A 72,089-nucleotide genomic window follows, 5' to 3' on the forward strand; every position below is an offset into this window, starting at 1 on the left:
CTGAAACACTTTGTTAAAATCAGGTAAAGCAAGTACCAGTTATTGAGCTACCTTTTTCTTGAGAGTTTCAAATACCTCATCTGCCTCCTTTGTCCAAGAAACTCGCACTTTTGACCACCTTTAATGGTTTCCAACATTGGAGCACACATCTGACTGAAACCTCTTATGAAATTTCTATAAAATATGGCTAATCCATGGAAACTTCTAACTTCACCAATAGTCTTAGGAGTAGGACAAGAAAGAATTGCATTTACCTTATCCTGATCCATCTTCAAGTGACCTTTGGAGATCACAAATCCTAGGTAGATGAGCTCTTCCTGCATGAACAAACACTTCTCCATATTGATCATCAATTTCTCTTCACTCAACTTTTTCAAAACCATGTCTAGATGCCTCAAGTGTTCTTCCTTTGTCCTACTAAATACTAGGATGTCATCCAAATACACTATTACAAACTTCCCTATGAATTCTTTCAAAATTTCATTCATGGGTCTCATGAATGTCCTTGGGGCCTTAGACAAGCCAAATGGCATAACCTTCCATTCATACAACCCTTCATTTTTTTTTAAGGTTGTTTTCCACTCATCACCAGGCCTGATTCTAATTTGGTGGTATCCAGTCTTTAAATCAATTTTAGAAAAATATTTTGCACCCCCCAAACAATCAAGCAAATGCTCTATCCTAGGCATTGGAAATCTATACCTTATGGTGATCTTATTGAGAGCTCTTGAGTTAGTACAAAACCTCCATGTTCCATCCTTTTTGAGTGCCAAAACTACAGGTACTACACATGGGCTAAGGCTCTTTCCAATCAGGTCAGAATCTAGTAACTCCTGAATCTGCCTTGCCATCTCCTCATTTTGTTGTGGTGTGAGTTTGTATGTAGCCTTGTTAGGTAATGTAGCCCCTGAGATTAGGTTAATGTAGTGACTGATCTCTCTCATTGGTGGCAAAATCCTTGGTACTCCATCTGCAACTATTCCTTGGTATCTACCAATGATCTTCTTCACTTCCGGACTGAGATCCTTGTCCTTTCCTTCTTCTTTGTCATCTGCAACAAGCTTCTCCTTTGAGGTTGGTATTGGAAGCAATGCAAAGCATATTCCTTCTTCCTTCTTTATCTCCTTGAGGAATGGTTTTCCCTCAATCATCATCACTTTGGACTCAGTTTCTTTTTGCTATTCATTGTTTCCAGTCAAGGGAATTAGCTCTATGACCTTGCCATTCTTTGTGATGGAATAGGTATTCCTAAAACCATCATGGTGTGATTTGAGGTCATACTGCCACGGTCTTCCAAACAAGAGGTGACAAGAATCCATGTTAACATCATCAAACAAAATCTTATCTTTATATGCTCCTATCTGGAATTCTACCCATGACTACTCTTCTACAAGAGTTTGTTGCCCTTTTGTGAGCCAAGACACCTTATAGGGGTATGGATGGGGTATCCTCCTCAATTTCAACTTCTCTACCTTTTCTATTGACACAAAATTCTCAGTAGACCCTGAGTTAACTAGAACTTTACATACCTTTCCTCCTGATTGGCAAGTGGTGCGGAAGATAGACTTCCTCTGAGGTGGCTCCATGGGTGTTCGTACCTTCAAGAGGTTTCTTCTCAACATTAGTGCCTCTTCGGTCTCTGGATAACCATATGAATCAGGTTTACTACTGCCTTGGTAATCTGAATCTTGGGTTAGATTGGCTCTCCTTTCTCCTTGGGAACTAGACCCCATCTTCTCCGGGCATCTGTTGGCAATGTGCCCCTCTTGGTTGTAGTTAAAACATTTTATTGGTCCTACCTCTCTTCTTGATGATCTTCCTCTAAAATTTGGCCTTCTACCTCTGAAGTTGTTGGCATTTTTTATGATTATGTTGTGATTGCCATTGATAGACACACAATTTCTATGAGATCACTTTTTGTATGTATGAGTTAAAGCTCAACCGGTATTTGTTCCAACCGATATGATGTATTATAGTCTTTAGACTATTGGTGTTTTGCAGAAAGTGTTTAACGATCTAAAGTGGTATGAAGACCCCAAGCGGTTCGAGGATCTCAAGTGGTACAAAGGAATGAAGTGGCACAACTCATATTTCCCAATCTTCATTTTGTCAAATCGGCAACCGGTATTTTGCTTAAACTGGTATTTTGTTTGAACCGGTAATACTCTATGATGAGTTACCAACTGATATTTTGCGATGAGTTACCATCCACCGATTGTTTTGCGGTGCCAACACTTTGGCGGTGCTTTTTGTGTCATATTACCAAATATGTCTAGATGCATTGAACCTAAGAAATTGTATTGTAATCCTATTGGACCGACATGAAATCAGATTCCTTTATAGGGACGTCATGTCTAGTGTTTTAGGTTGTTTCTAGGGTTTAAGGTGGTTGATGAATATTTGTAAGTGTGATTATAGAAGAGAAGTTCAGGTCTGTGAGAAAAAGAAGAGTGTGAATGTGTTGAAGACTGAAGTAATGTTGGAATGCATTAGGAACGAGCTATCAAGGATCTAACCAAGCAATCTGTGCTATTTGCTAGATCACTCACTTGTTGATTACTCATATCTTCAACAAGTCTAAAGCCCTTAACTGGGTAGGCCCAAAAAGCCTTTTGTAAATCCTCTAACAAGGTGGTTCACATCTGTGGATCTAAAATCCTCTAGCAAGGTAGTCTTTAATTGGACTTATCTCCTAATAGAGATTGAAATTTCCTAACAGGATCTTTTAACCGGTCTGGTTCCTATTCTGCAGATAGTTACTTGTGGGTTTTATCTCACCATGGTTTTTCCCATTTGGGTTTCCATGTCAAAATATCTTGTGTTATGGTGTTTGTGCTTCTGTGGGTGAATGCATTATTTATTATTTGGTTTGCATGTGTGCTAACCAGTTTGTTTGCTAAACTGCTTTACCGGTTTACTGTTAGAATAGTAAAGTGTTTAAGTACATAAATTTTTGGCATACTAATTCACGCCCCCCCTCTTAGCATTCATCAGAAGTTGCCTTCATTGTTTCTATCATTCCTTAAGGAGTCTTGACTACTCTCTCCTTGAAACTCAAAATTTGATCCTCTTCCTCTGAAGTTGCTCCTTCCTCTTGGCTGCTTACCCCTTCCTCTACTGCTATTCTCTAGTCTTATTTTGAGCTTCTCCTCTACCATTAATGCTAATTGATAGCATCTATGAATAGTGTTAGGGAACAATAGGTTCAACTCTTCTTGTATGTTCCACCTTAGGCCACTTAGATACCTTGCCACTCTTTCACTTTCATCTTCAACCTTTTTAGACTTTATACTCAATTTCTGAAATTCTTCAATATAGGCACACACATCCATCTATTTTTGTCTGAGATTCTACCTTCTCTTGTGCAATTGGACTTCATAGTCCTTAGGTACATATACTCTCTTGATTTTTGTAATCATCTTCTTCCAAGAGGTGATCATTCCTCTTCCCTCTTTCACTCTTTCTCCTTGCACAAAATTCCACCATGTCAGGGTTGCTCCTTGCATTTTTGGCTTGGCAATTTTCATCTTTTGGTTGTCAACAATGTCTTCACATTCAAAAAAATTGTTCAAGGACTCTATCCAGTCCATCACTCCATCGACATCCATCTTCCCACTAAAAATAGGAAGGTTTTATTTTTGGTCCATGGTTCTCCTCTCCACAGACTTCAAGGCATTGACCAAGTACCTATGATCTACATGAACTTCCTCTTCTTCCTGCCCTTGTGGGTTCTCCTCTTCTTCTCCCACTTCCTCTGAGCCACCTAGTCCTCTCTCCAGCCTACCTTCCAAGTTCTTAATCAACCTTCTAAGTAGATCATTTTCCTCTTTGTTCTCTTGCACCATCCTAGCAAGTTCCACATTTGTCACCTTTGGAGGCATTCTTCTAGCCTCACCCTTTGATTCTTCTGCTGACATGTACTATTCTTCTTCCCAAAGGATTCCTCCTATGCTTTGATACCAATTTGATGCAGAGTCCTAGTATAGGTATAGGATAGGTTCCCCTAATCCAAGAACACACCAAGGACCCTAGAAATCACACAACACTCCCAGGGGTTAAGGAATATCAGTTTGACAAGTCCCACATCCCTTTCTTCCAAACAATAGACTACCGATACAAGGTCTCTTTCATTTACTGGTATAAGGTCTCTATGGTCAACAATGGTTTGGTCCCTTCTCCAATGCAACAATGGCTATTTAAGGTTTGATTTGAATTCCCCTAGGTCAGGGAGACCTTCTTCGATCATTGAATTCAGGTTCCCTCTACCGGTTTGGGTAACTGATGCAACAAGGCCTACAAAACCTAGTAGCCCTGCCATACCAATTTTCCACACTTAACTCTTTATTTTTCTAAAAGACTAGACAACAAACCCTAGATTTGGATATACCCTTTTGGAAGTTACAAAACATATCCTAAGAGTTCTTACCAGTAGGGAACACAAGAATCCAAACTCTACTTTGGTTAGGGGACCGGTATAGCCCAATTAGGCCTATTTTACAAAGGAGTGTGTAGATATAGAACTTAACTCACTAAAACAACTCAAAGAATAATCTTAAGTCATTGCAAATACCAATTCCTAAGTCTTGGCTCATGATCAGACCTTTAAACCCTGATGTGAGACCTATTTGCTTATACTTGCACGGTGGCCACATGGAGTTGCCCACCTTAATGCATCAAACCCTCACCTGCAACTGGTCCTAACTTGAAAAAGGCCTTTAAAATCCTAAAATAAATTGGCCATAATTGCATCCCCTCAAAATCCATGAACCACCAATGAAGGATCAGCAAGGTAAGGCCATTTCTTAGCAAAACCCTAGACAAAATTGTCAAATCTAGAACACTTCAAGAAATTTGCCGATTTCTTCCTTGTCTTGGTGAATTAGGACCTCAGACTTGATGCATCTGAAAGTTGATTGGCCACTCTAACACATCCCACTAGTTTCCTAATTCCTAAATGATCGTCCAGTACGGTACACCATGTAGAATAACGGAATTGTAGGAAAATCTCAGAATTATATTACTTCAATGATGCCAAAAGTTTACAAAGTCATTCTCCCCCCCCCCCAAATGATGATTGGGGATGAAATTTTATACCTTCCTCAATGGTTATCAACCACCTTTTTAACTGAGGTGACCATTGGGAGGAAGTTACTATTTGCAACCAAAAGTTTTTTTTAAAGTTGTCAACAAAGTTGTCAAGTTTGAGCAACTTTTGACATATGTTAAATCCGCCTACCTAGAGGTGCTTCAACATATCCTAAACCTTCCTAAGAAATCATAAACACCTAGAAAAATACTCAACCAAATACCCCTAGGTCCATATGCCCACAGTGGCTTATCAATTTGCCAAATCCATGTCATTGGGTAACAAGGTGGGGTTTATTACAAACAAATCAAACATCAAACAAACAAGACTACCCTATTACATAGATTAAAAGGTCACATTCTCATGTGTGTCCTTTAGCCTTTATTACTTTTATTATCTTAGTCATGAGGTGCTCCTGCACCAGGTTCAAGTTGTTGGGGCCAAAAGTAATCAAGTGTTAAATTTCCATGTGTTGTTGTGTGTTGGTAAAGAATTTGATTGGTCGTGATAATTTTCTTGTTAGGAGGAAATTTCAAACACTTATGGACAGTAGAAGGGATAGCTTGCATGAAAGAGAAGTAATGATGTTCAAACTTCACAAAAAAATGATCAAAGGTAGGGCTAACATCAAAGGTGATATCTAAGCACTTAGTACTCACCTAAATAAAAAGAGTGATATAACCTAGAGTACGACAAGTGAAACCATCATTTACCTTGATCATAAAATTATATTTGTCATATGTTTCTTGATGAAATTGTTGAGTAAAACATTGTTCTTCAGTAATAAAATTCACCATACATACTAGATCAACGAGCACTCAGTGTGAGAGATCCCTTTAATCTTCATAATAATATATAATGGTCCATTACGTGCCTTAATAATCTCCATAGATTCAAAGCTTATGCAAGGTTTAGGTTTAGATTTTAAAATAAGATTCACAACATTGTTAGATTCCAAGCTTAAATCATTATATGTAGAGCTAAATTTATTAGACTCAACCACATTAGTAGAATGAGAAAGCAAAGGATCGGTAAATATTTTTATATTTTTATTAGGAGGTGCTACTGACTTGTTTCCTTTATCACTCACACCTACCAAGGATATGATATTGGAATAAATAAGATCTTGAATCTTATTTCTCAATTTGTAACATTTTTTTGTAGCATGACCCACTTGACGATGGCATTGGCAAAAGGCTTTATGGTCAAAAGAAGGTGGTAGAGGCTTGGAGGTGTCTATATATTTGATGGGAGGAAGTTGAAACACATTAGCATTCATCAAGCTAAGCATTATACTATGTAAATATTTAGAAAGAGGAGTTAATTATTTTCTAAAGTATTTGGATAAATGGGCCACACCTAGAGTTGTGGATGCCAGTTGTTTGTTTATATGAATAGAAGAGTTATCATTGATCTTGATGAAGCCTTTGTTTTATTTTTGAAACTTGTTGAGTGCTCTCATTCTTATCAATTGAATCCATTAAAGATGAGGATTCAAGATGGATCACTTGAAGTTGATAGTTATAAGGCACTGGACATAATTGTGTGAAATATATAAATTCAGAAAATACAAGCTTATATCTAATATCCTTTTACAAATTAGAGATAAAAATTCTTTGAAAATCACCATCAAACATAGCTAGCCAATTTGTATATGCAAATTTTTAAATCTACCAATGAAATGAGTCAAATTTTTTTAACTTCTTGCTTACAATGAATCAAATCAGTCAAAGTAATTTGAGGACAAATGTTATATATTTTTTGGATTAATAACAATGATTTATATTAATTATAAAGTTAAAAAGATATACATTATATACATTCATAATCAAGGATTAACCCTTGTTCAGTCCCTAGATAATAAAGAAGATCTACCAGCTAACATAAATCTACTGCCACCAACATATAATATCACCATCCCCGAATATTCATACTACTGGCTTCACAATAACCCTTCAAAAAACAAAATGTAGTCTCAGACCATTATTGCAAGGCACCCATAAACAAAGCATGATAAAAAACCACTATCGAAAACTCCAAAAAAAGACTAAATACACATTAATTTTTTTTCTTTTTCTTGCCTGATCTATTCACCTAGAAATCCTCATGGTCAAACTCCTATTTCTGCTCTTGAATCTATTTTGTGTTCCCTTTTTTGGCCTCCTTGGAAATTTGTAGGTCCACTTCACACTCCTGGCTAAAGTCTTTGAGTGCCTCCCACCCCAAGCGAGCTTCCTCTATAGACACCTCTTTGTCTACCTGATGCAAGTGCTAGGGTAGGTGAGTGCAATTCTAGACAAAACTGTCACAATAGGCCACCAAGGAAACCCAAAACACCCTACCAACCAGAATTAAACCTTAAAAACACTCTTCAATTAATCATAAACAACATTCTGGACCCTAAGAATAACATTGACGAGATCTTAGAATCAAAAGTTGAAAATTGCTCAAGCCTACTCAAACCAGCTAGACACCAAACTTGGCTTCACGTTGGAAATATGACAAAATGGTGAGCAAGGATAAAACCAAATGGTCAAGGTGGGTGAAAATTCCCATACAAACATGCTCAAGGTGTGGTGACACAACAAACTGATCAATTCAACAAGGTTCTTTGTAAAACCCCAAAATCCTTGTAGCCCTACTCAAGAGGACTTATCAAAACAACTTTGCAAAATTGTAATTGACCAACAAAAAAAGTGGATATCCAAATACCCTTTATTGAGAAAGGTATAAATCCAAAATGAGAAGGTCTGGAAAGCAAAGGAGACCTATTGCCTTTCACATATGCAAGTAGGCCTAATTAGGCTTAAGTAGGTGGGTTTGTGAAGGAAGTGTATGAAATTTGATTGATAAAAAAGTGTCACCAATTGGAAAAGTTATTTCCACAACCCAATTGACTAAATCCAGGAGGTTGTGCATTGGTTCAACCCCTATTTTGTTTTATCACCAATTTTGCATTTTGAAAACTAGGTTGTCACATGAGGATGCCAACCTTAGAATCAAATCAAAAGCCAAAGACACCTGCCAACCTGCAAATTTATTATATAATAATTGAATACATATACAAACCTCTCATTCCACCAAGTTTTAGAATTTTTGTACAGTGGCCATGAGAGGAAATGCAAAAATAGGTCAAAACCCTAGGTTTAGGAGGGTTTCAAAACTCTTTTTAGTAAAAATGCAATAAATTTCAAACCAGAGCACTTAGAGACCTCAAATAAAAAGAAAAATAAATATAAGAGGCCCCTAAATCTGAATCCATAAGTTATAACCTCCCAATAGTCTGAAAACAATCCGTACAAGAGCAAAAACGTTATTGTTTACAAGAAAACAAGGTTTCTTTATTGATTGTCAAATGAAAATTTACATCAACTCCTTCATCACCCACATAAAAGGGCTTATGAAGGCCTCCCCCATTGGTTAAAACTAATTTTTGAACTAATTAGCCAATGGGGAAGGATATTTTCTTACAAGCAAAAGTTGTCAAGTGTTGTGATGACAACATTGTCACTTTTTGACAATTTTTGCTCAAAAGCACTTAAAAGTGCAAACTAACTTTCTAAATCCTACCAATGGTCATGAAGGACCAATTTTTTGCCAAAAAAAAGAAAATAACTTAAAACTCAAGTTTTATGACCCCTTTACCATAGTTGACCAAGTGGCTCATAAATTGCCAAAATCTGGGACTAGGCCTCACAAAAGGATCAAAAACAAGACTAATGACTCCTAGCATGAAATAAACATTCCAAGGCCCCTTAGGAGTCATAACAAGGTAGGATAATCAACTGCACCATACTCCCCATGAGTTTTTGAACTCAAGTTCCCACTTGAGTCAAGTTTATCAAGTGAAGATCCATGATTTTGGATCTGTTCTTTAGTCATCCATGTGGCATCAATGTTTGTTTCAGAATCTTAGAATCCAAGATCTTTTCCAACTCAACCGGCTTTCTTTGAGGAAGGTTGGTGACATAGTCTTCTTGGTCATGAAATATTTGATCATTAGAAGTACCTGCACCTTCAGAAGGACCTGCAAAAATGTCAATACCTGCATCACCTTTATAAGAGGTCAGATCACAAATATTGAAAATAGGAGAAATTTGCAAAGTAGGAGGAAGAGAAATCTCATAGGCGTTGTCACCCATTTTGTTCAAAATGGTGCATGGCCCCACTTTCTTCATATGCAACTTGGAATATCTGCCCTTAGGCAATCTTTCCTTCCTGAGATATGCCAAAACTTTGTCTCCAATTTTGAAATGTACTTCCTTTCTCTTTTTATCATCTTGGGCTTTGTACTTTTGAGTAGTATTTTGGAGGGTTTGTTTCACCTTTTCCTGCACTTTTGCTATCAAATCTGCAAGTTCCTCTCCTTGTGCACTAATTTTGAAATTAGATGGTAGGTCTACCAAGTCTAGGGGACCCCGAGGATGCATGCCAAACACTGTTTGAAAAGGAGTCTTCCCTATTGACCGGTTTAGAGAGTCATTGAATGCAAACTCTGCTTGAGGGAGTACCATCTCCCAATTCTGATTGTATTGCTTTGTTAGGCATCTAAGTAGATTACCTAATGACCTATTCACCACTTGTGATTGGCCATCAGTTTGTGGGTGATATGCAGAACTATAGGTCAGATTTGTGCCCAATTTCTTGAACAAAGTTCTCCAAAAATGGCCTTGAAACTTCACATCTCTATCTAAGACAATTGTTTTTGGTAACCCATGAATTCTGACTACTTCTTTGAAGAAGAGATGGGCAATATGTGAGGCATCATTTGTGCTTTTACAAGGTACAAAATGTACCATCTTGTTGAACCTGTCCACAATGACAAAAACACTATCATACCCTTGCTTACTCCTAGGCAATCCCATTACAAAATCCATTGAGATTGATTCCCAAGGCCGAGAAGGTATTGGTAAGGGATGATACAATCCTTGATTGGTTGACACACCTTTTTCTTGCTGATATATTGTACAAGTTTGAACAAAAATTTTGACATCATTTGCCATTTTAGGCCAAAAATAACTCCTTTTGACCAAAATCTGAATCACCTGCATAGAGAGTCTTCAAGGCATTAATACCAATGCTTTAAAGTTGGATTTATTGAACCAAACCCACTCTTTTGCTTAATGCATCAGCCACTTTGTTGGCTTGACCCTTTTTGTGCTTGATAGTGAAAGTATAGGCTTGAAGTTGCTCCATCCATTTGATGTGTTTAACACTTAGTGTCTCTTGTGAGTCCGGGTAGCTAAGAGCATGATTGTCTATGAAAATAACAAACTCCTTTGGTAGAAGGTAGTGTCTCCATTTTTTCAATGCTTGAACCATTGCATAAAGTTCAAGGTAATAAGTAGAATACTTCTTCTTGGCCTCATTGAGATTTTCTGAAAAGAAAGCAATAGGTCTATTTTCTTGTCTTAGGATAGCCCCTATAGCCAAGTTACTAGCATCTGTTTCAACTGTAAACACTTTGCCAAAATTAGGCAAGGTTAGATAAGGATATTTTGCCACCATGTTCTTCAAATATTTAAAAGCCTCATTGGCTGCATTAGTCCATATAAACTTAGTTTTTCTACCACCTTTAATTGTATCCAATAATGGAGCACATATATAACTGAAATTTTTAATAAACTTCCTATAAAAAGTGGCTAATCCATGAAAACTTCTCATATCACCTGGATTCTTTCATTGAGGCCAACTTATAATGGCTTCTACCTTGCTTGGATCTATCTTTAGTATGCCTTGAGAGATGACAAAGCCCAAAAATGTGAGCTCCTTCTGCATGAAGATACACTTCTCTAGATTGATGATTAGTTTGTGCTCATCCAAATGGTTAATATGCTCTTCTAAAGTGCTTCTAAAAATCAGAATATCATCAAGATATATAACCACAAACTTACCATTGAAATATTTGAAGATTTCATTCATCAACCTCATGAATGTGTTTGGAGAAATGCTCAAACCAAAAGGCATGACAAACCATTCATACAAACCATCTGTTGTCTTGAATGCAGTCTTCCATTCATCTCCCGGTTTGATCCTTATTTGGTGATAACTAGATTTGAGATCAATTTTAGAGAAGTAGCAAGCATTTCCAAGTTGATCCATTAGGTCCTCCATCCTTGGAATTGGGAACCTATATCTTATATTGATCTTGTTTATAGCCCTTCTATCAGTGCATAACCTCCATTTCCCATCTTTCTTGCATGCTAATATTGTTGGTATGGCACAAGGGCTAAGACTCTTTTGAATGAGTCCCTTGTTCAACGTCTCATGAACTTGTCTTGAGATCTCAACATTCTGATTAGGTGTCATCTTGTATGGTGCCTTGTTGGGAAATGATGCACCAGGAATCAAATCAATTTGATGGGAAACATCTCTCAAGGGTGGGAGGGTAGGGGGCAACTCACTTGTGTTGACTTCCTTATACTTGTCAAGCAAACCTTTCACAACATCAGGAATAGGTGCTATAGGATCAAATTCATCTTTGTCCTTGGGTTTCACAACCAAAACAAAACTCTCTTCTTGAGACTCTTTCAATGTTCTTACCATCTCTTTCTCACCAATTAATATGATTGTGGGCTCTTTCTTTGCCTTAGTGTCAGGCAATGGTTTCATGGTATAGGTGACTCCATCTTTTACAATGGTGTAGGTGTTCTTCCTACAACTATAGGTGGCATCCATGTCACATTTCCATGGCCTCCCTAGTAGAAGATTACAAGCATCAATCTCTACAATATCACATAAATCTTTGTCCTTAAAATCACCTAAAGAGAACTCAACCATGGTTTGATCAGTCACAAGGGTTTGCTTCCCCTTAGTAAGCCAAGAAACATGATACGGAAAAGGATGAGTAGATTTAGTTAGTCCAAGTTTATCTACCATTTCTCTAGAAACCAAATTTTCAGTTGAACCAGAATCTATGAGTAGGTTACACACTTTACCTTGGCACCTTATCATTGTCCTGGAGAGATTCTTCCTTTGGGGGGGTTCTTGGGTGTGGGGAACTTGTAGGAAGGCCTGCCTCATCATTAGGACCATACATTCTTCAACATCAAGTTCATTTCTCTCCTCTTGGATCACTTGAGTTCTTCTTTCACCTTGGTTGTTGTTGTTATTGTTGTTTCCTCTTTCAGGGCACCTTTTAGCATGGTGTCCTAACTGATTACAATTGAAGCATTTGAGGGGTTCATTTGATCTCCCTCTTCCTCTACCAAAAGATCTTCTCCCTCTAGAGTTTCATCTACCACCATAGTCACCTTGTTCTTTGTTTCCTTAGGGCTTCTCCCAAGATTTGTTGTCATTACTTGACTGCCCTTTACTCCAAAAATTTCTCTTACCTTTGGAGTTCTTGTTGAAATTGCTACCTTTACCCTTGTTGCCTTGGTCTTGCCTCCTCTTCAACTTATCTTCCACTTTAAGTGCCAATTGGTAGCATTGGTGTACTGTGGTGGGGGTACACAAATTTAACTCATCTTGGATATTTATTTTTAAGCCATTCAAGTACCTGGCCAACCTTTCACTTTCCCTTTCCACCGTCTTGGACTTCAAACACAACTTTTGGAACTCCTCGGTGTATGTGTTGATGTCCATGTCCTTTTGCCTGAGATTTTGCCTCCTATGAAGTTGAACTTCATAATCTATAGGGATATAGGCCTCATGTATTTTGGCCTTCATGGTTTTCCAAGAGGTGATCAAATGCTTGTCCTCTTTCACCCTTTCTCCTTGAAGAAAGTTCCACCATGTCAAAGCTCCACCTTTCATCTTGGACTTCGCTATCTTGACCCTCTGACTTTCAGGGATCTCTTCACAATCAAAGAAAAAATATAGGGCATCAACCCATTCAATGACCACATTAGGGTCCATCTTGCCATTGAAGGTAGGCTGTTGGAGAAAAAAAAATACAACACCACAGGAGCCCAAATGATCTCTGTAAGCTGAAAAACCTGTTACAAGGAGAACCAAGGAAGCAAATCATAGAAGAAAGAAATATACAGAAAATATGTTCAAAAAGAGAGCTCAATATTCACCAAAAGTGTAATGAGATAATCCTTCTTCTTACAATGAAAAGAAAGAACTCAACCTTTAATAGGTCAAGAAACCCTAAAACAAAAAACCTAGGTTTGCACATAATAATTAATAAAAGAATTAATTATTATGCACCTAAAGTTAGCTTAAGTGTAAAAGAGATAAAGGGAACTTAAATAATTAAACAAATATTGTTTAATTAATCAAGTAAATACCCGAATACTCTAACATCCCCCCTTAAGTTAGACTTAGGGAGAAGCTAAAACCTAGAACAGCTACAGAAAGCAGGAAAGATGGTTTTTGGCAACAAGGCCTGATCAGGTACCCAAATACAATGAAATCTCTATGAATTGGAGAAATAGAGAAAACCACGTGGGAAAAAACTCTACTCCAAAAAGAGATGGAAAAGAACACCAGTGAAGCATGAAGAACCTGTAAACACTGTCGAAGAATAACTGCTGATCTGAAGAACCTCCACTAAAATAGAACATGACCAAGTAGAGAAGACTGTAATCTGTATGAGTGCCCTCAAATGACACTACTCGAATCAGAAGGTAAACAAGGCAAACAACTAAAATCGAAGATACAGATGGCATGAAAATAGCAAAGCCTGAAGAGTTGATCAATCGAACCACGGAAGCATTAGAACCAATAGGACAAACCTCCCCATAATGCTGAAGAGGGAGAGGGACAGGTACACTAAAAAGAACGGCCAACAAGAACTGCATGACGAAGAACCAGGAACATTGAAAGCATAGAGACAGTACACAGTGTCATGGAATGAACACTCATTGGACAAAGGCAAATGGCAAACAAAAGGCAAACATCAACCCCCTCATGGCACTTTATAAGTAGTGCATGTACAATAAGGCACAAGATGTTCAAGATCCCAAGTAAACAATGCATGATGGTACTTTATCTCAGTGTGTTTACATAAATACAATGCTACAATGATAATAAGACTGTAAGTAGAAAGGAGAACCAAAATAAAGACATCATACTTAGAGAAGAGATCCCAGGACCTGAAACAACCAAGATATCCACCAGAGTGTTGAAAAGAAAAAACCTGAATAAAATATGCATGGATCAGAATCTGGAAATAAAACTCATATGGCTAAAAAATACACAGCACATGCTTTCCAAAAATATAATTTTTTTGAAAAATGGAGTTCGGATGCTCATTCTATGGCTCCCGGAGTGCAAAAATGAGACCCTACTTTGACTAGAAACAAACATAGTCAAACAGAAAAATTGGAAAAAATACCAACATCACGAGGTCCGGCTTGGAACCAGCTTTTCGATGCCTATTCGTTTTCGAAAAAATGACTTCGCATGCCCAAGATATGGCCAAAAAACCAAACCCCCCTTCAAAACAAGAGGAAGGGGTAGTATGGTGGCTGGGGCAAGTGGAGGAGGCCAGTGGGCGGCACTCCGGTGGTAGCCGGGTGGAGCCCCGGTGGCCGGGTGGTGGGTTTCGGTGACCAAGCAGTGGAGCCAGGGTGGCCGACAGGTAGGGTGGCTGTGGCAGCAAGGGCCGGGCGGTGGCTGCAAGAGTCGGCAGGTGGCCAGAGCGCCGGCGGCAGGGGCCAGGGAGCTGTGGTGGCGGCAGGGGCCAGAAAGCTACGGCGGCTGGGGTTGCAGCGGTGGTGGGGGGGGCCACAGGCAGGAAGGCCAACGGTGAGGGCCGGCAGGGCCGCAGGGAGGTGGAGGCCGGGAAGCAAGGTCGTCGGAAGGCGGGGCCGTCAGAAAGCAAGGGCCGGAGGACGCCCAATGGGCCCGCTCTGTCATTGGTGGTGGGGGCCTGCATGATGGCAGGGGGTCCCACGGTACCTTGCGTACCGTGGGGAACCTCCCCCCCAAAATAAAAAAACTTTTGCCAAAACAAATTTTTTTGCTAGAAACCCTTGCTTATTTTTTCGCCCTTTTTTTGCTTTTTTCTTTTTTTTTTGAAGATTTTTTTTTTCTAAATAAAAAATTCAGTCTGCATGTCGTAAAAAGGCAAAAAAAAAAAAAAATTGAAATTTTTTTCTCAAACTGCATGCCAGGGTCGTACGACCTGGATCTGGAGAAAAAAATAGTCCCAGAGGCTCAGGTACAAAAAAAGGTCAAGTTTTATATGACCATAGGGGTTTTCGGGCCTTCTGAGCACGATGGTGAGGTCCTTTTAGGCCCAAAGTACTTATAAAAAATCCCTATCCCTAGGTGCATAAAAAACTTTCTGAAACCCTAGATCTACTTCCAATGCAAAAATTCTCAAAACAAGAACAGATAGCTGCAGATCTGAAGCTCTGATACCATATTGGAGTTGAGAAAATACAACACCACAGGAGCCCAAATGATCTCTGCAAGTTGAAAAACCTATTACAAGGAGAAGTAAGGAAGAAAATCACAGAAGAAAGAAATACACAGAAAATATACTAAAAAAGAGAGCTCAATATTCACCAAAAGTGTAATGAGATAATCCTTCTTCTTACAATGAAAAGAAAGAACTCAACCTTTAATAGGTCAAGAAACCCTAAAAAGGAAAATCTAGGTTTGCACATAATAATTAATAAAAGAATTAATTATTATGCACCTAAAGTTAGCTTAAGTGTAAAAGAGATAAAGGGAACTTAAATAATTAAACAAATATTGTTTAATTAATCAAGTAAATACCCAAATACTCTAACATAGGAAAGTCGAGTTTACTATCAGTGGTTCTCCTTGCCACTGTCTTGAGGGAATTAATAAGTTACCTTTGGTCTGCAGGTACATCATCAACATCATCCTGCCACAAGGGTTCTTCCTCTTCTTCACCCCTCTCTCCAAGGTCTTCTCCTTGTCTCCTCTCATTAAGCTTTTAGTTAAAATTGTTTACTTCATTCATTAGGGATTGCACCCTCTTTACCAATTCCACATTTTTCATGTGGGGTGGGACCCTTTCATTGATGTTATCTCCATCTGCATTATTCTCTAACATCTTTCACTCCTAGATTCAAAACCTAAGCTCTGATACCACTTGATGCAAGTGCTAGGCTAGGTGAGTGCAATTCAAGACAAAACTGTCACAATAGGCCACCAAGGAAACCCAAAACACCCTACCAACCAGAATTACACCTTAAAAACACTCTTCAATTAATCATAAACAACATTTTGGACCCTAAGAATAACATTGACAAGATCTTAGGATCAAAAGTTGAAAATTGCTCAAGCTTACTCAAACCGGTTAGACACCAAACTTGGCTTCAAGTTGGAAATTTGACAAAATGGTGAGAGGGGATAAAAAAAAATGGTCAAGGTGGGTGAAAATTCCCATAAAAACATGCTCATGGTGTGGTGATACAACAAATTGATCAATTCAACAAGGTTCCTTTGTAAAACCCCAAAATCCTTGTACCCCTACTCAAGAGGACTTATCAAAACAACTTTGCAAAATTGTAAATGACCAACAAAAAAAGTGGATATCCAAATACCCTTTATTGAGAAAGGTCTAAATCCAAAAGGAGGAGGTCTAGAAAGAAAAGGAGACATGTTGTCTTTCACAGATGCAAGTAGGCCTAATTAGGCTTAAGTAGGTGGGTTTGTGAAGGAAGTGTATGAAATGTGATTTATAAGAAAGTTTCACCAATTGGAAAAAAAATTTCCACACCCCAATTTGTCAAATCCAGGAGGTTGTACATTGGTTCAACCCCTATTTTGTTTTATCACCAATTTTGCATTTTGAAAACTAGGTTGTCACATGAGGATGCCAACCTAAGAATAAAAGCAAAAGCCAAAGACAACTGCCAACCTGAAAATTTCTTGCGAAATAATTGAATATATATACAAACCTCTCATTCCACCAAGTTTTAGAATTTTTGTACAGTGGCCACAAAAATAGGTCAAAACCCTAGGTTTAAGAGGGTTTCAAAACTGTTTTTAGTAAAAATGCAATAACTTTCAAACCAGAGCACTTAGAGACCTCAAATCAAAAGAAAAATAAAGGTAAGAGGCCCCTATATCTTAATTAATAAGTTATAACCTCCCAGTATTCCGAAAGCAATCCTTACAAGAGCAAAAACATGACTGTTTGCAAGAAAACAAGGTTTCTTTATTGATTGCCAAATGAAAATTTACATCAACTCCCTCATCACCCACCTGAAAGGGCTTATGAAGGCCTCCCCCATTGGTTACAACCAATTTTTTAACTAATTAGCCAATGGGGAAGGATATTTTCTTACAAACAAAAGTTGTCAAGTGTTGTGATGACAACATTGACTCTTTTTGACAATTTTTGCTCAAAAGCACTTAAAAGTGCAAACTAACTTTCTAAATCCTACCAATGGTCATGAAGGACCAATGTATTGCAAAAACCAAGAAAATAACTCAAAACTCAATTTTTATGACCCCTTGACCATAGTTCGACCAAGTGGCTCATAAATTGCCAAACCTGGGACTAGACCTCACAAAAGGATCAAAAACAAGACCAATGACTCCTAGCATGAAATAAACATTCCAAGACCCCTTAGGAGTCATAACAAGATAGGATAATCAAGTTTTTAAATTTGGTGCTCCTACACCACTACCCCATCATTTCATAAAATAAATTGCCAAAAGTCAACATCTTATTCCCCTCCTTTTGGCATAATACCTTCTCCAAATGGCTGACATAGACCTTTCCTCACCACTACCCTCACCATGAGAGATGTTAACCTACACAAGGAATGGTCAGGAACACAGGCCTTTTCCACTCACATCACCTCCTCTCTTTACTTAAAAACCAAAATTCATGCCACCAACAAAGAAATAATGCTCGTGTTTGTTTTGTAGTGGAATTCCAATTTCAGCCCTAAGCAGGAGCTCCATTATCTGCAGAAAACAGGGGTCATCAAATTTGAAAATTCCCATGAGCCATTTCTCTAAAATCTTTCCAAAGAAGGCAAGATGTTGTTTGAGAGAATGGAGAAATAAATTATCTTCCATCTCCCTTAGTTGTAAGACTCTTAGGTGCCCTCCTGTCTCAATCCTTCAAGATTCTACAACATCCCAACACCTAGAGAATGCCAAAACCCACCGTCCACCATTGCATTTACACAACTTCCAACTCACCCCTTTGCAATAAAATCATTAAATGACATTAAAGGTCTCACGAAATGCAATGTACTCATCAGTCCTCTACCAGCTCAACACCACAAAAATATTCCCACATTCCAACCCCACCAACTTCAATTAATGATGTGGCCTTCTTTGATAGTACATCAGCCACATCATTACCCTCCCTCAAAACATGGATATTTTAAAAGATTCAAAAAAATCTAAATCCTTTCTAATGATGTGGATAAATTTATTAATCTTGCATGCATTTACCTCCCCTTTCGAAAGGGCATTCACCACAATCTAAGAGTCGCCTTCTAAATGCAAAGGAGATACTGACAGACATTAAGCCATCCTCACTCCCCAAAAATCCGACTACACCTCAACCTCATTATTCATCCCATCAACCAATCGCCTAGCTCCAATAACCAAAATGTTGCCATTCTAATCTTGGGCAACAAATCCTTCCCCCGATAACCACAAATTTCCCTTCAATGCACCATCAAAATTCACTTTTATCTACCCAACTTCTGGCTTTTGTCAAACCATAGTAGACCTAGATTCTCCACTGCCCCTCACAAAAAATAGATCCACCTGGGAAGGCCCATTAACAAGTTGAGGATAAATGTTATTTTGAAATTATTGAATGAATGCATTAGCCAATTATGAAATTGAAGTGATAAAATAAGGAGATAAAGAGAAATACCATTGCAAATCTTTATCTCTAAAAGTGTGAGCAAATATTTTTGTCATGACTCTATGATCATCATAGAAATCAATACATGAGGTTTGGAATATTTTTACATGAGTCAAGGGGTCATCTTTTCAATTATATAACTCCAATTGGGAAATTTCCACATTCTCAGGACCAACCACACAAACCACATCATCATATAGTGGGATAGCTACATCATTTGTGGGAACATTGAACTTAAATTGGGTTAAAAAAGGCAATTGTTATTGTAAGGATGAGACACTTTGAGCTAGGTTATTGATAGTGGATTTAGTGAATGAGTTGGAATCAAACATGTTGGATTGTGATGGAGGTGTAATGTTGTGATGGGTAGGTGGAAGTTGAAGATAAGGAGGTGAAATATTCTGGTATGTTGGTAAAGTAGATGGTTGGGAAACAAATGGAAGGCTAACAAAAGGAGCTATGTAAGAGTATTGATTAATAGGATTCTCCCAATGGCTAACATGTGGAAGATTAAGATTTTGTGTCGAGGTAGTCATGATAGAATATGTATATGTAGACACATTAGGCAAGGATGTAGGCATAGGAATGGAATGATCAACTTGATTTGTAGGATTAGAGTAGCCAAGAGCTTTAGCACAACTTTTTAAAGGAAAAATATTGGTATCAACAATATGAGCAATGTTGCATAACACTTCCACACATATCTTATCACTTTGAACCATTATCTTCAACCCTTCAATCAAGGGGATTGCCTCACTATTCAAGTGTTCTTAACCCATCCATTATTAAATCTCATCCAACTTATTGTCAAGCTTCCCCAATCATTCACTAGTAACCCTAGTTAGAGAGTCATCCTCATCATGAGAAGTCTGAGGGAAATTTCTCTCCATAATGTTAGGTACGTCTTGCGTAGGGATTTAGGTTTCACCCAAATTCCCATGGAATAGGATATTCCAAATAGACTCACATCCCTTAATATTTAAACCTTTGGAAGCCATAAGTCCTTAACTTCTTCTCACCAAGATATTGTATGTAGGTGAAAGGGTCACAAAACTCATGCACAAAGAAGGAGATGTTGAATGCAAATATTTGAAATCACAATATTTTTAATAATGCAAGCTATATGTATGGTTACACAATGCAATTTCTTTGTAAAATAATTGACTAACCAATTAGATACTCTATTGAAATAAGAGATTCGATAACTAAATGCTTCTAAATATGAAAATAGCATGCTATAAAAATCAGATCTAAGCATATAAATGAGAAATTATGCAACCCACAAGTCAATTTTGTCAAAATAAATCAGGGTTTTATGAATTGAACGTCTAAATTTATGTAAATTAAGTGTATAAATAATATGTGAGTACAAATTTAGTTTTGTTAAATGCATACAAATCAAATCCAAGAAGAAAAAATAGAATTAATAGAAGTACAATGGTCAGGTTCACAAAAATGTAATATATGGAAAATTATGATTTCACAAGTTAAGCTTTGTAAACTAGGAAATGACCAAACTTTCCATACAAAACATTAAAGGAATTGAGAACTCAATTGATCTCATGCATGAAGATTGAATGCAAATCAAGTTATTTTTCCTTTGTTTAGTTGAAATTGATTTGAATGTATTTGAATGCTAGATATAGGGAGAATGATGAATAATTGACATGAAACAATAAAAATAACAAGTTATAGATAGAGAATGTGAACATAGGGCTAAGTTTGAGAAAAAGAAACTAAAGAGAACCCATGATAACAAGTTTGGCCTAAAAGTATGAGACAATGTGGCAATTTGTGTCCCTATCCCTAATGTCAAATGTGAACAAACTGGAATCTTTTAGAATCAAAATTTTGCACAAAATTTGTTCCCAGAAGCTTGTCATAAATCCTCGGGACCATGGTGGTTTTTGTCTTGGTCCTCTAATTTTCACCTCTACAAAATTCAAGTATGATTGTCATCATCTCCTTTGCCAAAAAGTAAAAAAAGTGTCTGTTGGATCTATCACTTGCACATAGAAATAAGGAAAATGTTGTTGTTAATGGGAACCCTTGAATTGAATTGAAATGTAGTGGAAATGCTATAGTTAAAGCTTATATTTTGAAGATAAGGCTATATTTTAATTTGAATTACTTGAATTGGAACTTGATACCTTGATGAATATTACATTGAAGTCTTCATGCCAAGGTTGATAATGTTATGTAGGATGTCTTCATAAAGTCTTAATCATGTATGACATCATGAATGCTTGAAATTTAGATTTTGACCCCTCATTCACTACCTTGATGATGCTTGATTGCTTGCTCACTTGAATTTTCTAGAGTGCAATTGAAATCTTATTGAGTTATCCCAAAATGAGGGGGTTAGACTTGATTTTATACCTAATCACACAAAATATGTTTTAAATTTTGGGGTAGGGTGACACTAGGAATGTTTTTTCGCCTCCAAGATGTGACCATTGTGAAGTCCAAATTTGGGTCCCTTTTGGAAGGACCATGGTACCTAGAGCATCCTAGGTCTACCAATCAAGACTTGGATTTGATAAAAGTCCCACTCAAGTGCTAAACATGTTGAACTTGGGTGGATGTGAGAATAATCAAAATAGTATTAGGGCATACGAGGTTGGAATGTGAAAGTGAGGCCTAGGTGCAGACAAAACTGAGCAAGGCTACAATTTACAATGCTACATCACCCTCATATTTTTCCTTAATGGGATTAAAAGCCTCCATTTTCTTAGACTTGGCCTTTAGAAAACTCTTTCTAGGATGATAATTTCTCTTGCAAAGAAAACAAGAGTTTAAAGAGCCAAGCACTTCAATTTCATAAACAATCATTTTATTGTCATGTTGTAAAGATATTAAGTTTGAAATTTTTGCATCTCACACCAAATAAATTAAAGCTCTATCATTGATATGAGGAAACAAAACCCTCAATTCCTTAATTTCCATAACATTACCAATGTATTTCAGAATATTAAGAATAAATCTTGATTATCTCTAACCAATTGGGAGTAGAACTAGTCACAACTTCAAAATTATCCTTTGGAGACCATGAAAGGTCTCTAAACATAGAGTGCCCAATATTCTAGAATTATTTCTTAACTGTGTTTTTTTCCATTCCATGTTTACTGAAGAAAACTACAAATAAACCCTTCTAAATCATCCTATAAAAGGATACATTGATACCCATTTTCTCTCCCCAAAAAGAGGCAATCCAATTATCAAAAAATTCCGAGAAAGAAAAAAAATTAGAATCTAAACAAACAAATAACACAAATATTTCTTAGTCTTGATTCCTCTCCTCTCATAGCTTTTTTACCATGTCTTTGTTATAATAAATGGAGAGGTTTTCGAGTGTGGAAGACATTTTGCCATTTTTTCCTTGTATGCAGTCTCTTCCTCTGATAAAGCCTCCATCTCCCACTCTATCTACCCTAGTCCCCAAAAATCTATCTCCTCCCACTTCAAGATTCTTGTCCATCTGAGTTCCTCCATGAAAGGTAGCAAAAGGCAAAAAAACTTCATCAACGATGTTTGAGTTAAGTGCATCCCTACATGTTTGTCTCAATGAATTACCATTCCACTTGCAAAAATTACCTCATTAATGACATCTTGTGGGAGGTCATTAATTTTATCTTTCTCAAGCATCTCCTCATTCATATTGGATCCATCTCCCATGAGCTAGTTGGCTTGGGAGAATAAATTTGGTTGTAGGTAGTACAACCTCAATAAATGCAAGAATAAACCAACTTAGGCCAAGAACAAGGAATTAGTGGGAAATAAACCATAGTGAATAAAAATAAAAAAAATCAAACAAGTTCCATGCAACACAACAAGCATGAATAAAGCATAGAATAGATCAAACAAAATCCAAGCAATCCTAGTAGAAATAGATTAAAAATGAAAGAAGAGGAGCAGAGGATCCAATAAAGACAAAGAATAAAAATATGAGCTTGTTGATAGGTCTCTAATCTATCCATGTTTTAATAGTTACATTGCAGACTTTAGTTAAGTTATATGGTATAAGTGTTATGAACCTCAATCCTAGTAATGACCTATCATGGTATGAAGACTTCTTTTGAGCACTTTTAATAATTTAGTCAATGACTCTAATTTAATACATATATGCTTATGAATGTGCATGTTATGGATGGAAATGGTCAATTACTATGGTTTGCAATGTTGTATATACTAACTTGTTTGCAACACTTTCTCTTGGGATAGAAGTGATTGTTCTTGTAGTCAAATAATGTGTCATCTCTTGTAGCCACAAATAAAACCAACGATTGTTTCGTCTATAGAAGTTTCAAGTGGATCAAGTGATCTACTCAGGACACATGGACGTCCTTCATTATGATCTAAACTACATGTGAACATGTTATTAAATAGTTTGTCAAGTTGATTCAAGTTGATAATTATGTTTTAAATGGTTGTTAGGAATTGTAATCCTAATGGGACTATTCTTCAATTAAGGGTCCCTTTATTCAGTTAATAAATCTCTCCCTAGATCTAGGGATCGAGTTGCAATTGGTTAGAAAATTAGTCATAGGATTAATGTTATAAATAAGCTTGTGTTTAACTTGAAAAGGTTAACCATTTTGTAACTATGCCAACAGTTATATTTTGAAGCAAGTATGTAAATCTTTATGAATAGAATGCAATGCATTTGTAAACCAATCATGTAATCTTGTGAATTCATAACGAGTACTTACCCAAGGGGTTCCACTTGAGGTAAAGCCACTCTTAGTGTTACCTTACTTTAGTTATTTTTGTTTTAGATATTTAGCATAAAAGTTTTTTTCTTGAATTCCAATAGAATAATAATTCCATTATTCACTGTTCTTGCAACAACCATAATTGAGATAAAATAGATAGTGTGTAAGTAATGGTTAATGAATGTTTTCTTAATACTAGTTGATTTGATTATTGTCTTGTTAACTTAGATTAATATTTTGTAACATAATGTTTCATTTACATTGTACATGTTCATTATTAGATATTTCCATTTTAGTAATAGTTATTTTCAATTGTTGTTGTCAAACTCTTAATCTATGCAATTAACATAGGACAATAACCCTAGATAAGTTTTTTAATGCACATACAATGTTACATCATTTCAAGTTATACGACCCCTCGTTGACAAGTAAATGCAGTCTTTTAAGCCATGAAGGATTGCTCAACATGGATAAATATCCATAAGTTGTGAAATTATGTTCCAATATCAATTGGATTATAAGGTTTGACATTTTTGGGGTTGTTGTAGGAGATGGTGTCAAGCTATGATATAATCTGGGTTGTCTGGTAGTTTTTCATATTTTCTTAGAAATAGGCATTGTGATTTTTAGTTTATAGGACTATTAGATTTTAAACAAGCCCCGACAATTTTTACCAACCACTTAAATGTACGCTAGAATAAAGGTTCTTCTTCTCACATGCATAGAAGGATGGAATCTCATGGAAGATTCATTCCCGGTATTGAAATCCAATTCATCTCAGTAGTTGTGGTATAAATCCAACAATACCATTCACCTCCATCTTCACCAACCTCTCAAGACTCTTCTAATTCATCCATCAATCCACTCCACATAATTATCCACTTAGATTTAGAATGGGAGATGTAAACTTCTGTGCTAACCAAGATGAAGAGACTCCAACTTTCCATTTTCTTGGTGTCAAATAAGAGAAGAATATTGGCCTTAAGAACATACCACCTTCAACCCTTTCCAACTTTCATGGGATTATTACTAAGGACCCAGACTCCTTCCTTTTTGAGTTCTACATCTTATGTCATAATTATGACTACAATATAGATGTCCATAGGCTGAAATTGTTCCTTGTAACTTTCTAGGACTCTCCCTTGACATGGTTCATGCGATTGGGAGAGATATAGTGGCTAACTAGGATAGTATTGAAACAACATTCTTGAAGAAATATAAATATTATTGCAGAGGAGGAGGCTTGTGTGGAGATGATATATTTTAGATGACTCAAAAGGAGGATGAACCATTAGAAGACTATTTTGAACATTTCCTGCTTAGTCTACAAAAATCTAGGCACAACAATCTACGCAAAGACCCTCTCAAGCATGTTTTCCTTCATGTAATTGATGAAGACTATTTTTATGCCTTAAAATCAATGGTAGGAGGAGATGTGACTCAATCCAGTTGGGATGATATGTACAAGCTTGCAAGAAATTATTCTAGGTCAGCTATGAAAAAAACTAGAAGCATACAAGGATTAACATCTAAGTCTATTATAGAAGTCTCACAAATGGAAACTAGTAACCTGCTTCCAGACATGAAGTAGGATATTATCAAACACATGGCTACTTAGATGAATGCATTACAAGAAATAAACAAACAAGAGGAAGTAGATATTGTTCTGGCTAAACACTGCCCACATGGCTACTAAAAGGAGAAAGATTGCAGATATAAGTAAGTTGGAAACATAGAGGATAGGCCTGATTTCAAGACCCTAGAAGATGGAGATAGCTAGGTGTTCTACCTTTACCAACAAAAACCATGGAACCAAAGTTCAAGTATGCATCAAGATCCCTTGTCCTACAATACCTCTTACAATAATTTGAATCAGTGATAAAACCAACCTACTCCTAGTTGGATGAATCCTAGGCTAGTATCATGGAATATTTCTCCTCATAGAGTTTGAAAACCCTTTCAATATTAGAATCAATATCCAAATTAGCTAATGCCTCAATAAAATTGGAAACAACAACCCTAGAGAGGTAAATAACCCTAGAATAATCCTAATGTTGGATATCTATTACAGTTGTCAGCCCCACCTACACAACCTACCATTATGCCTAACCATGCTAATCCTACTTCACAACCTACACCTAACCTAGATAATTGTCAAATATAAAAGGCATACACTAATGATGCCCAACAATTCCCTACCTATGTCCTAAGTATTAATAATGTGCATCTTTTTCTCTAGAAAGACCCTTGTTGCACCTACTTAGCCTATAATTATAAAGGTACCATTAGATGATTCTTTAATTGATGTTCACCCTTAATTGAGAAACCAATCTTCACTTCTAAAGCTAGAATTGAACAAAAATGCTTCACCACCATTTTCAAAAATACTTAATGTCCAAAAACCTAAGTTTGAGCTAGTATTTGACTTCCTATACCAATTAAAGAATGTAGTGCCAAGATACCATTTTTCAAAGCAACTAAGGATGTTCGCCAAAGGGGGAGTAGTAGAGGATGAGAAAAAGGAGTAAGGATATGACAGAAGAGATCATCTTCTCAGGGGGAGCACACAATTTTGGTAAGACTTTTGGACAACACTTTTTGGATACAATCTTGGCTTTTTCTCATGAGTGTTGCCATCAATGCCAAAGGGGGAGATTGTTGGAAAATGCACATTCCAATGAGAAATTGTAAGTGATTGAAGATATTGTCATTAATGGAAACCTTACAATCCTATGGAATCGGTACAGGCACAGACACCAGCATAGTCAAAAGCATCGGCACCGGCACCGTCAAGATGTTTACTGGCACCCCAACCGACAGGATTTTGTTTACTATATTTTGTATTTAATTGTAAAATCTTTTTGTAAAGCCGACAAGGTGAATTGTAATAGGACTCATATAAGTATGAGATCTTGTAAATCATTTGTATAAGCATAGAAGGATTGTAATAGGAAGATGCGAATATTAAGGAAGATTTTGGAATAAGGTTTAGGGAAGTTGTATGAGCTTAAACCGGTACTAAACCTGGCATAGAAGATGTTGAACCGAAGTAGTACATGATATTGGATTTACATAATCCATTTTTGTAAGTCAGTGAGACTTCCTTTTTTGTGTTTGAGCAGCGAGCCTTCCTGCATGTGCAGGCACCACATTTGTAAGTAATATTCACTTATTGGCCAGTGAGCGAATATTGTGGGTCACAAATCCCACTGAGGTTTTTCCCACACCGGGTTTCCTCATTAAAAATATTGTGTTATGGTGTGGTTTCTATGTTGTGTTTACTCATCTTATTTACTGCATTATTTCTGGTTTACCGGTACACTGTTTTGGCATGCAAATCATTTAATAAGTTTAGAAAATCCATTAATCGATTAGATACTGATTCACCTCCCCTCTCAGTATCTTTGGGAATCCTAACTATCCCTATCTATAATAAGACCATTGAGGAGCTATGCATTGAAAAGTAATATAGAAAAACAAAGGACCCAACAACTATTCATGTGGCGGGCCAACTAGTGGACATCATGTTGGGAAACATCATTGTTACCAAATATACTAATCTTGGGAACCCTGGAATGCTCATTCCAAATAATTTGATTGAGTTAGTAGTCACCATCAATGTGATTTATTGAGAGTAAATGCGAGGTTTGTAACTACCTAATCTAAGGCCTACACCTACTATCCTACAACTTGTTGATAACTCCATAGTCTAGATAGAAGGGATGGTCAAAGACTTGGTAATAACACTTGACTCCTAGGAATATCCTATAGATTGCATTATCCTACAACCAAAAGCTAATCTTGAGGTTTATTCACTCATTTTAGGGAGACCATGTCTTTCAACAACAAATGCTTTCATAGGATGTAGATCAGGGAAAACGATAATTTCAAATGGGAATGTCATAAAAAATTGGTTTTATATCCCCCAACCCAATCTCACCAAGATAGTGATCAAGTTGCTTGGCCATACCTCAGATACAAGAAACTAAATAGTCTACTAACACTTATGATGATAGAAAGGGACCCTATGTTGCAAGGACAAAATGATGATACAAACATAGATCATATAATTTTGAATAATTACAATAGACATGAAGAATAATTGTCATGTTTGACAACACTTCTTGTCCTTTGTATTCATTGCTACCTACAGCCTCATGTGAAAGCTACCTATCAACTACACAACTACTTCATCAATTGTTGCCACACATTGAGGATTCTAGGACATGTTTAAATATAGCCTCAATGAGCCTCCTTACCATTCAAGTGCAAATTACTCCTAGAAAGCACCTTAATATCAATAGTAAACTCAATCAAGAACTAAACTCAATCAAGAACAACAAATGTAATAATAACACATTTGGACACATTTTTTGATGAAATATCATCTAAATTCCAACGTTTTTGTGTCATAGGTTTGATGAAATGACAGTGATTTTTTCGTTGCTAAAATTTCATCGGCGGGTTCGATGCAAGATATTTTGTCGAACAACCAACAAACATTCTGTCAGAAACCAATTTCATCTCGCATGAAACCATGTAGCAATTTTCGTTGGAACTCCGACGAAAACCATGGTAGTTTTTTGTCGCTCGCACAACACCCTCGTCAAAACCATACTATACGTGCGGCAAATTTGGACGACATCGATTGTCAAAATTCCGACAGACTGCCACTATGCTCCAAAGAGAATATTGTTCCTCTAATGAAAAAATTTCATCAAAATCTCAACAGTCTTGTCGGGCCATTTTGGGGGAATTTGTCAAAATTTTGATGAAAAAATATTTTAAAAAAAATGTTAGTCTCTCTCTCTCTCTCTCTCTCTCTCTCTCTCTCTCTCTCTCTCTCTCTCTCTCTCTCTCTCTCCCCTCTCTTTGCCTCTTTCTCTCAGGTGTCTCTATCCCATTATATCCATTCTCTCTCTCTCTCTCTCTCTCTCTCTCTCTCTCTCTCTCTCTCTCTCTCTCTCTCTCTCTCTCTCTCTCTCTCTCTCTCTCTCTCTCTCTCTCTCTCTCTATCTCTCCCTCTCTTTGCCTCTTTCTTTCTCTTAGGTGTCTCTATCCCATTCTATCCATTCTCTCCCTCCCACTCTTTGTCTCTCTGTCCCCTTCTCCTTGTTGACCTCTATCTCTATCTCTCCCTTTCTTTAGAAGATTTAGAGTTAGGTTTGGGGATTGATGATTCACTACAAACTCTCTATATCCATATTATTTATAGTACACATCAGTACAAACTTAAACTTAACTTTGGAAAATTTTACTTGGATAATAGATGGTTAAGTTACTCTAATTTGGTTAAAGGTTATAGAAGGTTGTCAAAACTTAAACTTAACTTTGGAAAATGTCAGTGCTATCGAAACATCAGTGCTATGAGGTTTTTACTATCAAATATAGATAAGGGTTTTTGAGTATCGAGAGGTGATAGAAGATAGGGTGAAATAAATTCAAAGAATACAGTCAAAAAACCCTTGAGTTCAATCACTCACCAAGAAGTGATAGAAATGAGAGGTTTTAGATTAGAGAGACACTGTCAAAGGAAGAGTCGGAGCAACCGAGTTATTGTTATGTAATTTTGGGTAATGTTTTAATTGCAAAATTATTAGTTCAATGATTGCAAGTTTTGTGTAGAAGATGCTCTACAATCTTGAAATGTTAAAAACACTAATGATTGCATTGACAAGATGCTACTATTCTAAAGAAAAAAGCAATCCATTTGCAAAGCTTCAAGAAAATTAAAGAGAGGAAAGAAAACTTGAAAAATATATATATTTATACCTTCCCACGTAGGTTGTATTGATCCATCTTAAATAAAATATGAACATCAATGGATTCAACCCCTGGTAACAAAATGAAATAGCAATGGTGAGTTATTTCCATATAAACCATAGTCAAAATAAACCATCAATGAGTCTTTTAAGGGTAAGCATACCTGAACTGTTCCTCACCTAATCTATAACCAACATTTATCAATAATTACGTACGTGTTAGAGTATGTGGTATAAAGTGAAAAATTTAACCAAACAATACAAGAATATAAACTTAATTTAGTCAATAATTTAGATAATTTAGTCAAATTACTTGGCTTGAAATATAGGCACACCACTCACAGATACCTTGTTCTCACAATTATGTTGAAGACAAAATAATGAAGGTCTCAACTGATTTGATGATGTCAAGTATTGCTCTTAGTTTGAAAGATCGGGACTTGAAGCATCAAATGCCCCAAAGATAGGAAGAAATAAAATATGGATAGACTAACAAGTCTATACTATGAAGCATTCGATGCCCCAAATACACGAACACATCCAATGCTTCATAGTATAGAATCTTTAGTGTACTCATCTTTTCTCTCATCTTTTCCTTCGAGGTTTGATGTTCATGGGAATATGTAACTCTGCATTTAAGAAGTCGATCCAAGCAAATTGTGGTGCTATTGTTTGTGTTGGCTCTATTGGAACCTACAATTAAGATTCAATACTCATTACTAAATAAGATTAACAATGAAGCATAATGAAATATTCAAAAGTGCGTTAACTTATTGAGCCCAACAAAAGATCTGGGTTGGAAAAGTTATTTTGTGGTTTGTGTTATGTTTGGTTGCAGGTGTGGATCCACCTAACTGCAGAGAAGGTGTTGGAACAGGTTAGGAGAGAACCTCGTTGTGGTTTCCAAGAGACTAGGGTGAGAGGAGAAAGCAACTCCTAGGTGAGGCAAGGAAGTTGTGAGTTTGTGGCAATAGGAGAGGTGATTGCCTGGATGAACCCCTGAGTTGCAGCCATTGGATACTCCATTGATGGGAGTAGTTGAGAGGATGTCTCAAACCTGTCAAAGTGCAGGCTATATCAGTTAGTGAGCACCTTAAAGGAGAGTTTTGATAGTTTATCTCTTGATTCCCATGGTTTGAGGAAGATTTGTTACATGTTATGAGTTATTACAATAGAAGGAATGAGATCCTAGTTGGACAGTCCTAGTTGAGTAGCCAAGATGGTGTTGATGATTGTCTTAGAGTTGAGGAGCATGGTTAAGAGTTCAAGAAGGTTGGTTATGAGTGGAATAATTTATGTGAGTGGTTGGACAAGGGCTTGAGAAGGCTTGAGTGAGTTTGGGCTATTGAAGCCTAGCGAGTAGGTTGAGGAGTCAAAGAAGAAGTTTCACCTATTGAGTTGGTGAGAAAAGAAACTAGCTAGGGATAGCAACAAATCTCAAAAGGACTTCAACCAATGAAAAGGTCACAAATAATCTCTACATAGTTATGAAGCAAGTTGAAAGATAGTGAACAAGGAGATCATATCAGTATGTAACAATATATGCACAATCCAAGATGCATTAGCTCAGACATAGGATATTAAGAAAAGGCCTCAAAGCCTCCATGGTCTCAGCCGAACCCAAAAGGATCAGCCCAAGAGTTGATGCATTAATAGAGACAATGATGAGAGCATGAATCCTTTTCTCTTTTAGCAAGGAGCTCAGAAGATCCATTCATTTAGCAAGGAGAATCTTAGAAAGGAGAGACGTGTTACTATTATTACTATAACTCCTTCTTTAATCCATCAAAGGACAAGGTCCTCTAAGGCCAAAGAAGAACTAAGGAAGCACCTGAAGACATTCCAATGGCCCATAAGAGATTAATAAAATCTTCCAAACAAATGATTATTGAACCTTCTAAAGAAGACAAGAAGACCAACCACTCCAAAGGATACCACTAAGCTAAAAATCCTAGACCATTGATATAACAAATAATGAGGAATGAGTTCTTGAAAAGACTAATGTTTCAAAAGTTAATGTTAAGGAAGAGATAACCAAAGAAATGGAACCTAGGGTAGAAGAATATCTCACACAAGATGATGTACAAGAAGAAGAGATAAGGGTGTTGATACTTGATGGAAGGATGAATGGTAATGTGGAGGTTTTAAAAACTGAGCAAGTTTGTTTTCCTGGTAATTTTGGAGTTTCAAAAATAGAGAAACATATTCTTCCTCGTCACTTAAATAATATAGGAGGGTCGAGAAAGTGGAATGAGCTATACCATGTGGATGTCAAGGTGGTTTAGGTGAGAAAAAAAAAATCAAAGTTTTGACAAAATATAGTTGCTAAAACCTAGCTTATTATTAAACCACTCCAAAATGGGTGTAAAGATAAAGAAAGCAAATAATAAATGGTTTCTATAGGGTGTATTGACTTATACGTGCTGATCCATGAGAGGAATAATCACCTTGATTTTATGTAGACTGTGCAGGATCCTCATCAAAGGGGTTCAGATTCTTGCATATGTAATTCATTTATCTTATTTTAGCTTACATCTTATATGAAGGTCAATCATAATCATATTTACATAAGTCACATGATACGTATGCTAAAAATTACATAGTAGACAACATGAATAGATTTATTTCTTATTACAATATGCAGTCAACATATTTTATACAAATATTGGAATGAATAGTAAAGAGTATTCTTCAAGACTGTAAAAAATCAATCATTTCATCACACTAAACAATACACAATTAGGGGTAGGTAAAAGTAACTTATTTACTGATTAGAATTAGGTACATACAACTACATACATATTTGTCTTAAGCATTTTATCAAACGGTTCACTACCTTGCATAGACAAGGTAGTGAACTATTTGAAAAAATGTCTCAAAGAAATGTGTTCTCATGGTGATGGATTGCCATGACAATCCATAGTGATTTGACTGTCATGACATTCCATCACCATCATTGCACTCCATCACCATGAGACCACATTTCTTTAACTCATTTTTTCTAACAGTTCATTGCCTTGACTATGTTACCACATTTTTCATACATTGCTTATATTGGTCAAATAGTGCAAAACATATATTCAACATATCTTGGCAATGTTCATTCGGATCACAAATTATCTAATTACATATAGTAATGTTTAATATCCCATAGGTCAATTTTGATTTTTACATATAATTACATATAGAAATGTATAATATCCCATATAATATCCCATACCTTGGCAATGTTTACTTATAATTTCATATGAAAATGTTTAATATCCCATAGGTCAATTTTAATTTTGTCGCAAGTACAACATTCTCGTTGGGGCCTATGTTAGGCATTATATGGGATATTATAATTAAATCCCATATAATATCCCATTTAAGTCCTCTTCATTAGCTCAGGGTACCAACAATTCAGCTAAAGTACATGCCCTCTTATCTGGATTATCATTGGCTAAGAAACTGGGCTTCCCAAAAGTACATGTTGAAGGCGACTCCCCATTGATCATAAATGCTTGCAAATCCAGAGATTCTTATAATTGGACTTTAAGTTACTTACTCTCTCAGTCATGGATTCTCCTAGATTCTTTTGAAACATTCATCTGGTCGCACACATTCGGGGAAGGCAATAACCTAGCGGACATACTAGCTAATATGGGAGTGACAAAGTGGAAGTTGATTCTACTGAGGGGCTTGTGAACATTGATCTTTTCCCTCATCTGAAGAAAATTGTGATTGAGGAAAAGCTGATGTCTACATTGGAAAAGTGAAGTCCCAATTTCTACAGTGTCAAAGCCACTAGGTTGTAGAATTATTTGCCATCTAGAATTGTGATAATTGGTAAGCATCTCGACCTGTATAGATAAGTCAATCTCAATGAAAAATCAAAATATGTAATTTGACACAACAATAGTTTTAGAGGCAGTGTATATAAGGGGAAACATGTCGCACATAGAAGTTGCAGAGTACGACCCTATTTTGTCATAATGGCGATTTAAAAATGAATATTTGGATTTATTTTGTCTATCACTGTAGCTCATGTGAAAGAATGTTGAAGCATTTTTCCAATCCGAATTTGGATATTCACACACGACAATGCACGGTTATTGTGTCATATTTATTTCATTGCATTAATTTATAGATTGTGTGCTACAAAAACCAATGCTTGCGCCATCAAAACCAATTTTTTTGGTAGGATGCAATCATTTAAATAGTAGGTGGCTTTTCCAACTTGTGTGACATGATTTTTTTCTATTTATGTCCAAACGCCTCTTCTGTTTTTAACATTATTTCATATTAGCTTTGTTTTTAGCAATGATTTTTGTAGAGATTGTTTTGTTCTTTTCTTAGCAGGATGAATTACAGACCCCAAAACTACAAGGTTAGCATTGTGACTACAGGATGATAGAGACCACTTTTAGGCCAAATTTTAGATGAAATTATTGAGCAGATTTTCATTGTCGGGAACCCCCAGGTGAGGAAAAATGTTAAGAGATTAATTGGTGAAGAAATTTTTTTTCCTCAATGGAATAGAATCATCTTTACTTCACAATTGGTCTCCATCTTCCTTTCGAATTATTTAGATTTACTACAGTCGCTAGATTTGTTGGAGGCAATTACTCATAGAGTAGTTCAATAAATTTATCTCTGAGGCAACAAGCTACTAAGGCCAGTTCAAAATTATGATTTGTGGAATGGACATGCAGAGGTGGGAGGTTTATTTCCTAGAAAACTCTTTCTCAATGGGCAAGCACATGTCTCCATGTATGATAATATCCAACATACATTGGAACAACAAAATCTTAGATTCCTCCAATTTTCAATTGATAGGTTTTATAGAGTTTTTGGGTAGGAATTGCTTGATAAAACCAAGAAGAAAGTGAATGCCTTGTTATTCATTATCAATGAACTTGAGGCCCCTCAAGTTGTGCTCCCTCAAATCCTAGTCACCTCTCTTCTTCCTCGTTTGGTTATTGATCTCAACATTTCCCCATTCGACTCCTCACTTGTTGCAGAGAGAGACAATGAGTTGCATCATCCTTCTGTTGGAGGTGTGACTATTGATATTCTAGAGGAAGGTGAAATTGTAGCTTCCCCATGCCCAATGGAGGAATAATCACTAATTGAGAAGTTTTTGATCTGCAACATGATGGACAGAGTTTCAAAGGATTTTTGGCTTGAGTTTCAAAGAAGGGTTCTTTTTGTTCGCAGCTATGGTTTTGGAGGATCTCTCGACATGATAAACATGAAGGCTAGTTTTTGCAAACTTATCCAATTCAATTTTTGAGATCAACTTCTCCATCGGTTTGATTTCTAAAGGGATTTTGGAGTTTTTGCATTAGTCTCTTGCTCCCTTGCTTTCTTTTGAGCATGAAAATCATTGATCATTGGCATTGTATTTTGTTAACTTTGGCCTTATATAGGTTGACATCTTGTATTTCGGGCTTTTAACCGGAGGTCTTGGTATGATATTTCTCATGAATGTATGGAAACATTATGTGGTCTTGACCAATCAAACTATTTTGGTCTTGTTTTTTTTTAAATTGATCATGTAATTAGGTTAGTTATAGGAGTTCTTAGTTTAATTATCAACTCGAGCTATAACCAGGGGTTTTCTTGTTTGGTTCTTTCCTCCTGGTATGCTCTTTGAACCAGATTTTGTAATTTATTATTATATTAATATACTAGTGGCCTGACACTTTTGCCAAAAAAAAATCAAAAAAAAATCCCATAGGTCAATTTCAATTTTAAATTACTCTTCAAATAAAAATACTTCGAAAAACTTCATTCTCGCAAGGCAAAGCAGAAGACCATTGGCACGCACAGGAGAGGAGATTTGATATAATATCCCATACCTTGACAATGTTTACTTATAATTTCTTATAGAAATGTTTAATATCCCATGGGTAAATTTTAATTTTTACATATAATTATAATATCCCATTTACTTATAATTACTATGCAAAGCAAAAGACATATGTCTATGAAATTGAAATATCCCATGGTGCAGGAGCACCTAGGCTAGCATCAAGCCTCTATGAGGTAAAGTATGAATATTTTGTGTTTTAAGGGATGAGATTTGTAAATAAGGTCATCAAGACCATATTTGATGTAATAAGGTCACTAAGACCATTGGTTTGTGTATGGAGTCTTAGTGGGAGTCATTTTGCCAAAATTTGTCCAAGTTGTCATTATGGGATAAATGTGTAGTCATGGGTCCAAAATGGTATTTTATGATGTATAAAGGTCATATGGACATATTTGTATCAATTTGTACCACTTTTGAGTCATACTTGTCCTAGGTTGAGTCTAGTATTAGTTTTGGATAAAGTTACTCATTTTTATCACTATTGTTACAAGCAACTTTTGCATTTTTGGCTAGATGGAAGATAGTTTGTTGAACCGAGTTTTCAAAGAAGTTATACCCATCGAGGAGGATTGGAAACTATTTAAATAATCCCATCCTTGATCCATAGAGAAGTTGAATGTAAGTGGGTGTAAAAGCAAGCAACAAAATCAATAAAGTTTCATTGTGTTTCCTGTAAATTCTGAGTTTTCAGACGTGACAGTCTAATCAAGAGTTTTTTTTAATATTAAATCCTATTCATGAATATAATTTAATTTCCTTCTTGTGGCATTTTATTTCATTGTATATTGAGAGAGATATAGGGATTTTTTTTAAATCAGTCCAAACCCTAGATCAAGGTAACTCGAGACTACAAAATAATGCTTTTGTTTTGTTTTCACATCAAATAGACCACTCAAATGGTTGTAAATTATTTTTATATGTGTAATTTAGTTGCCATATTCTTTTTAGGGATCCATTAAGCACTTGCCATGTGTTGTTGAAGGATAAAAAGTCTGATTTTGTGTCTCAAACTGTGAACAACAGTGTATTGTTGGTGTTTTGGAGGCGTTGAAGTGAAAGGAGGGATTAGAAAGATTGGTGGATACTTTGAAGAGAGTTTGAAGGTGTCACAAACATTTTCCAAGTGGTTGGTGGCCCAAAGATCTAGCCAAACTATGAAAGTTTATGATTGTCCTCCTTGGTGTATTGACTGTCACAGTTTGGCAATGCATTGATTCATTTCCCTTTGAAAGTTAGTAATTTGGTTTATGGATGGGTTTAGAGTTAGGGAAGGGAATAGGAGTGTTCATCATCCTTGTGTTAGACATTTGAAGTGTTGATAAGGAAGAATGGCCCATTCAATCACGACTTCCCCTACACCTAGTGTGACTGTCTCAAAAATAGTAAGACTGTAATAAGTGTCATTGAGGTCTCTTAGGTGGTTGGGAGGGTAGAGAACCTCGAGGGAATGAGTTGAGAATCCCTCATAAGAGTTTAAAGGGGTTAAATATGCTTGTGAGTAACAAATACATGTTGTTAGTAGAGATTGAAGTCCTAGTGAGAGGTTGGTGTTGAGTGAGTGACTACAAAGGGTGTTGGTAATGATTAAGTGTTAGTGAGTTGGATTGGGGGTCTAGTCATGTTGTTTTACCCTAAGTGATGGTATGCAAATTGATGGAGGAGTATTGAGAAGCACAGTTGTGTCTTCAGAATATTGGAGCCTTGTGAGTAACTAGCGAGCCTGTGGGGTTTTGAAGAGTTATCGCCTAATTGGATAGGTGAGTTGGGAGAAAGATCTCCCTTAAGTGGTTGAGTGTTGGATGCTCTACATCATCCCATTTACATATAATTAGAATATATTTGAAGTATTTTACTCTGAAATTTAAATTGACCTATGGGATATTATACATTTCTATATATTCCTAACAATGAATGGATCTCATTATGATAAATTTTGATGTTAGCTAATCTTTGATCTCAGAGTTAGACACCTATTTGGTGTATTTGGTGATTGGCCTTTTAAAAAGTTAATTGAATATTTTCCTATGTAATCAACAAAATGAATATAAACAACAAAAATCTATTTCCTACAATTCATGGGTTAAACTCCTTGACTCAATCATAATGAAAGTCAATGATAACTTCAAAATGGCTTCCACTTTTAGTAAATTCCTAACAATAGTGATTGCTTACCTGTAAACTGATTAGATAAGTGATTGATCCTGAGGTGGCTCAACACAACACTCCAGCGGCTTCAAGCCTTTCCTATGTATGTATATGTACACACACACACACACACACACACACACACACACACACACACACACACACACACACACACACACACATACTTATGTATATGTACACATACAATATACACACATATGTGTGTGTATGTATGTATGTATGTATGTATGTATGTATGTACACACACACACACACACACATACATATACTTATGTATATGTACACATACAATATACACACATATATGTATACATGTGTGTGTATGTATGTATGTATGTATGTACACACACACACACACACACACACACACACACACACACACACACACACACACACACATATTTGTACACATGTGTGTGTTTTAATAAATGATTTAGTTGATGCACACTTTTGTATATGTGTGTGTGTGTATGTATATATATGTATACATATGTGTGTATATACATACATATATATATTTTTAGTTCTAACAAATGATTTATTTGGCACACACTTTTTTATCTAATACATTGGAAGTGAAATAAAACTATACATTTCACACTAGCTACATATTATGGTTAGCACTTATAATAGTATGGTGTTTCATTTATTTAGACTTTTTAATATTTTGTCTTTACAAAGTTTCAAACACTCTTCTTATTTTACAATATTGTTGGTTATGGCATCTTATTTTCAACCCTTGATAGATATTGCATCTACTTGCTCCAACTTGAGCAAAAAAATGACTTTGGTTCATATCTATGCTATTTACCATCAAGTCCTATATTAGGTATACAACTAGATATAGTTTGTATCTAGAAGCTAATAAGAAAATATTTTGATAGTCATACCTCAACAAAAGTAGATTCCCAAACAATTATCTTATTTGTTGAGTCAAGATTGATGAAAGGACTCTAAATCAAGCTATTTTAGTGTTTTAGATTTTTCTTGAGAAAGTGCTTGCGTAATGACCTTTGATGGTAAGACCTTTTATTTTCCTAGTAGTATATAAGATGTAGACTAGGGGCATGTAATCATCATTTTTAACTCATTTCTATTTCTCATAGATTCCTTGGCCTTTGGTTTTGATCATTCACATCTCTTAGTTAGGAGGGTTCAAGGATAGGTTGCACATGATGCCCTTAATCACCCAATTCTACACTTAAATGATTAGCATTTCCATTGTTCTAGTTGTACATGACTAGGCTTAGGGAATCACAAAAAAAAGATAAAGAAAAATGAAAAAAATAAAGTATGATTGCCTAGCATGGGACTCTTTACTATTAATAATCGTATTAGACAAATACTTTTTTTTGGCTTCCTGATTTTCCTTGTTTTAACATGTTGAGAATCTTTTGGTTTCTACATTTCAGCCCATGAATGAAGATATTTGATTCCCCTTCTTTCATGATATTGTGAATCATAGTCATTCTTTATCCCATTAGAGATATGGCACTACCCCATATGGGTGGATATTGTTTGACTATTCACACTACTATGGTTTAACCTACTAAATGTGTTGTTGGACCTACAATTGTAACAATGACTAGGGCTTGACCCAAGTTTATAGAAAACAAGGTAGATGTTTAAATTTAGGGTTTTAGGGTTTTAGGTTTTAGGTTTAGATTTGATCAGATAGGGTAATTTTTAGCAAAAGGAAAACAAATAAATCTGATTATGTTTGAAATGCACATAAGATGAAGCTAAGTGATTGCTTACCTATAAACTAATTTCCTCATCCTATGCGCTCGAATTAACTCTTCACTCACCATCGTTTGCGAATCTCCTCTCCTACGCGCGTCAATGGTCTTTTGCTTTGCCTTGCGAGAATGAAGTTTTTCGAAGTCTTTTTCTTTGTAGAGTAATTTGAAATAGAAATTGACCTATGGGATATTATAATTATATGTAAAATTAAAATTGACCTATGGGATATTAAACATTTTTATATGAAATTATAAGTAAACATTTCCAAGGTATGGGATATTAAAATTAAAATTAAAATTATATGGGATATTATAATTATATGTAAAAATTAAAATTGAGCTATGGGATATTAAACATTTTTATATGAAATTATGAGTAAACATTGCTAAGGTATGGGATATTATACATTTCTATATGTAATTATATGTAAAAATAAAAATTGGGGGTCACTAATGGAGTAGAAGAACTAGGAAAGTATATGTACTAAACTATGAAATTCACTATTTAATAGGAGGGTGAAATGTATGTAAAGTGTTTTAGTGTGTATGCCACGAAACACGTGAAAAGGGTAAACATGGGTAGTGTTGGTGTTCCCAACTAATTGTTTGATTATCTGTATAAAGTAGTTATCTTTAATTATTAAGACTCTCAGATTAGTTGTCAATGAAAATGAGACAGTGGCTTCTTCTCCTTTGCACTTTAGGCATTGCTAGACGTAGGGGGTATCCCTTACTTTGATATCTAAAATATCAATCTCTACACACCAAGATATTGATTAGAGCATAATGTTCCCCCATTTGTACTAAGGATTGAAATGATCCTACCTAATATTAGTTAAATCCTTAATATTTATCTTATTCAACACCTTGAGAACATGGAAAAATTTGAACACAAAAACAAAAAGTAAAATGTTTGTTTTATGATTTTAGGGTTTTAGAATCTACGTTTTGAATAAGAAGGTATCCTCTTAATGGTGTCTATCTAAGACAATATAATCAAACCCTACATGCAAGTGTCATTTTATGACAACAAAACATCATACTTAGAGAATTGATAACAATAATAAATATATATTACATCAATATGTCCAATAAAGGGTATTATCTACAACACTTCTTAATGATCCTTTAATGCAACACACATTCCCTAAGGTATTATCTAGAATAGCTCATGCAAATATCATAGACTTGTTAAAATATCAAGATTGGAAAACATCATCTCCTCGAATTAGATTAAGAGCATAGATACAAAATAGTAGTAGGTGCATTATACATCATAATATGAATCGTTGTGTTATTGAATAACAAACCATTAAAAGGATTCATCAATTAAATTTTCCATAAATATCTCAGCAAGGAAAACAACATGATGCAAATATTTGTAATGTAAAAGTATAAATGACTTGACATGTAAAGATACATGTAAAGATAATCACAAAGTACAAGTCCTCCCACATAATCACAACATTTAGATTTCATCAAAACATATCAAAAAATCAATATCAAATAGATAATATTCTAATCGCATACCTCATACATTTAGATTCCACTATTTTTTTTGTGGTCATAATTCCAACGAACAACTGTCATATTACCGACGATAAGTAATTTCATCAGAATTCCAATGAACGTCCAAGATTTTTTTATTTTTTTAAAAAATTGACACAAATTGCCTCATAAGATCTGACAAAACAAAAAAAATCCCATAGTTCATTAGAAATTTTCATCAAAAAATGTACCCAAATGAGTTAGTGTAATTAGTCTCCCTATTACGAGAATATAAAAATGATTTTTCTTGGGACTATAGTGATTTGAGGGGACTGGACACAAACCTCTATACACACTAGAATTATATAAAATATTATTTCAATCAAATTAGAAAATCATAGAGGAAGACGAATCCAAGAGTTAAGGAGATAGTCAAAGCTAAATTACAGAAGTTGTTGAATGCAGAATTCATATATCCTATATTTGGAAGCAAGTGGGTCTCACCACTTGTTATAGTTCCAAAGAAAGGGGGAAAACTAAGAGTTTGTGTAGGCTATAGGGAACTCATTTTTGCAACAAGGAAGGATCACTTTCTTCTTCCATTTATCAATCAAATTATAGACTCTTTAGCTAGAAATAAATATGTTTCATTCTTGGATAGTTAACCAGATCTAGATAGAACTAAAAGATTAGGATAAAACTAAATTAACTTGTCCTTGAGGGACCTATACATATGTAGTCCTACCTTTTGGGCTCTGCAATGCACCTGCAACATTCCAAGGAGTGGTTATTAGGATTTTCTCAGATTTCACACATGATTGTATGGAGGTGTATATGGATGACTTCACCACTGATGGTGATGGTTATGAAGAAGCTTTGTCTGATTTGACTAAGGTGCTTCATAGATGCAAGGATCACAACCTCTTATTAAGTAATGAAAAATGCTACATGATGATGCAACGAGTTGTCCTCGGTTACCATGTTTCCTCGAAGGGTATACAAGCTAACCGGATGAAAATGGAGGTGATTAAAAATTTGTCATTTCCCTCCAAGCAAAAAGTTGTTAGAAGCTTTCTCAGCTAGATAAAATTCATTAAAGAAGGTTTATTAAAGATTTTAGAAAAATTGCATCCCCACTATATGTTATGTTCACTAAAGGTACTGAATTTCAATGGACTAATTGTTAAATTTGGCTGTGAAGCCACCCAAGATCAATGTGACTAAAGGAAAGGAAGACAAGAATCCAAGAGCTGAGCAAAACTCATCACTCTCCCAACACTGAACTAGACTCGCAATTTGAGACAGTGTTATGATTCTCAGTACTTAGCATAGGGAGAGGTGAGGGCTTGTTTATATAGAAAAATATGGGCATATAAAACCAAGAGGAATAATAACTCCTTGTAGCCCAAAATAGGAGGGAGTTTTACCTACTTGGTAAATGCCAAGTACATGGTTATGCCAACTCAGGTAAAGACAAGAAATGGTTATGGAGAGGTGGCTAATAAATTCAAAAGAGGGTGTGAATGTTATTGTAGGATTTTGCCACATGTCCTCATGCTAACCATTCTATTATAACCTAAGCAAGCTTAGTAATGTGTAGGAAAAATATTTATTCCCTAACACAAGATAAAATAAAAAAACCTACACTAACACCCCCTTAAGCATATCTTAGGTGGGTGAAAACACACAAAGATGGGTCCTGAATACAAGGCCATGTTAGGTACCCATGTACAAAACAATCTCTCACAAACGGAGAAAAGGAGAAAACCAAATGGGACAAAACTCCTCCCCAAAAGAGAAAACAAAACAAGTTACCCAACACAAGAATGAATCCCATGGAAGGAAGAAATCCCCTCAAAGATAGAAAGAATAAGAAAGACTATGTAGCCTTTCCAAAAGTGATCAATTGTACCAATGGTTGATGCTTGAAACTAGATGTAGAGGATGAACCACGATCATTGAACAACATTCCTCCCCTTAGGAAGAAATAAAACCAAAGGTGAATGTAGACTATCTTCCCATTCCTAAAATAAATATGAAGGGAGAAAGTGCAAAATGTGTGAAGTCTCTGAATACTGCTCAGGTGTCTCCATGTCGATGTTGAAAGTTGTCACATTCAAATCAGGTGTTCTAGGCCACATCAATGAAGATGAAAATCCAAAACCTAGTAGAGCTGTATGCTGAACAAGATCCAAATACTTGTGAATATCCTCTAAAGATAAAGATGCCTCCTCCAAATGTTGCTCAAAAGTATCCACACTCAAGTCAAATTGTGATGAATGATCATGTGGAGAATGAACAAGAGGATCCAAAAGTTCCTAAGCGATAACTGAAGAAGAATCAGCTTCATCAATGAGAAGATGAATATCCTAAATAGTGTCTCCCAAGTCTGAAATATGAGACTCCAAAAATAAATCTGCAATGTCTGTCAAGTAGTCATCCCAAGAAATAGGATCCGGAAGATGATGTATATCCTGTTGCACTAAATCACAAGTAGCCATGGATGTAGCAACACAAGTATCCTTTGAAGCAACAGTAGATAGAGGAGAAGGAATGCAAGGTTTAAGAACTAGATCTGATGTCAAAATACCTAGATTCAAGTAACCAAATTTCTCCTCAAAATCAATGTTCACACGAGGAGTGTGATCAACAACCAAAGGGTCAAAACCATCATCAGGTGCAAAGTCTGAAAAAGTATATAACCAAGATGCATGATCAACCATCCCAATAGAAATCATCTCTTTGCTTTCCAAGTCTTGAATGATGACTAAATCAGGTGTGAATTCCACAGTCTTCCCTATTCCACCATGGGTGATCTGATAGATGAAAAGGATTATTTGACAGATGAGGTACGCAGAAAATATCATTAAAAGTATCATCCCCATATCAATAGAAGCTTTCCCAATCACACTCATATAAGTGTTGTTTCCCATCAGAATAGGTGTTATAGCACAAGGTTCAAAAGAAGAGAACATAAACTGTGTAGAAGCCATATGATGAGAAGCTCCAAAATCTAGGAGCCATCTCCTTGATTCACAACTTGTAGTAGCACAAAGAGCTTTACCTTTACCTTTAGCTGCTTCAAAAAAAATTCATGCATGACCTTTTACCTTAGTATATCCTGTTTGTTTTGAATTGGAAGAAGAAGTTGACTCGAACATTCTAGAAGGTAGATCAATGTTCTTCTTCTTAAGAAGATGTTTGAGCTCAACAACGTCCTTCTTATAATAAGAATGTTTTTTATGTCTATTCCTTTTGCAATATGAGAAAGTAGACGTCTCCTTCTTAGATGACTCTCCTTTTGAAGATGATTTATTTTGTGCTTAATATGTATGTGGTTTGTTCTTTAAGTTCTTTTGTTTCTTGTCAGATTACCCTAACTCTTTTTGTCCCTTAGGTTGATTATCCAACAAGGCCTCATTCTTTGATGGCTTAATGAGACAAATAGAAATAATCTTTTGTTGTTCATGTATCAACATCTCAAAAAAAGATACAAATGAAGGCTTAACATAAGTGGATCCCATAGTTAGCTTGTGAGTATGAAAGCTAGAAACAAAAGATGCATATTCAAGACCCAGTTTGTTCAATACATTGTAGACCAGCTGGATGTCCTTTTTATCAATACCACATTCTTTTTTTTGTTTTTAGGCAAAAGTGGCAAGCCACTGATATATATATATATATATTAATAAGAAAAGTGGTTCAAGAGCCCAATAGGGAAAGAACCAGGAAGAAAAAGCTATATCCTTGCTCAGATACAATGAACAAAGAGAAATCAGAGCAATAAGAAGGAACCCCAAAAAAATAATAACAAAAAGAAGAGTTTTGCCCATAGTACAAACCTCATAGAGGCCAAAATTGAGACTAGTGGATCTAGATAAATCCAAGGGAACTCTTAAAAACAACCCCCACAACCGGTTATCATTAAACATGAGAAACAAAATTCTGGATGCTAGAGCACTGTAGAGCTGCCACAACCAGTTACCGGTGAGCATATGTGTATACCGGTCAACTGCAGAAAAAGGATCGTTACCGGTTGAGTTATACTAAAACTTTAATCCCAGTATGTTGTCCTATTAACCGGTTCATAAGAGAGCCTCCATTACCAGTACTACACTACTGATTTACTAAATGTCTCCACTACCAATTCTATTATATCAGTTGGATTAACCGAAGAGACTAACACCTGTTACCGGTGAGCAGATGTGAAAACCGACACATTGAAATTACTAGTGAGAAGATGTGTATATCGGTCCATAGAAGAAAATGCCAATCATAACCGATTGTGTTATACCAGAACTTAAATACCAATATGCTAACATATTTACTGGTTCACAAGAGAACCTCCAATACCGGTACCACAATACTAAATTACAAAATGTCTCCCTTACCGATTTTTCTATGCCAGATAGATTAGAATCAAGGAGACTAAAGCCTGATAGGCTAAACTGGTTGGCCCCAAACCTATATGAATCATCAAAATTACACCTCCGTAAGCTGCAAAATCAACAAGAATCCATCACCAACATTGATTGGTTGGCCCCAAAACCAGTATGAGAAACAAGAATTACTCCTCCAAAGGTTGCAAATCCGAAAAAATCAATACCATGTTATTTACATTAATCTCTCAAATCATTATTTTGTTATGAAATCCTGGATGTTGTCAAAGTTTTTTGGATCAAGGCTCATCAAATCATTATTAATTTGATAACCTCTTACTTCATCAGTAGTACCATACAAAGTTTTTTAGTTTTTCCCAAGCTTCGTGTGAAGTTTTACATGCTTCAATCTGAAACATTAGATCAAGGGAAACAAAGCTACAAAGACATCCAAGATCTTTAGTTTGTTCAAGCATCCATTTTATCTTTTCCTTATCTTCTATAGGTTTAGCCACCTTTTGTTCAACATAAGGAGTATATCTAAGTTGCATTAATGCATTCCAATCATTTTGATGCCAAGTTGCATAATTATAAGGTGTATGCAATGGAACCTTAGAATGATCCATAGGTGCAGGAAAAGAAGAGCAGAAGTAAGCAGATCAAAAATCACACACAAAAGAGAGACCCCCCCTTTTTAACTCAATCAATAATCCCCACCAACAAAAAATTATTTTGGCACTTTATAAATCAGTGCAATTACAATACTGGAGTTGTTTTCCAAAGTTTTACAATGTCCAATAGTGGACTCAAATACTCAAAGTACAAAATAATCTCAATACAAGAACCTCAAACTAGCACCAACATGTAGTGCTTATAAAAATATCAACTTTCAAAACTAGAATCACCTCGATCCAAGGTCGTATGTGAGAGTTACATATGTTTGATGTTGAGAAAATTAGGATTGTCCTTCAGATCTTCTGAGAAAACTAAATTTATGGGAAAACAGGATCACTTGAGCAAAAAATAATAGCTCCACTATGAATAGCACAAAATTATACCAATCAAAAAAAGTTGCACTTGAAAATGCCTCTGTATGACTGAGAATGAGCCTTCAAAAGTTTCGGTGCAAAATAAAAAACCTCAATGATAAGAGGGTCCGAAAATTTGCAAAAACTCAGCTCCTGCCAAATTTGGCCAAACTGCCTCTTAAATGTAGAGATAGGTACCAAAAATAGTTGAACCACCACTGTATTTAGAGGAACAACCAAGTTGTTTTGAAAATCTCCAAGTTTAAAAGCTTCTCCAAATTAAGCACCCACAGAGAAATTAAGAACCCTGCCAAATAAATTTTGACTTTTGCCAAAATATGAAGCCCGCCAAATTAAGTCACCACTTTGTCTTGTTTCAAAATTGGAGAAAGTCATTGAAACTACCACTAAATGTGCCCGTAGCACTGGATTTGGGGCGACTAATTTAGAACAAGTATAGGTGTTTGAATTTGTTGGCATTTTGCATAGAGATTGCATTAATGATATGTTGTCATTGATGTCAATTGAACTGGTAATGGTATTCATGTTATTGTTGATATTGTTGATTTTTATATTGGCTAGTAACTAGTAAGAAGAGCTTTGTGGAAGATTTTGTAAACCGGTATGTAAAGTTTGTGAGTTGAACCGGTGAACCAGTGTAAAGGGTTAAACCTTTCTATGTAATGTAACCAGTAAACCCTATTAGTTGTTAAACCCTAACCGATCAAGTTTGATGGTTTATTATCTGATAAGTGGTAATGACAGAGACACATGTGATCATTGTATGAGGATATGTTCAAATTGTTTTGGTGTGTTTGTTTGTTGTCTAGGGAAGGAGAAAAGTGGATTGCATCTAATACACAATGCGTGATGACTTACAGAGTCCGATGAAGCGGTGATCATGGAGCGGCTGGAATTTCTTAAAGAATGTGAAGAGATTGTCATTATTTCTAACAGTCAAGATAGTACCAACTTGTTTGTAATCTCAATGATGAGAATTAGGTTTTTGTTGTGTTACCGACCTAATTGATTTGTATTTAAGGTTGATGAAGTTATTTGTAAAGGTTGTTGGCAAGATTGATAGAAACCTCTAGAGTGTGTAGTTACCTAACCAGTGAATGGATCTGCACTTTGAGTGAAGGCAGATTGAAGCTTAGAAGGATCTGATCAAGCAAATCTAGTGCTACTTAGATAGATCAACAAAACCTGTTGTTTTCTAACAATTATAGCAAAAGTGAAACCCCTTAACCGGGTAAGCTCTAACAAGCTTGGTTACTCATTAAATCCTCTAACAAGGTGGTCCATTAGCTTAGATTCTTAAATCCTCCAACGAGGTTACTCCTAACAGGGTATTGTGCTTTTCATCAAGGCATATTTGTAGATCCCTTAACTGGGTGATTCCTAACCCGAATTAGTTCTTAACAGGACTTATTGTAAAGCTTTAATAGGCTTGGCTCCTAATAGGGTGAACTTCAAAAGAGTTTAGATAGCTATCCTTGTGAGTCTCATCTCACCGTGGTTTTTACCTATTTGGGTTTTCCACGTATAAACATTTGTGTCAAGTGGTGAATGCTTTTGTGGTTGTGATCTTATTTGTTGATTTGGTTAACTTCTGATAAGGCATGTTAAGTAGAAGCATTGAGAGTTAAATATGTTGAGTTATGGTTAAGCATTGTTGATGTTTACAAGATTGAAGTTGTTTACGATTAAAGTTGTCATAATAGTTAAACCGTTTGATGTCAAGTATTCCTATGAATATTGATCTTAACTGAGATATGTTTCCTTTATTTGACTGAGTTTGAGTTCGGGAAATTTGTATCAGTTTTTCAATATACTGATTCACCCCCACTCTTAGTATTCTACCGGATACTTATTCTTTCATCATACCATGAATTGGTATCAGAGCATCTCAGGTCCTCTTAATCTAAAAGCTTAATAGCTTGAGGAAAAGATCTTGTAGATCATGATGAAGAAAGAAGGTCTGAAGTTCAACAAAGATAACTATAGAATATGGAGTGACAGAATGAAGATTTACATTAAGAGTCTTGGTAGTCAGTATTGGGATCATATAGAAAATAAGTATACTACACCTACTAGACCCCTGACTGATAATCAAAAGAAAGAACAACAAGAAAATCACCAGGCATTAGAAGCTATTGTCAGTTCCCTATCTAATACTGAAAAATGTAGATGTTCATGGTCTTGAAACTGCATATGAAGTATGGAAGAAATTAGAAGAGATTTATAGCGGTGATGAACATGTTAAGATTGCCAAAGAGGAGAGTTTAAGAGGAAAGTTTGATGACATGAGAATGTCTGAAAGTGAGAATATCCAGCAGTACGGTCAAAGGATTAAAGAGATGGTTGGTGAGATAAAGAGTGTAGGAGGGAAAGTGGAAGATGCCACAGTAATCAGTAAGGTACTGAGAACTCTACTACCGGTCTATGCTATCCGAGTTTTAGCTATTCAGGAGCTGAAATCCATTGACAAGACAAAGGTAACTCTTGACTCTATTATTGGCAAACTTACTGCTTTTGAACTAAATGGCTATGATGGTAGTGTATAGAAATCAGAATATGCATTTAGAGCTTCTGTCTCTAACCCATATGTGAGAAGAAGTAGAGATATCGGCCACAACTATGAATCTAGATCCAGCAGAGATGCTGAAGATGAAGACAACTTAGTGGAACTTGAAGCATTGTTGGCAAAACAACTGCCTAGAGGCACTAGTAAATATAGAGGTAAGCTAACTTAAAAATGTTTTGCATGCAACAAGATTGGTCATATAGCAGCAAATTTCCCTAATGGTGAAAATGAATACAAGAGAGACAAATTTAAGAAGTACAAGGGTAAAGGCAAGAGAGATTGTCTTGTAGCTATTGACAGTGTTATTACTGATGAAGAATCTGATGATGATGCTAGTGAAGATATTGTGTTTGTAGCTATTAAAGAAGAAATATCAGATCAGAAGGCACTAGTATCCAGAATGGATAACTCTGATGATTGGATCATTGATAGTGGTTGTTCACATCACATGACCGGTGATCTGAGCAAATTTCTTTCCTTGAAGGAATTTGATGGTGGTGTTGTCAGATTTGGCAATGACTCACCCTGTATGGTTAAAGGTAAGGGACTTATTTCTCTTAATGGGAAGAACAGTGTTGATGATGTCTATTGGGTTGAAGGCCTAAAGCACAATCTTTTAAGTGTGGCACAACTTAATGACAGAGGATACCCACTGGAGTTTAGAAATGGAATGTGCAAGATCTTTGACAACAAAGGTGAATTGATTGCAATCGGGAAACAGACTAGAGGTAATCTATTTCATCTTAATCCTAAAGTTAGCAATTGTTTGATTGCAAAAATAGATGATAGGTGGCTTTGGCATATAAATTTTGACAATATTGTTAAAATAAGCAAGTCCAAGACAGTAAGAGGTCTGCCTCAGCTAGACTAACCGGTTAATGCTCTTTGTAAAGAATGTCAACTAGGAAAAATGACTTCTTCAACTTTTAAGAGCAAGTCCTTCTTAGCAGAGCACTCGTTAGATTTGGTTCATATAGATCTATGTGGACCAATAAGAACAAGAAGCATTCAAGGTGACAGATACTTCATGATCTTCACTGATGATTGTTCAAGGATTATGTGGGTCACATTCTTGAAGGATAAGAATGAAGCTTTTGGTAAATTCAAGGCATTCAGAGCCTTAGCTGAGAAAGAGAGTGGAAAAAAGATAAAATGTCTAAGAACATATCAAGGTGGAGAATTCACTTATGTGGAGTTCACTAAGTATTGTGATGATAATAGTATAAAGCAGCAACTTTCTGCACCAAGGACACCTTAGCAGAATGGTATAGCAGAGAGAAACAATTGGTCAATGGTTGAAGCTGCTAGGATTATATTGATACAAGGAGGTGTAACAAAAACATTTTAGAAAGAAGTTGTAAGTACAGCTGTCTACACAATGAACCGAGTTCTGGTGAAAAGAGGTACGGACAAGACCCCATATGAGTACTGGTATGGGAGATCACCTGATGTTAGCTATTTTAAGATATTTGGAAGCAAATGTTTTATTAAAAGAGGTGATTACATAAGCAATTTTGAAGCTAAGAGTGATGAAGGCATATTTCTTGGCTATTCCACCAAGAGTAAGGCCTATAAATGCTTCAACAACCAGACACAGAAAATTGTTGAGAGTGTTGATGTTCATGTAGATGAATGTCCTAAAGTTTTTGAAGGAACCAGTTCTGAGAAGAAGGATGAAGATCCTTGCATTTTTCTTTTGGAACCTGAAACTGTTAAATCAGAAACCGGTAAAGAAAATCCTGATGTACTTGTTCAACCGAAACAAATAAATTCAGAGGAAGATGATAATGAAGAAGTTGAACCTGAAGAGAATTATCATGTTATTCCTAGGTATGTGAGACTGAATCACAGTCTTGAACAGATAATTGGGGATAAGGATGTCGGTGTACTAACTAGAAGGAGAATAAGAGAGAACTCTTGCATGATCTCTACCTTTGAACCTAGAAGTGCTAAGGAGACATTTGATGATGATCATTGGGTGAAAGCTACGGAGGAGGAGTTGGATCGAATTGAAAAGAACAACACTTGGACCCTGGTACCTCAACTGGTAAACAAGAATGTTATAGGTACTAAATGGGTGTTTAGAAACAAATTAAATGAATATGGTGTTGTAGTTCACAATAAGGAAATATTAGTATGCAAAGGTTATGCACAAGAAGAAGGAGAGGATTATGGAGAAACTTTTGCACCAGTAGAAAGACTAGAAGGTGTCAGAACATTGCTTGCATTTGCAGGTCATAAGAAGTTCAAGGTATACTAGATAGATGTTAAGTCTGCATTCTTGAATGGGATACTGAAAGAAGAGGTTTATATAGAGAAGCTTGATGGTTATGCATTAATAGATAAGGAAGACATGGTATGCAAATTGCATAAAGCCTTGTATGGATTAAAGCAGACACCCAAAGCATGGTATGAATGGCTTCATACTCATATGATGAAGATAGGCTTTGCTAGAATCCGTGATGACAACAATATTTATCTCAAGTCTGAAGGAGATGAAATACTGGTCAGTGAAGTATTTGTAGATGACATTATATTTGGAGGTAATGATGACATGAGTAATTGTTTTGCAGATGAAATGAAGAATGAATTTGAGATGTCATTAGTAGGGAAAATAAAAAAATTCATAGGCTTACAGATATAGCAAATGAAGAATGGTATTTTCATTACTCAATCCAAGTATGTGAAGAGGTTTTGAAGACTTTCGATATGAGTGACTATAAACCAGTTGGAACCCCAATGGTTACAGGTTGTAAATTGTCCAAGGAAGATGCATCTAAGTCTGTAGATGAAAAGGAATATAGGTCAATGATTGGCAAATTACACTATGTTGTTCACAATCGATCGGATATTGCCCATGCAGTTGGTATTGTTGCTAGATTTCAAAAGAATCCAAAGGAGGCACATCTGATGGCAACCAAGAGAATTTTTAGATATCTGAAAGGTATTGTTGACTATGGGCTATGGTATCCATATGGTGGAAATTTTGATTTGAAAGCATACACAAATATTGATTGGGCAGGAAATATTGATGACCGGAAGAGTACTACTGATGGAGCATTCTTTCTAGGAGGAAGGCTAGTTTCATGGAGTAGTAAAAAGCAGAGTTGCACTTCACAATCTATTGTTGAAGTTGAGTATGTAGCAACTTACATGAATTGCACACAAGCTATGTGGATGAGGCACATTTTGGAAGGTTTGAAGATGGAAATCTCAGAACCAATAAAGATTTTGTGTGATAATACAAGTGCAATAAACATTTCTAAAAATATTGTTTTGCATGCAAGGACTAAGCACATTGAATTGAAATATCACTTCTTGAGGGAAAAAGTTCAAAGTAAAGATGTTATCTTGGAGCATGATTCTACCAAGGAGCAGTTTGCAAATATCTTTACCAAACCTTTGCCTAAGACCACTTTCGAGTATCTCAGAAGTCAATTGGGGGTTGTCCCTCTTCATGAAGCTAGTTGAGCATGATGTTGATTGCATCAGTCCCTGAACCACTTGCAGAATTTTACATGGATTGATGAAGAAGTGGATGTATTCCACAGGGGGAGCATCAAGTTGCAGAATGATGTTGATGCATAGTGAGAGCAAAATTACTTGTTTTACTTTCACTTTGGCATTGATGTCAAAGGGGGAGAATAATTATGTGATTGAGGAGAAGAATTATGTGTCTAATTAGGTGAACCAGCGGCAAGTTGAAGACAAACAGAGCAAGGTGAATAATTGGTAATGTAAACCAGGATTCCTATTCACCAATCTCAATAGCAATTAGAGGCATTGATATTTGTATTGCCATCAATGCCAAAGGGGGATATTGTTGGCATTTTGAGTTTGTTGGCATTTTGTATAGAGATTGCATTAATGATATGTTGTCATTGATGTCAATTGAATCGGTAATGGTATTCATGTTATTGCTGATATTTGTTTTTTATATTGGCTAGTAACCCGTAAGAAGATCTTTGTGGAAGGTGTTGTAAACTGGTGTAAAGGGTTAAACCTTTCTATGTAATGTAATTGGTAAACCCTATCAGTTGTTAAACCCTAACTGATCAAGTTTGATGGTTTATTATCTGATAAGAGGTAATGATGGAGACACATGTGATCATTGTATGAGGATATGTTCAAATTGTTTTGGCACGTTTGTTTATTGTCTAGTGAAGGAGGAAAGCGGATTGCATCTAATGCACAGCGTGTGATCAGTTACAAAGTCCGATGAAGCGGTGATCATGGAGTGGCTGGAATTTTCTTGAAGAATGTGAAGAGATTGTCATGATTTCTAACGGTCAAGATTGTACCAACTTGTTTGTAATCTCAATGATGAGAATTAGGTTTTTGTTGTGTTACCGACCTAATTGATTTGTATTTAAGGTCGATGAAGTTGATTGTAAAGGTTATTGGCAAGATTGATAGAAACTTGTTGAGTGTGTAGTTGCCTAACCAGTGAATGGATCTACACTTTGAGTGAAGGCAGATTGAAGCTTAGAAGGATCTAATCAAGAAAATATAGTGCTACTTAAACAGATCAAGAAAACCTGTTGTTTTCTAACAATTACGGTAGAAGTGAAATCCCTTTACCGGGTAAGCTCTAAAAAGCTTGGTTACTCATTAAATCCTCTAACAAGGTGGTCCATTAGCTTGGATTATTAAATCCTCCAGCGAGGTTACTCCTAACAGGGTATTGTGCTTTTCATCAAGGCATATTTGTAAATCCCTTAACCGGGTGATTCCTAACCAGAATTAGTTCTTAACAAGACTTATTGTAAAGCTTTAACAGGCTTGGCTCCTTATAGGGAAAACTTTAGAAGAGTTCAGATAGCTATCCTTGTGAGTCTCATCTCACCGTGATTTTTACCTATTTGGGTTTTCCACGTATAAACATTTGTGTCAAGTGGTGAATGCTTTTGTGTTTGTGATCTTATTTGTTGATTTGGTTAACTTCTGATAAGGCATGTTAATTAGAAGCATTGAGAGTTGAATATGTTGAGTTATGATTAAGCATTGTTGATGTTTACAAGATTGAAGTTGTTTACTGTTAAAGTTGTCATAATAGTTAAACCGGTTGATGTCAAGTATTCCAAAGAATATTGATCTTGACTAAGATATGTTTCCTTTGTTTGATTGAGTTTGATTTTGGGAACTTTGTATCAGTTTTTCAATATACTGATTCACCCCCCCCCCCCTCTCAGTATTCTACTAGATACTTATTCTTTCATCATACCATCAGAATGAATGAAAATTTCAAAACTTTTTAAAAATTTGTGGAGGGCTTAATGCCACACTCTAAACACCATGCAAAAGGAAGGCACTCTTTTCAAGGGATAGTGGCACAAGGGTTTCCAATGCAAATGCTTGAAACCTTAAAAATTGTGGGGTCTCGTGTGGAGTGCAGAGCCCAAGGGCTTAAAATACAATGCAACCCATGTTTAATGAGTGCAGAGACTGACAACGGGAGGCATACCCCACCCCGTGTGAAGGGGTCTTCAAAGTGTCGTAGGGTTTTTTTTTTAGTTTTATATTAAAAAGTGAGAAAAAAAACTTTTAAAAAACACTTCGATGGGGGGTTAAGTCTACACCCCATAGCCCATTATAGTGGGGTTTGTCCCTTGTACAAGGCATGGGGCTTTATACCCACTGTCTGTACAAGGTGCAGGATTGCGTGGAGCCCGAGGGCTCTAGGAAGCTGCTTGCAATACCTTCAGGTACCCAAAAAAATCTTTATATATATATATATATATATATATATATATATATATATATATATATTGATTGGTAAGAGGCCGAGGCCAAGAATTTTATTAATTATTTTAAAGTTTACAGCACATTACTCCACTTGTGCGGGTGCCGGTAGGAAAGAGTGGAGGTGAGAAAACCTCCGGCCTTGCCCGGGACCATAGTCCAGCTTAACTTACATAATATACAATAATTCCAAATTTTACTACAACAAAACCAGCAGACCCTAGGCTAGGGTAATCAGGAGGGGTGTTTCTATTTTACCCCTCCCTTACAAGCCCTTATTTGCCACTTTCATAAATAAGAAGTACATGTCACTTAAAATCCATCTTTTATAGCTCTGTAGATGATCTTTGATTGTTTAGTATCCATGATTGCTCGGAGCCTACCTGTTTGGCCTGCATGGTTAGTTGCTCAAACACTAGACAGGTTGTTAGTATCACTCAGCCCATTATAATAAATGAAAATTTTACTGTCCAACTGGAAAGATACCTTAATAAACTTATCTTGTGAAACCTATCCTCTAAGAACATTCATACGAGATATAAAACTTAAAACTAAGTTAGGTATCAAATTCATTAATGCCCCAACATGATCGACCCATGACCAAGCCATATAAGGAATCTCTCACTTACCAACTATTGTTAATGCTCCTGGATGCGGTCCCTGAGAGAGAAGGGATACAGGCTACAATAACAAGGGTAGGTAAATGGGATTCAATCGATCTCACCTCCCTTCCTTTGAAATTATAACAGAGAGGATGATGGGGTATGTTTCTGTTGGGCTGGATATAAATAGCTATCCCAGCCCTCAATTTGCCTATTAACCACCTTTAAACCATAGTCTATAAGATATGACATGCAAGATAGCTAATTATAGAAATTCAGCAGGTGGTCATCAAAGACTCTCCTGGATTCATATATAAAGATATTCCTTTAGTGAGTGTAAGTGCCAATGATTACATACTTTCACATGTGTTCTAAAGTAAAATTAAGAATTGTTGGGTCTATAGAATAGAAAGGTAAAGTATAACTGCCTAGACTATGTCTTAAGGATTCAATACCCCCTAATAATTTGACCCAGTACTGATAACTGTGATTAGGGTCTTATTTACTCAAAAGAGTCTTCTGCTTTGAATCAAATCAAACAAGAAAATCTTCTGCAAATATGACCCCGATCTTCTATCAATAATTATACCCTAATGAGACTGTAGGTATGAAAAAAGATTGCGAGGTGGGATAGGAATGAAGTATACTTCGGGGACTAAAAATTTGGAGGAGGGCATGAACAAGAAAAAAGGACCATGGAAAATTTACCAAATTTTGTATAAGTATTTATATAGGTAAACGTCCATAAAATTCTTGAAAGATAACACAGAGTCACAGAGTAAATATGTATATATATATATATGCATATGAGGGTATGTCTGTATATATATGCATATGAGAGTATGTCTGTATATATATCAGTATATGTGAGTATATATATTTGAATGTAGGTATCTATAGGTATCTGAGTATATATCTGAAGATGACATTGAGCTCGCCTAGGGCTAGAAATGACTAGTGGAAACTGGGACTACCATTAAAAGGGGCTAGAAATGACAAATGCCCTTCCTGGGCCATTATCCTTTCCTACTCGGCTTTTGAGAAGAGCGAAGTCCAGAGCTCCCTGGGGTCTCTGCAGAGAGGGCATCAGGGGAGCGGGGGATGGGCATGTGATCAGGGATAACCGTAATATTTTCTGCTTCCAAATAATTCTGCAACCACTTCTCTCGTGGGGGTTTCTTTACTAGGAGGATCCAAGAGAGAAATAGGAAGTTCCTGCTCCTTACAGAGCGTAGAGCTTCGAAAGCCATTTGGTCTTCAATAACTAGAATAGGGAAACGAGGAACCGGTTTGTTATTCCTGCAAAAGACATCATAGTCCTAAGGCTTGGGAGCTGTAAGTTCATCATCTATGTTCACCAGAACCCATTCCAATTCGCCAAGAATGTCTTTGATGAAGACTTTCTTACATAATTTCACCACCACCTCCCTATCCCTCTCGAAATACATTGCTAAGGCTAGAAACATTGCAGCAATATCTGAGTTGGCTCGAGTTCGGTCCTCGTTCATTATGAAATCCTTCCCAAGAAATTTCATAAACACTCCAGAAATCAGAGGGTTCTGTTGAACAAGGATACCTTTCAGTCTCTCTTCTTTAATTTCCCCCACAAATGCCATCTGGCGTTTCAACCCCATAAGTCTGAGCGTTGTATCCATTGTTGCTTAGCAGGAAGATACTCAACATTCCAAAGAAGGTCTCGCACTCTATCAACTTAATAATGAGCAGTTACTAAATAGTAAATATCAAGCAAGGAATGTGCATTTCAAGACGAGAGAACATTAATATTACCTTGCCGCCACCAAGCCTCGGTTAACTCAACTGTCCCATCACTGCGGCAGCATTACTCCTCTTTCGCTGTTAGCCGTCAAAATAGGCTTTGATCGAGAAAGGAGCTGACGTATGGTATCATCAATAATGATTCATATGGCTACTAGAGTCCTCCAACTAAAGGGTTCAGATAATAGAGAATAAAGTTGTGGATACCTTGAAAAGCTTGGGTTTTAGCGAAAGGCTATCTATACATTAATAGAGTTAGCTCTATATGAACTCATGTTTATAATCCTAAACTTATTTAATGTATGGATTAGTCTTCTTCTAATCCCAAAGCCTATGACATTGTGGTTAACTTTAAGTATTACCCGAGAAGAAAGAAGAAAGATACTACTTATATCACAAGGTGTCCCTTTATTTAGAGCCTGTCTAAAAAGGTTTAAAGGGGAAAATCCTCAAGGATTAATTAAAAAAGTGAATATTTAACCAATGGCTCTAAAGATTCTAAAGGTAGACTTGCAAGGGCTCGAAGCCTATCTAAGGCATAGATAAGTTTGAGATATCTGGTTAAATGTATATAGATCTTAATAAATATGATTATATATGTAAAACTTCTACATGAAATGTATTTATATATATATATTTAACCGATGGCTCTGAAGATTCTGAAGGTAGACTTACAAGGGTTCGGAGCCTTTCTGAGGCATAAATAAGTTTGAAATACATGGTTAAAAGTCTATAGATCTTAATAAATATGATTATATATATAAAACTTCTACATGAAATGTATTTATATATATGAGGATTTGTATTTATAGATATAACTTTCTCACGGATATGTGGATATATGTAAGTATATATATCACATTTGGAAAATATATGTGTGGATATCTATATATACATACATATATGCCTGCATACATCCATACATCCATACATATATGTGTTTATATATCTATCTATTTGTATTGATGTATGAATGTATGTTTGTAATTGTATCTATGTGTATATACCCACATGCATATATAACCAGACTTGTGCATATATACTTAAAGTATATTCAAATATCCAGCAAATGTATTTTGGAAGAAGTTGAGGACGCCCAGAATCTATTCCTAGATCTAAATATAGAGGTGAGAACTAACTATGGATGATAAGATATATCTGTAAGGTAGATGATTTTCTGAACACCTTGGTTCTAGGAGTAGATTGAAAATGGATTATAGATCAAGGAGTGAAGATAGAAAGGGCAGAACTTATCTTAGGTAGGAAAGGACGGGAATTTGATGCCATCAGCCCCCAAGTTATCCAGCTCATCTGCCCTTTTATTGCCCTCCCTATAGATGTGATTAACTGTAAACCTATCAAAACCTTTGCATAGATCCAGAGCCTTTGATAAAAAGGTATTAAGTTTCCAATTGGGGATGCTACCTTTTCTAAGAGCATTGACAATTATAGCCAAATCACCCTCAATATCTAAGCACTTCGCTTCAAGTTTCCTACATAAGAGAAAACCTTCCACCAGGGCCAACAGTTCTGCCCAATTGTTTGTAATAATGCCAACTGGAGAAGCAAGGGATGCTACTTCCTTGCCTTCCCAATTGTGCACAACGCATCCTATCCCTACTTGCCCTAGGTTGCCCCGGGAAGCCCCATCAAAGTTTAACTTCAACCACCCTTCATCAGGGGGGTGCCATCTGCATGATGCTCTAGGTTGAAGGCTGGTCATAGGGCCTACACCTACAGAGGGGGGAAAGGAAAAACCTTCCCAACATTTTTTAATCTTTTCATCCCAGTAAGATATGGAAGCATTTTTAAGTGAACCAGAGGAAAGTCTGTTATTTACAAGCTCTGTGATAACTGACTCTATTTTATTAATGATTCTTAGGACATCTAGTTTTTCATTCTTAAAGATGCGCCTATTTCTTTCTTTCCAAAGTTCCCACATTATGGATGATGGGAGAGCTCTCCACAATCCTTCGAAGAGACAGCCTCTCTTAAGAAGAGGCCAAGCCGTAAGCATCCCTAAGATGGTGTTGGGAAAGGCTGCAGACCATTCAAGTTTATTGGTAAACCATATCCAGCATTGATGAGCATAGGGACAGTTAAGGAGAATATGATTGGTGTCCTCTTCCTCTGCTTCGCATAGGGGACATCTACTAGGATCCTCATAGCCCATATGCCTAAATTTGTCCGCAGTGAGGAGTTTGCTTTGGATTGCAAGCCAAGAGAAAATGCCTGCCTTAGGCAAACAGTTCCTATCCCAGCAAAGATTAAGTGGAAGTTCTACCTTAGGCCTTAAAACTGCTTTGGATATGTGAGAGTACCCATCCTTGGCATTGTATTCTCCTTTTAAGGAGCCTTCCCATACAAGCTTGTCCTTATCATGACTTAGGACAAAGTTCCTAGAATTGAGAATGGACCAGAGTTTGTGCTTGTCCCCAATCGGGATGACTTCATCATCCCTTTCGATCCATTGCTAGCCAACCCCCTCCTTTGAAGGGGATAGGTAAATGTTTAACAGGGGACCTCTTTTTGCTTCGAGAAGGACTCATGTAGTCCTGAAGTCATGGATGTTTTCAATGGCTTTATAACCTCCCTAGGAATCTGACCAAAAGAGAGCTTTGTCCCCTGAGCCTAAGTTCTAAGTAAGCCTATCCGTGATGATCTTACTACATTCAAGCATAAAATTCCAAAGGCAGGAGCCTCTGGGGGGTTGGGCTCCCTAAATATTTGGGATGGGTCATCTCCATTAAGGTACTTAAGGTTAAGTGATCTTGCCCATTTAAGATGTGGGTATTTGAATAATCTCCATACCAACTTTGCCCCCAATGCTCTTCCTTGGACTCGAAGGTTTTTTATGCCAATACTCCCATCCTCTTTGGGTGAGCATATCTTGTCCCAAGAGATAAGTGAGATTTTGTGGTTGTTATTAGTTCCCTACCAGAAGAAAGTTCTAAGATGCTTATTGATTTCAACAAGTTTGGAAGAGGATAGCCACTGAAGGGAAAGCTAGAAAATGGGCATAGCTGATAAGACTGATTTAACCAAAATAGCTCTACCAGCCGAAGATAGCCATTTCCCTTTCCAAGTGCTGATTCTAGATTTGATCTTATCCACTAAGTTATTCCATAAATTAGAGGGTCTCCTACCTCTGTCAAGGGGAATGCCTAAATATTTGCAAGGGAGGGATCTTATACTAATTTCTAGGACTCTGCAAATGTCTTTTTCTAGAGGGGGGTCTATGTTGAACATAAAGATAGCAGATTTAGCGAGATTAACCTCTTGACCTGAGGCTCTCATGTAGGAATTGAGAATATTTTTAAAAGCGCGGGCCTCCCCTATGGCACCTTGTCCAAAGAGCATTGTGTCATCCACAAATTGCTAGTGGGTAAAGGAGGGAAGGCCACTGGTGATGGGAATACCTTGAATCTTCCCTTTCTTTTTGGCCATCATAATAGCTCTTCCCAGGGCTTCAACCATAATGATAAAAAGAAAGGGAGATATAGGGTCCCCCTGCCTAAGCCCTCTCGAGCTACTAAAGAAGCCTACTGGGGAGCCATTAACTAGAACCAAGAATCTAGGGGTGGATATGCATTCGTATATAAGGTTGATCCAAGTTTTTGAAAAGCCAAAGGCTTCCAAGCATTTGCAGAGGAAGTGCCAGTCAACTTTGTCATAAGCTTTACTAATGTCCAATTTGATTAACATGCTTGGTGATTTGTTAAGCCAAACTGAATGCAAAGCTTCCTGGGTGATAATCACCCCATCATAGATTGATCTTTCCATAATGAAGCCAGTTTGTTCTTCACTGATAATTAAGGGAAGGAGATTTTGGAGTCTAGCTGCTAAGGTTTTAGTTAAAAGTTTGTATAAAGTGTTGCAAAGAGCAATTGGTCTAAAGTCATTGAAGCTCTCTGGGTTTTCTTTTTTTGGAATGAGGGCAAGGAAGGTGTTGTTGACTTCTTTAAGAATCTTTCCTGAGTTCCTTACCCCTTCCAAGGCCTCCATGATTTATGTTCCCATAAAATCCCAGCATTTTTGAAAAAAGCTAATGGGGAAGCCATTTGGACCTGGAGCTTTGTCTGGATTCATCTTGAAGAGGGTAGATTTAACCTCCTCCATAGAGAATTTCTTTAAAAGGGTTTGGTTGTGGTCATTGGTTATGAGTTTCGGGATATTCTTAATGAAGTTGAGTTGTCCCTTAAGGTCAGAACCTTCAAGATTGTTTAGGATATTCTCATAGAACTTAGCTGCTTCAGACGCTACCATATCTGGTTCAGACAGGATGGAACCATGGTTGTTCATAATTTGAGAAATTTGATTCACCCCTCTCCTTTGCTTGGTGCTATTGTGGAAGAACTTAGTATTTCGGTCCCCCTCCTTCAGCCAAGTCTCTCTAGACTTTTGTTTCCAAAAAATCTCTTCGCAGGATAGAATCTTTCCATATTCTGAGAGAAGGGCCTTCTCCTTAAGGAAAAGATGCTCATCCATCCCTCTCTCTAGGACCTCAATATTAACCCTATTGAGATCATTCTCTATTGATGTTTTTTTGTCAAAGATGTTACCAAATTTGGTCCTATTCCACTCTAAGAGCTTCCTTTTTATAAGTTTTAGCTTACTTGCAACAATAAACATCTTCAAACCTGAGAAAGTGGAGCTACTCCACCATTTTTCAAGTAAGCTTAGAAAGTTATCATCTCTAAACCACATATTCTCAAATTTGAAGGGACATTTTTTGGGGGTATAGTCTAATAATAAGTTTAATTGGAGTGGGAAATGGTCTGATCCTGATAAAGGAAGAGGCTCTGCCTTCAAGGAGTAATTCAATTCTGAGAGCCCACCATAGATAAAGAACCTATCAAGTTTCTCTGCTATATTACAAAAACCAGATCTTCTATTGTTCCAAGTAAAGGCATTCTCTGCCGCCTTGATTTCCAGTAGGGAATTCCTGTTGATCCAGAGATTGAAGTCTATAGCTGAAGGAGGAAGCTTGCTGCTTCCTCCTCTTTTATCTGAGGCTTTAGTGATGGCATTAAAATCTCCCCCAATGATACTAAGGTCATTCGGGAAGCTTTTAAGAAAGATCTCAATATCCTTCCATACTTTCACCTTTTCATTGTTCTGGATGGGGCCATAAACATTAATTAGTTTGAATCTGAGGTTATTTTTGTAGTTTACAACCTCTCCTCCTATCCAGTTCTGCTGGATCTCTAGTGGTGTGAACGAAAGGGTTCTAGGATCCCAAATGATAGCCAAGCCCCCTGAAGCACCAGAGGTTGGGGAATGATTAAGTTGTCTAACCCCTAGTTTTTGCCCAAAGATAGATATCTCCGATGCATTCATTTTTGTTTCTTGAATTAATATTAAGTCAGGTTTAGAGTCAGAGATACAACACTTTAAGATGCGTTGTTTGTTAGGGGCATTCAATCCCCTAACATTCCATGTTATGATTTTCATGGCTCTGTGGGGAGGTACTTCCCCTCCCCTACATTAAAAAGAGTAGATATTTTGGATTGACCCCTAGCTTCTCCATCCTTCAATCTCAATTCGGCTAAGGATCTCCTGCCCCTTCTTTTGCTGAATTTAGCACAATCTAGGGAATCTTTGCTTTTAACAGAGCAGAGAATGCCCAAGGTGTTAGGATGCTGATTTTCTGCATTCTCTGATGCTCTGAAGAGATCCTCTATTTCTAAGTTAACTCTAGTAATATTTACTAGATTATTAACGAGGAGATCCCTTTGGCTTTCCAATTCTTCATTATCACAGATTTCATCAATCAATTGATCCATGAGGTCATTTACTACTTCTTCCCCCATGGAATTGGCGATGATATCAACTTCCTTGGATACTTGGTCAGCCTCAGAAGCTATAGTTGTGTTAGGGTTAGCCTCTGGGGATGAAAGACTAGCCTTTTCCTCTAGAGGGGTTATCAGATTGAAACTGGGAAGATTTGATGGGATTGTCGTGAAGTCTTTTCTAGATCTTGGGGAGAGTTACCCTTATCTTTTGAAAGTGATAGGGTAGTAAGATCCCGTAGAGGGGAAGTTTTTAAGGAGTTCTCTCTATCTTATGGGGTAAGAGAGCCTAATGGTGACATAATTGTCATGTCGGATTGTTCAATCTGGGGGAGCCCCTCACAAATTTCCCCTTCTTCCAAATTACCAATCTCGCTATAAGGGTCACCCATAGGAGGGACAAACGATGGAGGTGGTTGGGGCTGAGAACATGGGGACTTAATTAGGGATTTTTGATGACATAGAACCGGAGAAAGAAGATTAGTGCTGAAATTATTAAAGCCTGTGATGGTGAAACCCCCTCCATCCACAAATCTAACTGGTGTTATTCTCGATTCAATGATTAATTTAGGGAAAGCATTTTTTGAGGGGAACTTCCTTGGTCTATCCATTTTGAAAGGACCATTGTAGAAGGGTAATTCAAGAGATAAACTCAGATTATCATACCTTAGTGTTACTAGTTTGATAGTTTTGATGCTTATATTCATGTTGACAATCAGAAGATTGTTAAAGAAGCTTAAAGCTGATTTTTTAGCTTCTACAAATTTGCCTATTTTATTCCCTAAAATTCTTAAAAAGTCATTATTTCTTAATTCAATTGGGATTCTTTCGCGTGATATAGCTCTATTAACCATACATGAATTTAATTGCGAAGGATGAAAGAGGGTATGCCACTCCTAGCAGTCAAACCCTAAGCCCATGAACTCAGATAAACCCTTATTTAGTACTAAATTTTTAAAATTTTGATTACCGCATTCAATAGCTAAGAACTTATCAGGGAGGATGTCAATTTTTACCTGATTATTGAGAGAAGACGCCACCAAGTTGGCAATTTGTTCAGACGGAATCCCCCCACCTTTCCATCGTGCAAAAAACATTCTTTCGTTACAATGCATTTGATACATATCCACTATTTGGGAATCAATATCAATGATTATCCCATTGGGGCTATCTTTGGAAGATTTGCCAGCAGACATTTTAGTGGTTGAAGCCGTGGGACTGTTTGTCTAGTTAGGTTTTACAGAACCTTCCTTCCACCCAGGGTTGGGGTGTCGCTTAAAGTGATTTGATTGCCATTCTGCCTTCTTGTTTTGACACCTTACCGGCTGCCAATTTCAATCCCTGCCTTGGAGCGAAGGAAGGGGAGCCCTAGCCGAAACAACCAGTAGGTATTTTGTTTTAGCAAAGAAAGCTTCCTGCTTGTTGATCCAAGATTTTTCTCTACTCAATTCAATTGCCCTAGCATCATTAGCCAGAATCACAAAACGGTTCCCATAGCCATGATAAACACCTCACAGAGGAAAGGGATGGTCGTAGAGAGAAGACTTGATTCTGTCTTTCGCGAGCATAGTCATTTTCGCATTTTCCATGTTTAATAAATATTAATAATATAAAGTTAGTATTTTCTTAATTTTTAATATATATTTTTTATTTTCCAAATAACTTTTTCAATTTTTTTGATTTTTTATTTTTGGTATTTTCGATTTTTTTTTACAGATTTTCAAAAAATAACAAAATTAAAAGCTTTTCAATATAAAAAACATGCAATTCATAAATATTTTGATAATAATAATTTTTTTTTTCAATTTGTAGAAAAAAATAGATATTTTAAAAAAAATAAAAAAAAATCAGATCCATACCATTTTAAATTTAGTTGTGAAACCACCCAAGATCAATGTGACTAAAGAAAATCAAGACAAGAACCCAGAGATGAATAATAATTTTTTGATGCAGGGAAAAAAAAAATTCAAAAAAATTTCAAGTTCATACCATATTGGGCAGGTGGGCCATAGGACTCATCTGCTAAAAATTTTTGCTTCAAATTTGACTGTGTCAAAAATTGATGAATTGACAATCAATAGTAGCATTTTTGGGCCTTCTGGACACGACGACACTGTTCGTTTGGCTTCAAAATGCACTGAAAAATTAGCTACTCTCCATATCAGCTAATGAAAGCTCTACTTCACACCTTCACCAATTTTGCATCCGGTGTTTGATATGGATGAAACAAAAGGAAGATTTGACTTTCTCGGCTGCTCTGAACTCAATGGTGAGCTTTGATTTTCTCTGGGAAGCTCCAAAACACCTACACTGATAAGAAAGAAATAGGAACCCCCCAGAAGCTATAATTCTTTGAAGCTTTTCTAATTCTTCAAAACATCATAGGATGCAATAGAGATCATACTATGCTTTCAAGAATAAAAATAATCTAGATTCCTTAAAGATCTGATAACCCACAATTCACAGCTAGCTCTGATACCATGTTAAATTTAGTTGTGAAGCCACCCAAGATCAATGTGACTGAAGGAAAGCAAGACAAGAATCCAAGAGCTAAAGAAAACTCAGCACTCTCCCAGCACTGAACTAGACTCACAATTTGAGCTAGTGTTATGATTCTCAGTACTTAGCATAGGGAGAGGTGAGGGCTTGTTTATATAGAAAAATATGGGCATATAAAACCAAGAGGAATAATAAATCCCTATAACCCAAAATAGGAGGGAATTTTACCTACTTGGTAAATGCCAAGTACATGGTTATGCCAACTCAGGTAAAGACAAGAAATGGTTATGGGGAGGTGGCTAATAAATCCAAAAGAGGGTCTGACAGTCAACCACCCAAATGTGGGTGTGAATGACACATGTTATTGTAGGATTTTGCCACATATCCTCATGCTAACCATTCTATTATAACCTAAGAAAGCTTAATAATGTGTAGGAAAAATAATTATTCCCTAACATAAGAGAAAATTAAAAAACCTACTCTAACTCTAATGCTCGTCAAGCAAGCTTTTTAAAAATTGAAGGATGTCTTAACAGAGGCCCCTATTCTTAGAGGACAAAATTGGAGCTTACCATTTCATATACATACGGATGCATCAAATCATTCAATTGGATCAATGTTGGGATAGAAAGAAGGGATATTCATAGGCGATCATCCTATCAAAGGGCAGGTCATTGCAGATCAGTTGGCCGATGCACCACTCATAGGAGATCATCCTCTCATTTCCAATTTTCTAGATGAAGAGATATTCATGATCACAACAGCACAACCATGGAAACTATATTTTGATGGTTCATACACTAGGCACGGCTCGGGGGAAAGCATTCTGTTTATCACACCTCAAGGTGATAGCATCCCGAAGTCTTATAGGCTCACATTTCCATGCACAAACAACATAGCAGAGTATGAGGCCTTGATCACAGGACTCAGGTTAGCCGTACAATGGAAATTACAAGAACTACAAGTATATGGCGATTCCCAACTAGTCATTCGACAAGCAACAGATGAATATCAGACCAAGGATGATAAACTCATGCCATATAAGCAAATGGTGGACAAACTAAAGACATCATTTACTACTATTACTTTTGAGCAGATACCAAGAGATCAGAATCGAGCTGCTGACGCTATGGCTACTATCGCATCTCTCCTAGATCTTCCACAGAATTCAACACGCTATGAGTTCTTGGTAGAACAGCTTTGGATCCCCGCTTATGATATCCCTGAATCCGAAATGATATGTCGCCTTGTCAGTTTTGAATCCCCATGGTACGGTGAGTTCTACACCTATCTCCGCAATCACACCCTTCCTCCCAACCAATCGAATAACCAACGAAAAACCTTCATTCACCAAACTGCTCGATATACCATTATTGCCGACACCCTATACCAATGCGGTCTTGATGGTACTCTCCTTCGATGTCTGGAACAAGATGAGATAACAAAGGCTTTGGAAGCTGTACATGAAGGAATTTGTGGGACTCATTCAAGTGGTCCATCACTATCCAAGAAACTCATGCGAGCTTGATACTATTGGCCATCTATGGAAAAAGATTCTTACTACTTTGTCAGGAAGTGCAAGAAATGCCAAGTTCATGGCGACCTGATACATGCACCAGCACAGGAATTGCAACCAATCACAACACCATGGCCTTTTTGTCAATGGGGTCTTGATCTTGTGGGTAAGATTCATCCATCCTCATCCAATGGCCATAAATTCATTATTACCGCCACCGAATATTTCACAAAGTGGATCGAAGCTGTTCCACTTACCCAAGTCACCGGCAAGCAGATCGCCTCATTCATCCTCAACTACATCATCTGCCGGTATGGTGTACCCATGTCCATCATCACAGATAACGGTCTTCCTTTCAAAAATCAGGATGTCCGTGAACTTTGTGAGAAATTTCATATCCAACACCGCTTTTCCACTCCCTATTACCCACAAGGCAATGGTCAGGCCAAAGCATCCAATAAAAACATCTTGAGGATCCTAAAGAAGACAATCAATGATACCGGTCGTGATTGGCATGTTCAACTAAATCCAGCGCTATGGGCATATCGAACTAGCATCCGAACCCCTACAGGTGCAACTCCTTATTCATTGGTCTATGGTGCAGAAGCTATCTTACCTATTGAAGTCGAGATCCCATCACTATGGGTTTCCTTGCACAATCTCATCGATGATGAAGCATACAGAGTATCCCGTCTTCAGGACTTGGAGCTACTTGATGAGAAGCGACAAGCTACATACAACCATCTCAAAGCCTATCAGCAGCGCATGAGCAGAAGCTACAATCACTGAGTTAGACCTCGTACATTTGAGGTAGGTGATCTTGTTCTACGAGAGAATCCTCGCAACCAACCAACCGAGAACATCAGGGCAAGTTCGAATCAAACTGGCTGGGCCCATATGTTGTCACTGCTATCTTCGGGTCTGGGGCATATCAGTTGGCTACATCAGAAGGAGAACCGCTTGCAAATCCAATCAACAGCATGCACCTCAAACAACTTTATACCTAAGGTGTGCAGAGCATCAGGCTCCCCTGCATACCAGAAAAGACCAAAAACATTCAGAGAAATGTCCTGAAGAAAATACAAAAACATTCAAAAAAGTAAAGAAGAATCATGCATCCAAATGGTGAACAACCACTCTGGTGGCACCTTGGGTAAGTACGATGGTAAAAACCTGGCAAATAGGTGCCACTCGTAAAGGCTATGGCTCCATTGTCTTTCAGACTTGTTGCGATCACACCTACTTCATACATACATCCATCCGTCCACAACCATGGCTTGTTATTTCTCTGCAAATATGATAAATACTTCATGCGTCTAAGCATCCCGCTTTTTCATAGTCATGTCTAAAACTGGGGGCAATGCCTTTATCCTATTGAGGGAAGTGGATTCTACATTGTCTTATGATTCATTAAAACTCTAAATTCAAAAATGTCTCATCAAAAATCCAAAAACATTCAAAAATGTCTCATCAGAAAAATCCAAAAACATTCAAAAATATCTCACCAAAAATACCAAAAACATTCAAAACAAATCAAAATCCAAAAACATCAAAAATCACACAAAAACATGGCAACACCTTGTACATACTCATCCATGCAGATACCAAAACAAACATTGACAAAATACTCACACGATGACCATCTACCAATCGGACTACACAATCCACATCAACACTCAAAAACTGTCTTCAACAAGGATGCATCTTTCCTTACCCAAACAAAGACAAAAAGTGACGTTTTCTTTGACAAGAAAATTATGTTAAGCTATCAAATACTTGGTTGATTTGTGAGTACAATCATTCGTTTATCTGTATCAGGATCTTTCAGCACTGTTTTGTATAGTCTGCGCATTATTTCCGATGAAGTTCTGGGGCATGTACTAATGCTGTGTACGTGGGTAGTTCACCAAGCTACGTGATCTTATGCAAAAATGCAGTCATAGATCACTATGGCTTGCTGACTACAGCGTATACCTCGACCATATGGGCATGAACCATTACCAAGGATCCATATTCTTTATTCTTTATGTATATACTATTTGTTTGCAGGTACAATGCTCTTCCTTTGGTTCCTCCTACCTCATCCAAACTAGATAAAGGTTTTTATCTCTTAGTACGGTATGCACTTGTCTCAGGATATGATCAGCCTAAGATCAAGGAGGACGATCCAAGTCACGCATGAACGGAGATAATCCTTGTCTGTTCCACAAACAATACTCTGGTCGACTTGACCCTTATGTCAAGATGCTTGTATTCTCTTCCAACATTGTAAAGCTCAATGATGAAAATAGAGCACTATGGATCGTCATTTCATCTCATTTGTTTATATATTGCATTCCGTTGCATATCACCCATCCGTTCGCTCATTCATATATAGGCTTTATATGCAAAAATGTGAAAATTAAGCTGGTCTTGGATACAATCACGATCGAGTACTCTGATACATCATCAATACATCATGCAAAGTCTTACAAAACCTTGCATTCCTCATGCTCATATCATCCTCACATTTAGTTGCATCTTGCGTTAAACATTTCGTTGCATCTTGCATTAGACATTTAGTTGCATCTTGCATTACACATTCATGTCATTTTTAACTTTGCATATAGTTTTCATTAATCATTTGCATCATTGCATCAATCATAAATAAGTAGATTTATTCGTGGGATTAACGTTGTCTTTGATTATCTTAAGTCCTTTACTAAGCATTCATATAGTGTTGATTATCCATCATCATTTTGTTATCCTTTATCATTTATTATGGTATACATTCGTTTATCCATTTAGTGAAAAAGTGCATTCATTCATCCATTAATTAAGTATCCTATTATGCTCATTTTAGGATTCATTCACATTTGCATTCATTTATCCTCTTTTTAATTGCATTAAGGTGTAGTTATTAAAACATTAGTTATAGTATCATCACATTATCATTTGTACTTTACATTTTGTTTATCCATATGCATTCATTTAACACATTATCATATAAACATTTGTACTTTACATTTTGTTTTATGCATTCATTTAGACATTATCATATAAACATTTGTACTTTACATTTTGTTTATCCCTATTACATTCATTTCACACATTATCATATAAACATTGGTTCATAACATTTTTTATCCATATTGCATTCATTTGACAAAAGCATCTAGATGCATATCCATACATAACATCATTCATTCAACCATCGCATTTACATCATCACATCAAAGCATCTCATCATTATATCAAAATAGGAAAAACCAAAATCCTGTTCATATATTATCATAAGCATACATCATCATCATGGCATTACAGACATAAAGCATTGCATCAACAAATCAAAACAACTCATACATAAACCTGCATTCATATGTCATTATCATCATCAAAACATGCATATAAGGAACATCTCATCAATACATACATATACACATATCCATCTAAGCAATAAACTCATCATCCTGCATAAAACATCCATACATAATCAACTACATCTCATCAAAATCTGGGATCTCCTCATATATATCATCTCATAATTCAGAGTACAATGAAGCCTACAAAATCGGCTACCAAGAGCCATCCAAGATACAGTCCAAAAAATAAACAATGATACAAATACATACATGCATGAATGCTCTCTCAAATGCCACTATGGCCAGATGTTGTCCCAACACCTCCCCCTGCTCCACCACTGGTGCCTACACCACCTGATCCATCTCTCCGTGGAGGCCTCATCGAACCCGCACTCCCTCCTGCATCCCCTGATCTCTCCCTCCTCAAAGGACCCATCACACCCCCACTGCTCTGCACCCTCTGCAACCGCTCTGATCTGGCCTGCCGCATCTGCGAATAGCTAAGAGCTCGCTGACTGACTGGCACCACCTGCTCATACAAACCCCGCCAGTACTCTATCTCCGCCTGAGCTCGCCGCATCTCCCTCATCACCTCCCCTAAAGGCCCCTGTGCTCCAATCCGCACTCTCTCTTGCAGCTCCGCCAATCTCTCCACTGCAGTATCTCTCTCCCGCAGCACCACCGTCAGCTCCGACTCCTGTGCAAATAGCTGCACATCCCTAGCTGCCACCTCTGCCTCCAAATCCTCTATCCGCGTCTGCAAGCGCACTATAATATGATCCCGTAGATCTCCAGTGGCTCCCTCCCCGGTGTCCATAGCTGCCTCCCCTACACCTCCCTCTCCAGAATTCCCCTCCCCTATGTCCATCGGGATCTCCCTCTCCATCCCCCTCCCACTCAGCTGCACTCCTCTCGGAATCAATGGTCCCTGTGAGATTTGTAGAGGCAGTCCAACTCTCCCTCTCCGCTAACTCCGTATCCCCAATCCTCCTCCACCTCCACCACCCCCTCCACCACCTCCTCCACCACCCCCTCCATCTCCTCCTCCTCCTCCATCTCCTCACCCTCCTGCCCTCCTCCGTCTCCGTCCCCTCTCATCCTCAAATGCTGGGATCAGCTCTGCTGGATCCGATATCCGTCGGATCGGGTGCGCCGCTCAATACTATGTGTACTCATCTGTAACCCCTACATCAACGACCCTTGGTCGTAGGTCCCATGGCCTCGCCTGCAGTGTCCGAAACTCTGCTAGTGCCTGATCATAAGGTAGCACTGGACCCCATGCATACCTCTCCTGAATCACCCGTGCATACTCTCCGGATCCACTAGGCAGTCCCTGCTGCCGTCCAAACTACCTCATCACTCTCCCAGGCACCTGTCTCTCCACATGATAGGAGGTCCTCCCAATGAGGAATCGGGTCATGAAGACATAAGGCAGTGCCTCTGCGTCATCATCCCATGGCTCACACTCCAAGTATGGTCGCCATATCACTGCATCTAGGTCATCCAATGCCCGCCGCCACCACTCTAACTTCCCCAAGTGGGGCTAACTCATCATACCACTGTACATAAACATGTACAGCTGATCCACCGCATGGAATCTCAGACTCACCGGTCGAGTCACTGATAGGTGCTCCCAAGCCCAAATATGTAGCAGCGTCATGCCCACTGCTAAGGAACCTCTCCCTCAGTACACTACCTCATGAAGCTCCTCATACATGTATGCCAGCACGCACGACCCCCATGCAAATCAGGTCCCCTCGGTCATCATCATCTCGATAACCTATCCCCATCCCATCGCCAACCCATGTGACCGTCTGTCTGGACACAACAGTCCTCCCACAATCCCTGACAAAACTGCTGGAAGCGGCTCATATAGTGCCGCTATATCCTCCCAAGCAATGGAGCCATCATCAATAAATACATCATCATCAAATATCCTCTGCACTGCTACAGTCCCCCAGGATCTATTGTACATGACCAGCTCTCCTCGAATCAGAATCCGTAGGATGCGCCACACATCCTCCAAGGTCACGGTCATCTCCCCCTGAGCCCAATGAAAGGTGCACGTCTCGCTGTGCCACCGCTCCGCCAGTGCTGTGATCAATCCGTGATTCATACGAATCACGGGCATATGCATCACCTCATAAAGACCCGTCGCTGCAATACAATCAATCTCTGCTTGGGTCAAACGGTCTCGCAACCCCTATGTCACAGGATGGCGCTCGCGTAACTGCAACACGTGC

At 37.0% G+C, this 72,089-nt stretch overlaps 2 protein-coding genes across 2 annotated transcripts; one reads left to right on the forward strand and one right to left on the reverse strand.

Moving 5' to 3' along the window:
• Nucleotides 1-14,498: 14,498 nt before the first annotated feature.
• LOC131874278 (uncharacterized) lies at nt 14,499-42,913 on the forward strand. Its single transcript, XM_059217571.1, has 4 exons — nt 14,499-14,542; nt 14,637-14,934; nt 30,170-30,247; nt 42,803-42,913. The coding sequence occupies exons 1-4, from the start codon at nt 14,499-14,501 to the stop codon at nt 42,911-42,913; spliced, it is 531 nt and encodes a 176-aa protein (XP_059073554.1).
• Nucleotides 42,914-57,953: 15,040 nt separating this feature from the next.
• On the reverse strand, nt 57,954-58,421 carry LOC131874279 (uncharacterized). Its single transcript, XM_059217572.1, has one exon. The coding sequence runs from the start codon at nt 58,419-58,421 to the stop codon at nt 57,954-57,956; it is 468 nt and encodes a 155-aa protein (XP_059073555.1).
• Between the last annotated feature and the right edge of the window lie 13,668 nt (nt 58,422-72,089).

The sequence above is a fragment of the Cryptomeria japonica genome, chromosome 3 (genome assembly GCF_030272615.1).
Source record: "Cryptomeria japonica chromosome 3, Sugi_1.0, whole genome shotgun sequence".
Classification (NCBI taxonomy): Eukaryota; Viridiplantae; Streptophyta; class Pinopsida; order Cupressales; family Cupressaceae; genus Cryptomeria; species Cryptomeria japonica.

Excerpts from the sequence above, each read along its gene's own strand:
- LOC131874278 (XM_059217571.1), top strand. The coding sequence starts at position 14,499 with ATGGTGGCTGGGGCAAGTGGAGGAGGCCAGTGGGCGGCACTCCG. Across the intron at positions 14,543-14,636 it reads GGCCAGTGGGCGGCACTCCG|CAAGGGCCGGGCGGTGGCTG; the intron begins GTGGTAGCCGGG and ends TGGCTGTGGCAG. Across the intron at positions 30,248-42,802 it reads GTGGTTTCCAAGAGACTAGG|ATAAAGATGCCTCCTCCAAA; the intron begins GTGAGAGGAGAA and ends TATCCTCTAAAG.
- LOC131874279 (XM_059217572.1), bottom strand. The coding sequence starts at position 58,421 with ATGACCAGCCTTCAACCTAGAGCATCATGCAGATGGCACCCCCCTGAT.